The 72,089-nt window shown below is 39.1% G+C and overlaps 1 protein-coding gene across 2 annotated transcripts; it reads right to left on the bottom strand.

Moving 5' to 3' along the window:
* Window positions 1-21,359: 21,359 nt before the first annotated feature.
* RBM17 (RNA binding motif protein 17) lies at window positions 21,360-60,188 on the bottom strand. Of its 2 annotated transcripts, none has more exons than XM_003410596.4 (12): window positions 60,112-60,188; window positions 50,044-50,184; window positions 46,575-46,691; window positions 41,336-41,502; window positions 39,367-39,464; window positions 37,517-37,573; window positions 35,686-35,827; window positions 33,620-33,771; window positions 32,418-32,491; window positions 31,591-31,689; window positions 22,791-22,863; window positions 21,360-22,659 (listed from the first exon to the last, which is right to left on the bottom strand). In XM_003410596.4, the coding sequence occupies exons 2-12, from the start codon at window positions 50,164-50,166 to the stop codon at window positions 22,556-22,558; spliced, it is 1,206 nt and encodes a 401-aa protein (XP_003410644.1). In that variant the 5' UTR covers window positions 50,167-50,184; window positions 60,112-60,188; the 3' UTR covers window positions 21,360-22,555. The 2 variants fall into 2 exon arrangements, with proteins under 2 accessions (XP_003410644.1, XP_064140899.1); XM_064284829.1 differs by lacking the exon at window positions 60,112-60,188 and adding an exon at window positions 59,975-60,105.
* Window positions 60,189-72,089: the final 11,901 nt, after the last annotated feature.

Raw genomic sequence — 72,089 nt, 5'->3', positions numbered from 1 at the left:
TATATTTTACTATCATTTATTAGCATTATTATTTACATATTTTAGAGCCGTATTTGTGTCCTTCTCAACATAATTTTGGGACACCTCGTGCTTTTTTTTTTTTTTAATGTCCCATAGTGCCTAACAGTATGTAAGAACTTAATAAATACTTCTTCAATGGGTAATTGGTATAAAAATGTATAATTTCCCTGAATATTTCCTCAACCTGTCCCAGACAACAAACAAATTACGCAATTTGGCTTTAATGATTATGTAGATTAGCAGAGAAATGGAAAAACAACACTTATGTAACTATCCCTCCCCCAGCCCAACCTACCCAATATTTCCACAACCAGGGCTGGAAGCCAGTTTGTTTCAATTCGAACCCCTGCTGTGAACTTGCATTCTAACAAGTTCCCAGGAGATGCTAATGCTGCTGGTTAGGGACCAGTTCTGAGAACTACTAGTAGAGCCAAACCAAACCCACTGCCATTGAGTTGATTCCGACTCATAGGGACCCTACGGAACGGACTAGAACTACCCCACAGGGTTTCCAAGGCTATAATCCTTATGGAAGCAGACTGCCGTATCTTTCTCCCATGGAGCAGTGGCTGGTGGGTTCTAACAGTGGACCTTTTGGTTAGCAGCCAAGTGCTTTAATCACTGTGCCACCAGGGCTTCTACTAGTAGAGCAAAGAGCAGTGGTTCCCAAAATGTATTATACATAAGAATCACCTGAAGATCTTGTTAAAATGTAGATTCTGAGTCAGTATATCTGGGGGCGGAAAAGCAAATTCTCAGCAAGGGTTCAAACCGAAATGAGCCAGTTTGAAGCTCTGTTTCAAACTCAACTGTTTCAAAAAAGAAGTTTACCAGCTTTCTCCAGCCTGTTCTTTCCCTTTAAGCCCTGGGGAAATGACACATTTCAACACAAATAAGCTTGTTATGGGCTGCCAAATAGCACAGAAAGTCTGATGGCACCACCCAGTTGGAAATGTTATTTCAGTCTGAGGAAAGAACATCTGGGTCTGCCCAAAAAGGTTGTCATCTAGTAGGAGAGGACAAGCTATTCAGAAGGAGAGGCTGTGTGGGTGACTGGTGGGAAACCTAAAAGGACATGTGAGGAGGAAGATTTATTTTTGTCAGAAAATATGCATTTGTCTGATCACTGAGAGGAAAAAGCCTTGCCTTTATGTCTGCATAGTCATTGTTATAAAAATAATGCAATTGGTGAAATGTAGCAAAATGTGGATATTATATATTGCCCTTATTGGTGAGGTAAATGTGCTCATGAGTTTTATAAGTAACTGTTCATTCGGAACTCTATAGGGAATCTGAGATTCTTTATTAAAGAGAAAATTATTAATTTTTATGCTCTCAGTTATTTTCTCAAGCAAAAAAAAAATGGAATCTTTGGTTAGAAGGAAGCTCAAGCAAAAGGCCGTTTTGCACCATGCTCTGCCACTCAGAGCATATTGTACTCCAAGAGGAGGCATATATGGGATGAGGTAGAGAAGTATGAGAAAAAACTCAGGCTAAGGTATATAACAATCATAGGTGCCCTAACTGTCTCTTGTACTATTTTCATCTACTTGTTCCAGTTCCAATCCTTCCCCTCCACTGTCTCCAAGTTCCTGAGCTGAGAAATTCCTGAGTCCTTTCTACCTGGAAGTCTTGACAAAAACAAACCCGTTGCCATTGAATGGATTCAGACTCATAGCAACCCTACAGGACAGAGTAGAACTGCCCCCACAGGGTTTCCAAGACTGTAAATCTTTACGGAAGCAGACTGCTACATCTTTCTCCCTCAGAGTGGCTGGTGGGTTTGAACTGCTGACCTTTTGGTTAGCAGCCCAGTGCTTAACCACTGTGCTCCCAGGGCACCTTTCTGCTTGATAAAAAAAAAAAAAATTTGACATGTTGAAATACGTTAACTGGCTGGCCACTAACAATAGTTCATACTATTAAAGCTGAAGAGAAGACAGAAATGTGATGAAGAACTTAAGAGATGAGTGTGATCTTTGTAGATAGGAACTCACCTCAACAGTCACGTTAGGAATAGTTTAACATAGAATTAAGCTAAGTGAGTCAGAGAGCATGAGTCAAAGTGAAAGATGACTCATTGGACCAGGGGAGATGTGAGGTGATGGGAGAGTGTGAAAATATTCCTCCTCCATCTTAAGACTTCCTACAGGGCTACAGAGTTTTTTTAGTGAATATGATGTTTTCACCAAAGAAAGCGTTTCTGTCTTGTCTGATAACGTCCAGACGCATTAGATTGTTGTAAAATCCTAGCTCTTCTCCTAACTTTGGATGCTTAATAAACATCTTATTGGGAGGGGACCTTGAAACAATTCATTTGGAAGAAGAACAGCATAGAGAAGAGTCTGAAATCTGTATAGAGGAAGGTGCTGGTACATTGATTTATATGAACTGAGAGAATCCTAAGGCAGGATATGGGAGACTGGATTTAGCTATAGAGTTATGCTTGAAAAGCAGAACTATGGACCACATCTACCACGGCCTCCACTAGACTGAGTCCAGTACAACTAGATGGTGCCCGGCTACCGCCACCGACTGCTCTGACAGGGATTGCAATAAAGGGTTCTGGACAGAGCTGGAGAAAAATGCAGAACAAAATTCTAACTCAAAAAGAAAGACCAGACTTGCTGGCCTGACAGAGGCTGGAGAAACCCTGAGAGTATGGCCCCTGAACACATTTTCAGCTCACTAATGAGGTCACTCCTGAGGTTTACCCTTTAGCGAAAGATTGCACAGGCCCATGGAACAAAACAATACTAAAGGGGCACGCCAGCCCTGGGGCAGGGACTGGAAGGCAGGAGGGAACAGGAAGGCTGGTAATAGGGAACCCAGGGTTGAGAAGGGAGAGTGCTGACATGCCGTGGGGTTGTTAATCAATGTCAGAACAATGTGTGTACTAACTGTTTGATGAGAAACTAGTTTGTTCTGTAAACTTTCATTAAAAAAAAAAAAAAAGAAAGAAAGAAAGCAAAGTGAAATTTAAGCACCTTAGCTTCCAAAGTAACATATTGGTTCTGGATTTCATTTAAAAACAAAAAATGTCAGTTCAGGAGTTCTTTAGCCATCTCTTATTCCCTGTTAACATAGACCCTTTTATAGAGAAAATAGTATCAAGACATTTAGAAAAGTACTTAACAAGCTCAATGACTTCTGGAGATTTATGCAGAGATTAAGAAATTAATTTCAATACACATTGTAGGAAGATAAGACAGGCCTCTCTGTGGAAGATTATTGGGTTCCTATCCTCATATCATTCATCTCATTTTCCTTAAAAATAGAACTTTCAAGTTTTAGCTGGACACGAGGCTGTCAAAACAGAAAAAAAACTACATTCCACAGCTTCCTTTGCAGCTAGCTATGCCTATGTCCAAGTTCTGTCCAAAGCGATATAAGCCGAAACACTGTGCTGTAGTATTAAAGAACAACTGGCATGTGCCCTGTAAATTCTTCTTCTACCTTCCTACAGATGGAAGGCAGGTAAGATGGAGGAAAAATAATTAACCAATAAAATTACTCAGAGCTTACTTTCAAATACATAGGTTGTCTTGTGGTATTCTTGTTCTGTCTTCTCTCTTCACCCTCCTCTCCTCACTATCTACCATTTGACCCGTCTATTCTAGACAAGTAATCTTTGGGCCATCCAAGCAACAAACGGCAATTAGCTAATTGGGGGAGTATATTTCAGGCCTGTCTAAAGTAGCTATGGTAACTAACCCATTGCCGTCGATTCCGACTCATAACAACCCTATAAGACAGAGTAGAACTGGCCTCATAGGGTTTCCAAGGATCGGCTGGTGGATTCCAACTGCAGACGTTTTGGTTAACAGCCAAGCTCTTAACTGCTGTGCCCCTAGGGCCCCACTATGGTAACTAGGCCTTCTATACTCCCAAATTTCAGATACATAAAGGCATTCACTCCAAAAAGAAAATAGCAACAATAAAAAATAAAGTTTTAGATAAATAATTGCCACATCAAATTAACTAGGTAAGAGGTGCTTTTAATGCAACTAGCAAGATCCTTGCTGTTTGCTTCTTCTCATGATGTAAAGGCCAAGTGCTGACTTGAAGAGCAAACACAACCTTTGGTTGACAGCCTAATCCATTAATGCTGCCTGTCTGCAGCAGCAATGAACCAGTAAGAGCTTGTACCTCAAGCTTCCCTTTTTCCAACACTGTGTAAGTCCACTCATCTGTCAATTTTCAATAACATTAGTGTCTCAGATGAATCATTGCCACACTTCAAATATCCAATTAGGTTAAGAAAACTTTTCTACTGATGGTAGAGATTAGAAAGAGACTGCAAAATTAAAAAAAAAAAAAAAAGAACACATCAAAAGTTTCCTTTAAGTTCACTGATGCAGATTCTTAATTCCCTTAAAACATCACAAGCCTTAACTTAGTGATTCAAAAAAAAGTCAAAATGCATAAATTATTTGTCCAAAAGCCACCAGAAATGTTCAGGGTTCAAAGATGGTGTTACTCATTCACTAAACAATATTAGAGAGCCTTTACTATGTGCCAGCCAGTACTGAGCATAGTGACAGTGCACAGTACAGACATTTTCTGTACTCATGGATGTATTTTACAGTCTAGTGGATTACAGACTTGCAGCCAGACAATTTCAATAGTGTGACAAGTGGTGTGATACAGGTTGGTAGAAGGGGTGATGGGAGCAGATAAAAGTCACCTAGATTGGTATGTACTCACATACATGTATACATATGTACATACAGGTTTGCAGGGAGGGATGTCTGGAGGAATTAATAACCTAAGCACTAAATTCCAAAGATAAGTAGAAATTACCTGGATTGAGGTGGAAGAAACAGCTTACACAAATGCCTTGAAGCCTTTTTGTTGAGGAAGTAAAAGAAGTTCCATGTGGCCGTACTAGGGTAGGAAAGAGAGGAGGGGCAGTGTTGAGGGGTGAGGATGGAGAGGTTAACAGGGAATTAGAACCCAGAGGGCTTTGTAGGAATACAAAGGAAAATCAAAACAGGTCTGGGCATGGGAACACCAGACTCAACAGAGAGTAAAGTCTAGACCTCAAGAGAGAGAATTAAAAAAAAGAAAGTTTATTGAATTAAATGGGGGAACAAAAGCCCACCTCCCAGAATACCAGCATCTAGCAAATGCTTCCTAAGAAGGAGATTGAAGAACTTTTCTCTTGAGAACTAAACAGCCCCAAAGAAAAGATGTCTAGATGCTGTCATCTGAGGACCCCCTCCACCTGATAGAAAGACCAGGCCGTTACCTGATCATCCTAGAGTGAGATTTCATCATTTGACAAGCCACATCCTTGCAAAGAGAGCTTCCAGTAAGCTGTTTTAGTGCCTCACTCTTAACATATAATAAGAGAACAGAAGAAAACTTAAAAAATAAACAAGTTTTTACTTAAAAGTACTGTTTTCAAAGAGGCCTGCCCTTACCACCCTACAACTCATCCCCACTCCACACACACATGGTCCCTCTAGCGCTTACTGTTTATTGCCAATCTTCCCTTGTAGTGTAAATTTCATGAAGGCAGAGATTGCTGTTTGTTTATCTTGCCCACTGGTATATATCAAGTGCTTAGACCAGTATCTGGTACATAGTATGTACTCAATAAATATCTGTTGAAACAATAAAACAAAAATTTCATTAGTACCCTAAAAGAGGTAGAAGAAAGTACAGCAAAAAACAAAAACCAGTGTGCCATGTTAAAAAAAAAAGAGGAAGGAAGGGTGGACAAATTATTAGAAAAAAAGTATTAGAAATAATATTTCAATAATAGTTTAAGATAAAGAAACTAAAGTATAAAACAGGAAAGAAAAAAAAGAATATTAAAAGATCAGTTCATAGAATCCAATATGTGACTTATTGGAGTTCCAGAAAAATAGAACAGAAAACTAAGATAATGAAGTAATTTAACACATATCATACATTAATAATTTTCTAGACCTTAAAAACCCAAGTCTCTAGACTGAATGAGCCAACCATATCATGACATTTGTGAACACTGGGAATAAAGAGAAGATATTAAAAGTTTCTGGAGAGAAAAAGACATGCCACATTTGAAGAGAAATCAGAATAGCTCTGGACTTACCAACAGTAGAAGTGAAAACAAAATGGAGTATTATCTTCAAAAGTTTGATAGAATACAATTTAAAACCCAGCCAAATGTATACGTATAGAAAAAAAAAATCAAGGGTGGGTTAAACAATGACAAGAAAATAAAGTAGCTGCTGAGGCTGCTTATGCACAACCAAACACCTCATGGGACTTGGTTCCTTGGTTTGGAGGTTTAGGGTCATGGTTTCATGGGATACATCAGTTAACTGGCCTCATAACATGTTTAGTGCTCCTGTTCTACCTCCTAGTTCATTGCTTAGTGCCTGGGGTCTTAAAAGCTTGCAAGCAGCCATCCAAAGCAAACACCTGGTCTCTATTCACCTGGAGGAACAGAGGAAGAAGGAGAGTCAGGAATAGAAGGAGGACATGGAGTGTGTGGCTAACTGCCTCCTTTGCCATGAGACCAGAAGAGCTGGATGATGCCCAGCTACTATTACTGTACATTTCAATCAAAGATTCTATAGAAAAATCCTGCTCAGAAGGAGGAAAACACAGACTAGAATTTCAAATTCTCATCGAATCCAGTCTTTCAGGAGCCATGGAGGCAGGATGAATCCCTGAAAATATTGCTGTAAAATAATCTTTAAACCTTAAGCCAAAAATATACCCTGAAGTCTTCTTAAAACCAAACAATAGTTGAGCTTAACTAGTAAGGACTGTCTTCCTTGAGCATTATGCTCTTTTAAGACCAACTGTGTGACTGTCCATTTTGTCATCTGATGTGATTTCCCTATGTGTTGTAAATCCTATCTCTATGACGTTGATGAGATGGGATTATCGGCAGTTATGTTAATGAGGCAGAACTCAATCTACAAGATTGGATTGTGTCTTGAGCCAATCTCTTTTGAGATATAAAAGAGAGAAGGGAGCACAGAGACTTGGGGACATCATACCACCAAGAAAGCAGCACTGGGAGCACAGCGTGTCCTCTGCACCAGGGTCCCTGCACCTGAGAAGCTCCTAGACTAGGGAAGATTGATGACAAGGACTTTCCTCCAGAGCTGACAGAGAGAAAACCTTGCCCTGGAGCTGATGCCCTGAATTTGGACTTCTAGCCTACCAGACTGTGAGAAAATAAACTTCTGTTTGTTGAAGCCATCCACTTGTGTTATTTCTATTATAGCAGCACTAGATGACTAAGGCATACTCTGACACACACGGGGTCACCATAAGTCAGAAGTAAGTTAGCAGTAACTATAGCTTTGTCGAAAATTCTTGATGTAACTGTATTGAAAGAATGAGGAAAGGGGAAATGAGCTATGTAAAGTTGGTTAAAAGAGCTAAATCTTCATCTCCAATACCATAAAATCATTAGACAAAAATGAAGAAATAACACTATATGCAAATAATTTAGAAACTGGAAAATAAATGTTAGAAAAAGACAGAAGTTGAATGTTCTCCTTTGGGAAACAGAACTGGCAGGGCAGGAGACTGCTCTAATTTGTCGTTTTTAGTGCTTATTTGATTTTATAATTATGTGAATATATTAACAAAAATTAATATTAAAAACTGAAGATAGGAATAACAACAATCCTGAACTTACTTTTCACCCCAAACTTTGATAATAATTATGCAGAATTCATTGTGGAACCATTTAATACAGTTGGACCACCATAGGATACCCATGCAAGTATTCATGTAGGATGGTTTGCTGACTTGCCATTGGTTTACTTCTGAAGTGACTCATTGTCAGTTTAATTTTCTTAGTTCTTAATTACAACCTAAGTACAGTTTTGTAACTGCAAAGCGTGCCTTTGCTAGCTTACTCTTTTTTTTTTTGCCAAATCATCAGATTTTATCATATTTGCTTGCATTTTTCCAAGATAAATCAGTAATAAATACACTAATTTTTCCCTTATGGGAAAAACTTGAAATTGCCATTATCCACCCGTTTCCTCCCCTCAGGTAAGCTGCATTTTCGGCAAGTCAAGGACCCATCTCACAGGCTTTGTCGCAAATGCATCTGGGGCAAAGAGGCGGTTGGGTGGAAAGTAGCTTAGCTTATCAGAAATTTTGAAAACTTCAATGTGTTCGAGGCTTAGACAGTAGGTTTTTTTTTTTTTAATTGTGCTTTAAGTGAAAGTTTATAGTTCAAGTTAGTATCTCATACAAAAATTTCTACACACATTGTTATGTGACCCTGGTTGTTTTCCCTATAATGTGACAGCACACTCCTCCTTTCCACCCTATATTTCCTGCATCCATTCAACCAGCTCCTGTCCCTTTCTGCCTTCTCATCTCGACTCTGGACAGATGTATTTTTATCTCATGTTATCTACCTAAGCTAAGAAGTACACTCTTCACAAGTATCATTTTATGTTCCCACTGCCGTCGAGTCGATTCTGACTCATAGCGACCCTATAGGACAGAGTAGAACTACCCCCATTTTATGTTAGACAGTAGATTTTTAAGCTGTAGGGGACAAAATGCCATTGAAAGAGAAGAGGATAATAGAAAAGATTTAATAAGAGATATTTTTAATATGTGTAAGAGTGCAGTTTTGTTTTTTTTTTAAGAGTGCAGAGGAGGGAAAAAAGGCGGTTGTTAAAGACAAGGATCTAGGTGTTCCCAAACCTGGAAGTTGCTGGTACCCAAAAATGTGTTTAAAAACATCAGCAGACAATATAACTTTTAAAAGGACAATAATATAACAACACTGCCTTTCTCTGTTGTCATAGTTGTATGAAATCAGAGCATTCTATATATAAAGTGTTCCTCCAATATTGCCCTTTGTCTCATTTTTAAAAAATAGTTTTAGGTTACTTTTTAAAAAATTAAAATCTATTTTCTGAATTTCTAGCTGACAACCAAAACAAAGGAAATTTAGCAAATAGTATTTCAGAGAGTGGGGTCTATGTGTGTTGCCCTTCATTTAGGAAATAAAATCTGTATCTCAGTGAATACTCTTTAAGAGGAATTTTAGGAGAGAATTGCTAATTTCCCCATATTGTCTATATTAAAAAAAAAAAAAGCCCAAAACCAAACTCGTTGCTTTTGAGTTGATTCTGACTCATAGCTACCCTGTAGGACAGAGGAGAACCGCCCCACAGGGTTTCCAAGGAGTGGCTGGTGGATTGGAACTGCTGACGTTTTGGTTAGCAGCTGTAGCTCTTAACTACTGCGCCACTAGGGTTACGTTGTCTATATAGGTGCTTTTATATAAAATGTCAATATTATTAAATTCGTTGTTCGTCAAAAGATAATTTTAATATAGACAAAAAAACAAACAACCCACTGCCGTCAAGTCGATACCGACTCATAACGACCCTACAGAACAGAGTAAAACTGCCCCATAGAGTTTCCAAGGAGTGCCTGGCGGATTCGAACTGCTGACCTCTTGGTTAGCAGCTGTAGTACTTAACCGCCATGCCACCAGGTTTTCCACTTTAATATAGGCTGCTTAAAAAAATAAAACAACACATGCAGTTCCATAATTTAGATACGTCCATACTCTCAGTGTTCTGGTCCAAGACTCAACTACTTCTCTATTGCCTTAGATCAGGGGTCAGCAAACTATGACCCACAGGCCAAATCCAGCCTATGCCTTTTTTTTTTTTTTCCAGAATACAGCCATACTCACTCTTTTGTGTATTGTCTATGGCTGCTTTCACCCTACAATAGCAGAGCTTAATAGTGGCAACAGAGACTGTATGGCCCACAAAAGCTAACATATTTACTATCAAGGCCTCAGCAGAGAAAGTTTGCTGACACCTGCCTTAGATTTTTAACTGCTTTCTTTTTCTAGTCTCTTATCCTTCGCATCTACTCTCCACATTGCAACTAGTTAAATTTCTAAAACACTAATCTGGGTGTATTTCTTAAAAATCTTTGATGGATCCTAAATGCCTACAAAATATAGTTTTATCTCCTTAGTAAGCCACATAAGACTTCCTAATGTGATCTGATCTCTGCTTACCTTCCCAGTCCACTTTGAATAACAACTCTTCTTGTCCCCTTGATTTTGAGCTCTAGCTTCATTGCAAGTGAACTTGAAGTTTCCTGAATGTATGCACTTTGATACATTCATTCAACATTGAGGGCCTAACATGCACAAGATGCTGAGTTTAGGCGTTGGATATACAAAGACTCTTTCAGTTAAAATTGGGATGTTGAACACACATAAATTTATTTCTAGCTCTGTCTCAAATTTCACTATATGATGGCAAAAGGGGGAAAAAGTATTTGTCCTCACTAAGAATGAAAATCATGTTGGACATGTTGTCAGGAGGGATCAGTTCCTGGAGAAGGACATCATGCTTGGTAAAGTACAGAGTCAGAGGAAAAGAGGAAGACCCTCAAGGAGATGAACTGACACAGTGGCTGCAACAACGGGCTCAATCATAACAATGATTGTGTGGATAGCCCAGGACTGGGCAGTGCCTCGTTCTGCTGTATGTAAGGTCGCAACAAGTTGGAACTGACTTGATGGCACCTAACCACAACACCACCAAGAGTGGAAATAGGAGAATGATATGCAAGAGATGTCCACAAAATTTTAGAATAAGGAAAGTAGGTAGATGAGTGATAACTAATTTAGCAGAGCAGAGAAAGCAGAAATTCTACTCCCTGCCAGGGATGGAGAACATTACAAGCAAAAATCTCTATCCTCACCGCAGAACTCAAAAGCTCAGAAATTGGAGACATCAACTTCTCCTGAAAGCAGGGGCGTATGTGGGGCTGAAAATAAGAGGACTGGTTTCAAGTCTGTGAAAAATGTGTTAGATGTACTCCCTCATCATAGCAGAACAAAGGAGGTTGAAACCGAAGCTCTGAACTAGGGGATACCAGGCACAGCTAAGGCCAGGGGTAAAGCATCTATATGAAAGTCTGCACCACCCCCAGCCCCAACCTTCTTCCTCTACTTGGTTTCCGAAACTTTGCCAATCAAACTTCCGACCCCTCAGTAGGAGATTGGAGGATCTCTCTCTGAAGAAACTGAAAACCCTAAGAGAAAAGACACTCATATAATGGAAGGTCACTTAAGAAAATGACTGGATCCCCATGTGATCACCGTACTGTTGACTAGATCCATACTACATCAAAACTTCCAGTTAGCTTTTAGAGTCTCACTCTGAAATGTGAAAGGGTGTCAAAAAAAATTTCCAGAGATTTGAGGAAAGCCTCTAATATGAAAGACAGGGACCAAATCAAATTGTAAAAAGGAACCTGTAGAAAACAGAGAAAATTCAAGGAACAAAGAAATTATTTTTTTAAATATCATCAAATTATTATCCTCAAGAGGGTAAAATAAAATGATACATCTATGAGATAAGAAAAGAGTGCCATCAAAAATAAAGAGATCAAAAGAGAGATCTTATATATGAAAAATAGCAGAATAAATAATAGAAGAGTTAGAGGATTGTTGTTGTTAGGTGCTGTTTATATGAATGACTGTAATTGTTGTTGTTGTTAGGTGCCATTGAGTTGGTTCCAACTCGTAGTAATCCTATGCACAACAGAATGAAACATTGCCCAGTCCTGTGTGATCCTCAGAATCATTGCTATGTTTGAGCCCATTGTTGCAGCCACTGTGTCATTCCATCTAGTTGAGGGTCTTCTTCTTTTTCACTGACTCTCTACCAAGCACGATGTCTTCTTCCAGGGAATGGTCCCTCCTGATAACATGTCCAAAGTATGTAAGACGAAGCCTCACCATCCTTGCTTTCAAGGAGCACTCTGGCTGTACTTCCTCCAAGACAGACTTGTTTGTTCTTCTGTCAGTTCATGGTATATTCAGTATTCTTCACTAATACCATAATTCAAAGGTATCAATTCTTCTTCAGTCTTCTTTATTCTTTGTCCAGCTTTCAAATGCATATGAGGTGATGGAAACCACCATGGCTTGGGTCAGGCATACCTTAGTTCTCAAGGTGACATCTTTGCTTTTTAACACTTTAAAGAGGTCTTTTGTAGCACATTCACCCAAAGCAATACATCATTTGATTTCCTGACCACTGCTTCCATGGGCACTGAATATAGATCCAAGTAAAATGAAATTCTTTACAACTTCAATCTTTTCTCCATTTATCATGATGTTGCTTATTGGTCCAGTTGTCAAGATTTTTATTTTCTTTATGTGAGGTGTAATCTATACTGAAGGCCATAGCCCCTGATCTTTATCAGGAAGTGCTTCAAGTTCTCTGGTTTCAGCAAGCAAAGTTGTGTCATCTGCTTACAACAGGTTGTTAACATGTCTTCCTCCAATCCTGATGCCGCATTCTCCTTCATAGAGTCCAGCCTCTTGGATTATTTTCACAGCATAGAGATTGAATAAGTATGCTGAAAAGATACAACCCTGATGCACACCTTTTTGATTTTAAACCTCTCAGTATCCCTTTGTTCAGAGCCCTGGTAGTGTAGTGGTTAAGGGCTTGTCTGCTAACCAAAAGGTCAGCAGTTCAAATCCACCATCCACTTCTTGGAAACCCTATGGGGCAGTTCTACTCTGTCCTATAGGGTCACTATGAGTTGGAATCGACTTGATGGCAACAGGTTTGGGGTTTTGTTTATTCTCTTGCTCTGTTCCAACGACTGCTTCTTGGTCTGTGTACAGATTCTGCATGAGCAAAATTAAACGTCCTGGAATTCTCATTCTTTGCAATGTCATCCGATAGTACTTGTTGACTATCAAGTTCACTAACAAGTACTGTAAGGGAAAGGTGAGAAGAACTTTGAAGAGTTAGAGGATAAAGCAGCGGCAATCTCTAAGTAGCTGGAACAAAAAAAAACACAAAAAAACAAAAAACTATGAGATTAAAAAGTAAGAGAGAAAAGATAAAAAGAAATATAGGACATCCATGCAGAAATAAAATGACTATTAAAGTTCCAGAAAAAGAGATACAGTAAAGGAAGGAGAGGAAATTATCAAAGAAACAGTATAAGAAAAATCTCCACAAAGGGTATAAATTTCCAGGTTGAAAAAGCTCATCCTAAATGCCCAGCAATAATGAATGAAGACAGATCCACACCAAGACACATAATCATGAACTTCAGAATGGTGATTCCAAAATATTCAGAGATGAAAAAACAGGTCATAAAGAATGATACTGATTTTTTCAATAGCAGTATTGGAAGCAAGAAGACAATGTACTAATATCTTTAAAATCTGAAGGGAGAATAGATTGTAACCAAGAATTTCATATTTAGTCAAATTATCAATTATCAGTCAATGTCAGTTTGTTGTACTATGGTGGCTTAGGTGTTGCTGTGACGCTGGAAGCTATGCCACCGGTAATTCAAAGCAGGGTCTCCCATAGTGGACAGATTTCAATGGGACTTCAAGATTAAGACAGGAAGAAAAGCCTGGAGATCTCCTTCTGAAAATTAGCCAATGAAAACCTTATGGATCACAACAGAACATTGTCTGACTTGCTTGTTTTGGACATGTCATCAGGAGGGCTCAGTCGCTGTAGGAGGACACCATATTTCATGAAGCAGAGGACCAAAAAGGGCAAGGGAGACCCTTGGTGAGATGGAATGGAATGATAGCTGCAGCAATGGACTTGAACATGGTGGCTATCATGATGATGTAGAACTGAGGAAAGTTTCATTCACCGTACATAAAATTGCCTTGAGTCAGAGTCTACTCGACAGCAGTTATCTATGTCTCTATCAATTAAATACAACAGAATTAAGATATTTTCTGACATGCAAAGTCTCAAAAAAATGTAGCTTTCTGAGAAAAGGAAGCTACTGGAGGGTAAGCTCAACCAAAAATAGAGAGGAAACCAAGAGTATAGGCATAGGATACAGCACAAAGGGTCCAACACAGGAGAGACAAAAAGAATTTTAACAATTCACTAACTTTGTAGAAAATGGAAGGCAAGAGGTTAGCCTTCTAGCACTCCTTCCTACCCTTCTCTCCACATTTACTCAAGTTAGTCATAAAGAAACATAAAAAAAGAAAACTCAATAATGTGAATTTAAATTATTATGATCTTTTGCATATTATTAACTGAGCCAGTAATATATTATGATTAATTTTCTTTATTATATAACATTTTCATGGTATTCATTCACTCGCTGCCAAGGTTATTCCAACTCATGGAGACCTCATGTGTCAAAGTAGAACTGTGCTCCATAAGGTTTTCAATGGCTGATTTTTTGGAAGTCGATCACCAGGCCTTTCTTCCAAGGCACCTCTGGGTGGACTAAAGCCTCCAACTTTTTGGTTAGTAGCTAAACACATTAACTGTTTGCACCACCCAGGGACTCCACGTATGTAATAAATCAATTCCATTTTCTCCTTTGGAGATATCCTTCTGGGAATTCTCCATCTTCTTGCTCCAATATAGATTGATTGCTCTCTTTGCCTTTTGCACAGCCATCAGTCCAAGACTTTATTTCACCATTGTCTTGGGAATTAGTTTTCCCTCTCTCCCATATTGGAGAGCAAACCTTGAGTTACCATAATGAAAGATTCTACAGGGAAAATATTAAACAACACGGGAAGCATCAAAGGAAGATAGAAGAAATACACAGTTACTGGACCAAATTGATGTTCAACCATTTCAGGTGGTAGCATATGATCAAGAACCAACAGTACTGAAGGAAGAGGTCCAAGCTGCGCTGAAGGCATTGGTGAAAAAATGGCTCCAGGAATTGACAGAATGCCAATTGAGATGTTTCAACAAACAGATGCAGCACTGGAGGTGCTCACTCGTCTATGCCAAGAAATTTCGAAGACATCTACCTGGCCAACCGATTGGAAGAGATTCATATTTGTACCCATTCCAAAGAAAGGTGATCCAACAGAATGCAGAAATTATGGAGCAATATCATTAATATCATACAGAAGTAAAATTTCCGAAGATCATTCAAAAGTGGTTGCAGCAGTACCTCAACAGGGAACTGCCAGAAATTCAAGCTGGATTCAGAAGAGGATGCAGAACGATGGATACCATTGCTGATGTCAGATGGATCCTGGCTGAAAGCAGAGAACACCAGAAAGATGTTTACCTGTGTTTTATTGACTATGCAAACACATTCAACTGTGTGGATCATAATTATGGATAACATTGTGAAGAACGGGAATGCCAGAACACTTAATTGTGCTCACGAGGAACCAGTACATAGGCCGAGAGGCAGTCATTTGAAAAGAACAAGCAGATGCTGCATGTTTTAAAGTCAAGAAAGGTGTGTGTCAGGGATGTATCCTTTCACCGTACTTATTCAATCTGTATGCTGACCAAATAATCTCAGAAGCTGGATTATGTGAAGATTACATGGCATCAGGATTGGAGGAAGACTCATTAACAACCTGCAATATGCAGATGACACAACCTTGCTTCCTGAAGTAAAGAGAACTTGAACCACTTAACTGATGAAGATCAAAGACCACAGCCTTCGGTATGGCTTACACCTCAACATAAAGGTAAACAAAATCCTCACTACTGGATCAATAAGCAATGTCATGATAAATGGAGAAAACATCGAAGTCATCAAGGATTTCATTTTACTTGGATCCACAATCAATGCCCATGGAAGCAACAGTCAAGAAATCAAACAACATATTGCATTGGGCAAATCTGCTGCAAAAGTCCTCTTTAAAATGTTCAAAAGCAAAGATGTCACTTTAAAGAGTAAGGTGTGCCTGACCCAAGCCATGGTGTTTTCAATTGCCTCGTATCCTTGTGAGAGCTGGACAATGAATTCATGCCTTTGAATTATAGTATTGGCAAAGAATATTGACGATACCATGGCCTGCCAGAAGAATGAACAAATCTGTCCTGGAAGAAATACAGCCAAAATGCTCATTAGAAGGATGGCCAGAATGGTCTCATGGATCTTGGACTGTTATCAGGGAGGACCAGTTCCTGGAGAAGAAAAACATGCTTGGTAGAGGGTCAGAGAAAAAGAGGAAGACCCTCAACAAGATGGATTGACACAGTGGCTGCAACAGTGGGCTCAAGCATAACTATCGTGAGGATGGCGCAGGACTGGGCAATGTTTCATTCTGTTGTACACAGGGTTGATATGAGCTGGAAATGACTCAACAACGCCTAACAACAACAGCCCATATTGGAACCCGTTTTCTTGAATGTTACCTTTTTCTTGATTTATTCTCGAATTGTAGTGGGTCGAAGACTGAATGGAAGTCAAGGCTGTGAATGCTGAGTATATTCTCCTGTGACACCTGTTTAGGAAAGGAAGAAGAGTGGGGAAGTAGCCTTACATGGATATATATTCTAAATAATATTTATAAATATGGAGGCATACCAGAAGCAACATAGCTACAAAAAGTTGAAAGTAGTTCTTTCAGGGGAGGTGTAGAGCACAGGGCTGTCATTTTTCATTGTAAGGCTCGTGGTGCTTTGTAGTTCATTAACGCTCTTAGGCATTTACACAATTCATTTGAAAACTTATGTCCACGCAAAAACCTGCATGTGAATATAGCAGCTTTATTTATAATCAAAAACCGGAAGCATGATGTCTTTCAATAGATGAATGGATAAAGAAATTGTAGTACATGTACACATGGGATATTGTTTGTTGATAAAACAGAAATGAGCTATGAAGCCACAAAGACGGGGTGAATCTTAAATGCATACTGCTAAGTGAAAGAAGACCATCTAAAAAAGCTACATACTAAATGATTCCAATTATATGACATTGTGGAAATGGTAAAGCTATAGACAGTAAACAAATCAATGGTTACCAAGGGTGGGGGGTGGGATGGGAGTTTTAGGGCAGTGAAACTATTCTGTATGATATCGTATTGGTGAATACAAGACATTAAGCATTTGTCAACCCATAATACTCTGCCACACAAAGAGTAAATATTAACATATGCAAATTAAAAAAAACATTTGGGAGGTAGAAGATCCCAGGATGGAATACATAATATGACAAAAGAATCTAAATGAATTAAAAAAAATTACAAACATATAAAACAACCTCATTGAAGATTGGGGTAGGGGCATAAGGTGTTGACCTAAGTAACTTTGTAAATGAGTCGGTAACACTAAAGGAAAGAGGAGCTATATATACATAAGTATTGTACTCTAGTCAATCAACTTGTTTCCCACAGGGGTATGGGTTAACAACTCTGATACTGCTGAACATGTATACTGGAAATAAACAATTAAATGGATGGCAAATGGAAGCCAGGTTTCTCACTTGAAGTGGGAGATTACACATAAGCATGGGGAGGTGACTAGAATGATCCATGTAGCAATGGATTAGAGATGGAGACAGACAGACAAAAGGACATGGGAGCCAAGAGAAAAGAGCTCCCAGTGGCCAAAGCTGAAACAATTTGAGCAACAAAATAAAGCAGTACTGGCTTATAATTCAGAGTATAAAATACATATTCATGAGTCCATACTGATTACATAAATAAATGAGGGTACGTAAACAAATCTTTTGTGCAGAAGAATTCCAAATAATTTATGCAGACATTCTGTCCTTAAGGACAAGAGGGTAGTGCTAACACTCCTGTCTTTGCCTTGCAGGTCTGGAAAGTCCTCCTTCTGCCCTTCCAGCTGGCAAACCCCTACTCGTCCTCCAAGACCTACCATAAAACACCTCTTCTTAATTGCTGTCTCAGGCTCCTCACACCAAAAAGATCTGCTCAGTCATCTATGATGTTTCAGTAGATTTACTGAGAATTTATTGTGTACCAGACATACTCTAGATTCTGGGACTAGAGATGAAAGCAATGTCTCTAACCCCGGAGAGCTCAGCCTAATGATTTATCTATTTTAGCACCTTTCATCTAGCATTGTTTTTGCTTTTGTCTCTCTCTGAATAGACAATGAACTCTTTGAGAGCAAGGTCTATTAGTCACATTTACATTCCCAGTACTGAAGACATTACCTATACGTAGTAATTGACAAAGAAATGCTTGTTAAAATCAAGCACTGAATTCTCTCTGTTGAAATAGGGACGACTTACAGGCAAACCAAACCAGGAGAAAACAGTCTCTAAGATTTTACACTAACAGGTAATTTTTAATTATCTGCAGAATTTTTTCCCCAGCGCTTGAATGTATTACATTTTGGGCAGCAGACAGACTGCATCAGCGACCAATGAATTCAGCTGAAGCCAACGTGGAACCACCTTCCAGTGGTTCAGCCCTGGTCAGTTGTAGCAGCCTACTGAACTGACAAAAGCCTTTCCTCTGCCATCCTGGGCCTGTTGGTTAGTCGCCTGAAGTTATTTCACTAAATGGCTGCCATGGCTCTGTTATCACAACCACATTGTGTCAGGGAAAAGGGAAAGGGCAGTGCATCTGCTCCCTTTAATCAGGAAAGCAAAAAGCATTTCTAGACACTACCCACACATTGCTATTTAGTTTATTGGCCAGGAATGCCCCGTGGCCACCCCTAGCTCCAGGTAAGAATTTAGTTTTTCCAGGCTTTCAAATACAGGTATAAAATAGAAGTGAGAATTTTGGGAATAGGTGTTGGGATGTGCAGCGTCTGCCAGTCTACCTCTTTGGCTCCCCCCACCCCCAATATAAATCATCCTTCCTATATGTTCACTAAAAAGCACTCATCCCCTCTCTAAAGAAGGCAACTCCACAAGTCTCTTCCAGGTATTGATTCCAGTCTGAAAGCTCTGGGTGTAATGCAGTTTTCCCCATCAGGTTCAAATGGGGCCCTATGTGGTCCAGTAACCTGCAGCTAAAAAGACAAGTTATCTACCCTCAACACATGACCTAACACACAACGGCAGACGAATCAGGATAACTGCACATTCCATCCTTCAGTAAACAAAATCCTACCTACATTGCCTTTAAACTGAGAAATGTCCTTGTTAACCCCTGGTCCCTGGTGCTATGCTGTTCCTTCTCCCTTACCTTAATGGCGATTGTCTTAAGACAGTTAAAAACCATCATTGGAAGTGGAAAAGTAACACCTTTAATTCCATTTTTGCAAGGCCCCAATCTCCACTCCTGCTAAGACTGCTTATTGGGCCCTTTGGTTTAGTTTTAGTTATGGTTTGTTTTACCACACCAAGACTGACTCTTGGGACTCACAATCAACCTACATGACAAGTTGCAAGCTTCTTTTTGTTGTTGGTTAGTTGCCACCAAGTCTGCTCCAGCTCACGGTGACCCCATGCACAACAGAATGAAGAACGCTGCCTGGTCCCACATCATCTGCTAACTGCAGTGTGAGTCCACTGTTGCAATTGTCAACTCTGAGCACCTTCCACCCTAGGGGGCTCATCTTCCAGCACTCTATCGGGTAATATTGTTTTGATCCATAGGGTTTTCACTGGCTAATTTTTGGAAGTAGACCGCAAGGCCTTAGTCTGAACCAGTTGCCATTGAGTAGATTTTGACTCATGATAACCTCATGTGTGTCGGAGTAGAACTATGCTCAATAGGATTTTCAACTGATTTTTCAGAAGTAGATTGCTAGGTCATTCTTCCGAGGGACCTCTGAGTGGACTTGAGCCTCCAACCTTCTGGTCAGGAGCTAAGCACTTAACAGTTTGCACCACCCAGGGACTCCATCTTGTTGAAACCTGTTCACCATTTGGAATACTGAGCATCACAGCAACACGCAAGCCACCACAGCACAACAAACTGACAGGCAGTGGAAGAGTATCTTAGCGGGGCTATATTTTCTTCATCACTCTGCTTTCAAATCAGTGTCCTCTTCATCTGATTTTATTCCTTTTTGCAGGGCTTTGCAGCTTGCACTTAACACTTAGCATGTGTCACTGTTTTCCATGTACATTTACTGAGTTCCCCTAACAACCCTAAGAAGCAGGTATGATTATCATTTCCATTTTGAGATGAGGTGCCTGAGGTACATGGTCACACAGTGAATAGGTGGTAGAACCATGATTTGAAACCAGGCAGGCTGGCACCAAAATCTGTGCCACTACAACTGCCTAAGAAGTGACCAACACATGCCAGCATTCTCTAGATTCTCTGTTATTACCCTTAACACCACTCTGGTCTGATTTCCAAAGTGTAACAGGCAAATGTCTCACCAGCAAATAGCTGAGTTCACCAATTTTTCAGCATAGGATATGTGGGTCCTTGCTAATCCTAACTCCTTCATCTTTTAGTATTTGTCGTTTGCAATTACAGACATCAAATTGTTCATCAGGGTTCTTAGCTGCAAATGAGAGAACTCATTTTAGCCTGTTTAAGCAGAAAAGGAATTTATAAAACATTAGATAGCAAACAATCTCCAGACAGGCCAGGGTCAAGTTTGGAGGTTTTAAATACAAGAAAATGCCCAAAACACATCTACAAACTGCTCCACAAAGACTGTCCTGCCAGACACACCAAATATAAATCCCACTTCTGGATGGCAAAGTCTCTGCCACTGCTGCCCAAATGCTAAACACCGGGCCTACTCTTGCTATAAATTGCGAGAGTGACTCTTTACTAAGTTCTGTTCCAACCTGAAGTACGTGCTACTGCTTGAGCTGCAAGAATCTCTACCTTAGGGAGGCGGAGCTCATGTGAGAGATTCCCCAAAGGATTTTCAAAAGATCATGGGTGGACAGGGACACCAAGAATGATGTTTACTACACCAAACCTTTCTATTTTAGGTTAATATTGAAAATTAATCTCAAATTTCCCAAGGACAAAGATTTTTAGCAATTATTCCAGTATTAGGAATTCATTGCAAGTAATGTATTAAATGATAAATGCACTTATGTATAATTTGACAAATAACAAAGAAATTAAGACAGTTACTAAGTTGTGCCCATGCCCGTTAAAACCATAGTAGTGTAGGTCACTCGCATCTCTCGTTGATCATGAGAATGCCAGAAAAAGCCATCAATATTTACAAAGCGTAACAATAATGCAAACACTAAGGGCCATGTGGAAATTATACCTTAAGAACATTAAAGTTTATACAAATTGAAATGACACATAATATTCAGCATAGCACATTTAGACATTTATAAGCCCAGATGTGGTATCCACTTTAACATTCATACACCTAATTCCACAGGTTACACGGCCCAAGTTTCAGGGCTGCTTTCGATTCTTATGTCCTGCAAAAAGTTCAACTCTGTAACTCTCCAACTCTCCTACCGTATATTCTTTAACCCAAACTAATAGAATATTTACATCTTTTATCATGAAACTTGAGTATTAATTCAATTAAGTAAATAATACCACAAAAGATAAAATGTTATTCTTTTATTTATGTTAAATAAAAACATGAGAAAATCCTTTTTTAAAAAGGGTCAGAATATTCCTTATGTCTCCAAACCAAGTTCAGGGATGCAAAGAAATGTTGAGTTCTTTCTCCCCCCCCCCCCCACTTAAGGATCACAATATGCGTTCATGTTGTTATAACCTAAAGAGACAACATAGATACATGTCCTTTAGCTGGCACCTCAGGGAACTCACACGTGCAGCTGGTATCTGGGCAAGCAAGGAACAGAATACAGGCACAAGTATATTCTGGAAATACCTCCTGTTCTGACAATGAACCTCAGTACCAAATATTATGTTTTCTTTTTCATGGTCTTGCTAAATTTTTAAAACATACATACCACCGCATTTCAGTGGTACAATTTTTGCACAATTGCAGAATTATATTAACTGGCAGTAGATGAATTTTATAAAATTTAAAATTACACATAACTAACAGTATTGCAAAATGTTGCCAGTAGAAATATGACCCCAAGGAACTGCCATTTCCAAAACATAATTGGGCACACATTTACAATGCACCTGCTAGGTTTTGAATTAACTTGTCTTGTCTGATCTACACTAAAGACTATGCTTGAATCGCTGAAAGCAAAATGCTAAATTCATGATTTCTAAACCCATGAACCCCTAAACTCATCGCAAACCCTAGCGTGACTGAGTTTAATGGCAAAAGATTCATCCAAACAGGTTGTGGTAGGCTCACGATTCTTCAATCTTAGTTCAGGTGGTAAAGAGTTTTTCTACAACTGGAGTCAGTAAGAAGAATTTCTCTGTTAGAGAAAGCAGACATTTTCACCTTCGGCAGACTGCCAAGATGCTTTATTATGGAATTTATGAAGCTACAGTTTGGTAACTGGTGGATTTTATAAAAAAAGAAAGAAAAATCAAAGAAAAAAAAGCAAAGGATAACTTAATGCAATCCCATGTCCCAAAACTTTCTAGATTTTTTTAGTGCAAGAGATGCTATTATCAATGGAACACTTGAGAATCAGCTGTGAAATCCTAGGAAAAAATGTAATCAACTCACAAGTGGTGATAAAAAAAAAAAAACGAGAAACAACCAGAGAGGCACACAGATTGTTTTGTTCTGTTTTTTTTTTTTTAAAGGATTTTTATACTATATTAAAAAACCACAAAATAAAAAAGGAATCAATCAACGTATCTTAGAAGTCCTTCCAAGAGTCTCAGAACCCAACAGTCACAGAGGCTGCCACCTTTGTCTTCTTTGCTCAGCCTGTAGCTCATTTAAGGATCATCAGAGATGACTCGTGTTCTAGGTTTTTAAAATCAAACTTGTTCTGCCAAATCCAAGACCCTGAATTTATCCAAATTGTAGAAACATGCTTTCACCACCCGTCCACCAAAATACCTCCCATTCAGATCAACAACAGCTAAAAGGCAAACAGAAAAACAGTTGGTTAATACAGGTATCCTATAAGACATTACAAGAACATATTTTCTTTATAAAGGTTAAGATAAAAATTTAACTTCTTTATTCTTAATATTTAGATGTACAATTTACCTTTAATTGCTGATTCAACCCTTTCAAATTCCAAAAATATTCGTACTGCTTCATCATCCGGGGCACCAGGAATCTGGAAAAGAAACACCAAGTATAATGGGTAGTTATCAATTGAGGTATCACTGAATGTGTGAGTTATCTATCTTAAATGATATCTGTAAGTATTCAAATTATCATCATATACAGCCAAGCAGTAGTCAAATATCAACAAATTGAGTATAATTTGTCATCAAAATTTTGTTGAGTATCTGTTTTTATAACAGGCACTGTGTTAAGTGCTGGGAACATGCAGCTAAGCAAGATGGCCTTTGATCTCCTGGAAGTTCTATGCCTGCTAACACGTACACGAATAACTATGCAGTCAACAGACAGTAACACAACATAGAAGAAAAGCAGAAATTTTAAATAAAATACATTAGTACTCTCAATGTCTTTTTTTTTTCTTAACATTTTATTGTTTAGGTCAAAGTTTACACAGCAAATTAGCTTCCCGTTCAACAATTTATACACAATTTTGGTGACACTGGATGCAAACCCTTGAATGTGTCAGCATTCTCTCACCTTTCTCCATGGGTTCTGTGTCCATTTACCCAGCTTTCCTGCCCCTACAGTTCCTCTGAACTCTTTGCTTTTGGGCAAACACTGCCCTTTAGGTCTCATATAGTTGATTGTTCTGAGGTATACATTCCTCTGTTATTCATTTTATAGGCCTGTCTATTGTATGGCTATAATGTGATCTCTGGGAGTGATTTTAGTTCCAAGATTGAAGGGTGTCTAAGGGTTACAGCCTCAGGGATTCCACCAGTCTCAATCAGGCCAGTAAGTCTGGTTCTTATTTATGAGTTTGAATTTTGTTCTACTTTTCTCTCCCACTCCATCCATAACCTACTACTGTGATCCCAGTCAGGGCAGCTGGTAGTGGTAGTAGCTGGGCACCATCTAGTTCTTCTGGTCTCAGGCTACTGGACACCATCGTTCATGTGGTTCACTAGTCCTTTGGTCTTTGAGTCTTCGGTGTTCTTCACCCTTCTTTGTTCCATATGGGAAGAGACGAATCGAAGTATCCTAGATGACCACTTGAAACCTTTGAAGACTACTCACCAGTTGCTACTCACCAAGGCAGGATATAGAACACTGTCTATATGAATTATGATATGCCAACTGACTTAGATGTCCCGAGACTATGGTCCCTAGCCTGCAGGCCCCGTATCTCAGTCCTTGGAGGTGGACAGTTGTGGCTAACAAGTTTTCATGACTGTTTTCCCTGTGCACACTATTGTATACATGGGTATATTTGTAGCATGTACACAAATATATGTACATGAGTGTGCTTCCACAGGCCCTCCCACCCCTCTTCAGCTTACATACCTACCGATGTATCCACTTGTACATTACTGTTTCTTATTACTGTTGCTGCACGACAGGATTGTATTAGTATTTACTGTTGTTGCCTTTTACTCCTGTGTACCTTTCAGTGTCTTCCTTTACCTTAAGTTGTGCTGATCTCCCATATTGTGTATTATCTTTCCCTTCACCAAAGTAAATACATGTCTAATATTTTGTTAGTGGTCCCCCAACCCCCATCCCTGGTAACCATCAAAGAATGCTTCTGTGTGAAAACTTTTTCCTGACTTTTTATATAGTGGTCTGTGATTGACTTATTTCACTCAGCATAATGTCCTCCAGGTTCATCTATGTTGTGAGGTGTTTTGAAGATTCACTGTTCCTCTTTAACATTGCGTAATATTCCACTGTGTGTATGTACTACAGTTTGTTTATCCATTCACTCACTGACAGGCACTTAGGTTGTTTCCATCTTTTTGCTATTGTAAATAATGCTGCAATGAACACTGGTGTGCATGTCTATTCATGTCACGGCTCTTGTTTCTCTAGGATATATACCCAGGAGTGGGGTTGCTGGATCACATGGTATTTCTAGCTTTCTGAGGATGTGCCATATTGTTTTCCATAGTGATTGTACCATTTCACATTCCCACCAGCAGTGTAGGAGAGTTCCAATCTCCCCACAGCTTCTCCAGCGTTTGTTATTTTGATCAGTGTCATTATTAGAGGTATGAGATGTTATCTCATTGTGATCTGCATCTCTCAAATGGCTAATGATTGTGAGCATCTCTTTATGTATTTGTTGGCTGCTTGGATGTCTCCTTTGGTGAAGTGTCTGTTCATGTCCTTTACCCATTTTTTAATTGGGCTGTTTGTCTTTTTGTTGAGTTATTGGAGTTTTCTATAAATTTTAGAAATTAGACCCTTGTCAAGCATGTCATGGGCAACAAATTTTTTCCCAGTCTGTGGGTCCTCTTTTTACTCTTCTGGAAAGTCTTGACGAGCATAAGCATTAGATTTTCAGGAGGTCCCAATCGTCTAGTTTATCTTCTGCTGCTTGTGCTTTTTCAGTTATGACTGATAGTCTGTTTATGTCATTAATTAAGGCTCCTAGGTTTGTCCCTATTTTTTCTTCTACGATCTTTATGGTTTTAGGTTTTACATTTAGGTCTTTGATCCATCTCTAGTTTTTGTGTATGGTATGAGGTATGGATCCTGTTTCATTTTTCTGCAAATAGATATCCAGTTTTGCTTGCACCGTTTGATGAAGAGACTATCTCTTTCCCATTTACTGGATTTGACCCTTTGTCAAAGACAAGCTGTACGTAGGTGGCTGTTTTTTTTTCCGGGTACTCAATTCTGTTCCATTGGTCTACGTGTCTATCGTGGTACCAGTACCAGCCTGTTTTGACTACTGTGGCTATATATTAGGTTCTGCGATCAGGGAGCGTGAGGCTTCCTACTTTGTTGTTCTTCAGTAATGCTTTACTTATCTAGGGCCTTTCTCCTTTCCATACAAAGCTGGTGATCAGTTTTTTCATCTTGTTAAAGAATGTTTTAGAATTTGGATTGGGGTTGCATTATATCTGTATATTGCTTTGGGTAGTATTGTCATTTTCACAATGGTAAGTCTTTCTAGCCATGAGCATAGTACGTTTTTCATTTATACATCTCTCTGGGTTTCTTGCAGTAGTTTTTTTTGTATAAATCTCTTATGTCCCTAAACCCAAACTCATTGCTGTCAAGTCAATTCTGAGTCAGTGACCCTATAGGACAGAGTAGAACTGCCCCATAGAGTTTCCGAAGAATGACTGGTAGATTTGAACTGCTATCTTTTGGTTGGCAGCCTTAACGCTTAATCACTGCACTACCAGGGCTCCCTAGTTAGGTTTATTCCCAAGTATTTTATCTTTTGGGGGGCTACTATAAATGGTACTGTTTTCCTGATTTCCTTTTCAGAGTTCTCTTGGTTAGTGTACAGGAATTTGACTTATTTTTATATGTTGTATTCCACCACTTTGCTAAATCATTCAATCAGTCCCAGTAGCTTTCTTGTAGAGTATCTGGAACTTTCTATGTACAGGATCATGTCACCTGCAAACAGGAATAGCTTTACTTCCTCCTTACCAATTTGGATTTCTTTTGTTTCTCTTTCTTGCCTTATTGCTCTAGCCAGGACTTCTAGTACAACATCAAATAATAGTGGTGATAAAAGGCATGCTTGTTTCGTTCCCATTCTCAAGGGGAATCTTTTCAGTATCTCTCCATTGAGAATAATATTGTTTGTTGGTTTTGTATATATGCCTATTATTTAGGAATTTTCTTTCTACTCCTATTTTGCTCAGTTTTTATGAAGAATGGGTTTTGGATTTTATCAAATGCCTTTTCTACATCAATTGAAATGATCATGTGATTAATTTCCTTTGTCTTATTTATGTAGTAAATTACATTGATTGATTTTCTAATGTGAAACCATCCTTGCATGCCTGGAATGAATCCCACTTGGTCATGCTGTATTATTTTTTTTTGTATGTTGTTGAATTCTGTTGGCTAAGAGTTTGTTGAGAATTTTTGTGTCTATATTCACGAGGGATACTGGTCTATACATTTTAGTGATGTCTTTGCCTGGCTTTGATATGAGAGGTATGCTGGCTTTATAGTATGAATTTGGGAGTATTTCTTTTTTTCTATGTCCTGGAATAGTTTGAGTAGGATTGATGTCAACTCTTCTCTGAATGTTTGGTAGAATTCTCCAGTAAAGCCATCTGGGCCGTGGCTTTTTTTTTTTGCTGGAAGGTTTTTTTTAAATCTCTTCAATTTCTTCTTCTGTTATGGGTCTGTTTAAATTTTCTACTGCAGTTTGTATTAGTTTAGGTAGGTAGTGTGTTTTTAGAAATTTGCTCATTTCTTCCAGGTTTTCAAATTTGTTGGAGTAGTTTTTCAGGGTATACTGTTATAATCCTTTTTTTATCTCAGCTGGTTCTGTTGTAATGTTGCCCATCTCATTTGTTATTTTGGTTATTTGCATCTTCTCATTTTTTATGTTTGTCAATTTGGCCAGTGGTTTGTTTATTGATCCTCTCAAAGAACAAATTTCTAGTCTTGCTGATTCTTTACATTTTCTGTTTTCCATTTCCTTTATTTCTTCTCTAATCTTTGTTATTTCTTTTTTTCTGGTGACTGTGGGCTTCTTTTGCTGCTCTTTTTCTATTTTTTCAAGTTGTGGGGTTAAGCTATTGATTTGGCCCTTTCTTCTTTTTTGATGTGTGCATTTATTGCTTTGAATTCTCTGCTAAGCACTGCTTTTGCTGTGTCCCACAGGTTTTGGTATGTTGTATTTTCATTCTCATTTGATTCTAGTAATTTTTTAATTTTATTTTTAATTTCTTCTGTTACTCAGTGTGGTTCATCATCAAGGCGTTATTCAGTTTCCATGCATTTGATTTTTTTCCCCTGTTCTTCCTGTTACTGATTTCTATAGTATTGTGATCAGAAAAGGTGCTTTGTATTATTTCAATGTTGAATTTATTGAGGCTTGCTCTGTGGCCTAAATTATGGTCTATTCTGGAGAATGATTCATGTACGTTGAAGAAGAATGTATATACTGTGCCATTGTTGGATGGAATGTTCTGTACACGTCTATGAAGTTAAGTTGATGGTGTTATTTAGGTCTTCTGTGTCTCTGCTTAGTTTCTATTTGCTCTGTCCTTCATCTAACGTGGTGTGTTAAAGTCTCCAGCTATTATTATGGAACTGCCGATTTCTCTTTTCAGTGCTGTTAAGAGTTTGTTTTATGCATTCTGGAACTCTGTCACTGGGTCCATAGATATTTATTACAGCTATGTCTTCTTGGTGGATTGTCCCTTTAATCGTTATATGATGCCCCCCCGCCCCCCGTCTCTTATAGATGGATTTTGATTTAAAGTCTATTTTATCAGAGATTAATACTGCCACTCCTGCTCTTTTTTGGTTAGTTTTCATGATATATATTTTTTCATCATTTGACTTTTAACCTATTCATGTCTTTCTAAGGTGTGTCTCTTGTAGGCAACATATTGATGGGTCATGTGTTCTTACCCATTCTGCCACTCTCTATCTCTTGGCTGGTACATTTAAAACATTTACAGTGTGATTATTGACAGGTACATATTTACTGCTCTCATTTTGTTATGCTATGTGTTGTGGTGTTGCCATTTTCTTTGTTCCATCTAATTTTCCGTGCTGAGTTCTTTTTGTTTATGTATTTTCATTTCCTTCATTCTTGCTGATTTTGTGTTTACTGAGTCTGTATGGTTTTGTTCTTTATTTTGGTGACCAGGTTTATTAACTCTCTTCCTGGTTACTCTGATGCTTACCTTCATCTTCTTAAGTTTAAAACAGTCTGTTATTTCCTGATTATCGCCATGACTTCCTTTCATATGGAAATTCTATGTCTACACCATTTAGTCCCTCTTTTGTTTTGAAGTCATTGCTTACAGATTGACATCTGGTTCCTCGTTTTCAGTTCTGTAATTTTATCTTTTGAGATTTCTCTATCTGGGTTGGCATCTTGGTGATGCCATCATGTGGCTTACTCTCAGGTTGTTGTCTGATGTCGTTGGTTCTCTATGTGAAGGACTCCCTTTAATATTTCTTATAACGATGATCTGGTTTTTACCAATTCCCTTAATTTCAGTTTATCTGAGAAAGTCTCAATTTCACTATCATATTTGAGAGACAGTATTGCTGGGTATGTAATTCTTGGTTGGCAGTACTTTTCTTTCAGAGTTTTACATATGTCATCCCATTGCCTTCTTTCCTGCATGCTTTCTGCCAAGAAACCAGAGCTTAGTCTTACTGGAGTCCTGTTGTAGGTGATATTTCTTTTTTCTTGAGCTGCTCTCAGAATTCTGGCTTTAACTTTGCATTTGGAAAGTTTGATTATGATGTATCTTGGTGATTTTCTTTGAAGTCTATCCTGTATGGGGTTCACTGAACTTCATGGATGGAAATCTTCTCATCTTTCATGATATTGGGGAAGTTTCCTTCCAGGACATCTTTAAAAATTCTCTCTGTGCCTTTTTTTTTCTTTTTTGGTCTCCTCCTGTTCTGGAATTCCAATCATGCATAAATATTTCCCTTCATAGCATCCCATGTAATGCTTAGGCTTTCTTCATTTGTTTTCATTTTTTTGTCTAATTGTTCCTCAAATTAGTATCAAGGGATTTGTCATCTATTTTGCTAATTCTTCCACTGTTCCAATTCTATTTCTATGTTCTTCAACTGAGTTATCTATTCCTAATGCTTAATTGTAATTCTTTTGGATTTCCAGTTGCTGTTTCTGTATGATCTCTAATTGTCTATTTGTCATTTTGTTCTTGTATTGTTTTCCTGAATTCTTCTAGGGTTTTGTCTATGTTTTCCTTGATCTCTTTGAGGACGCTATATATATACGCCTTTTAAATTCCTTATCAGATAATTCCATTACCATCTCTTCCTCAGAAAGGTTTTTTGCCCCTTTATTTTGGTCCTTTGGCTGAGCCATCTTGTCTTGTTTCTTCATATGATTTGATATTGTCTGCTCTCTCCAAAGCATTCAAGTGTTATGATTTTGTTTTGTTTTGATAAATGAAAGCAAGCACTCTCTGGTGAGGGAGGGGTAGGACATGCATCTGGGAGTGGCGCAGGTGCTCTCTCTGGTATGGGATGGGCAGGGCAGGCGGCTGGGGCTAGCACAGGTGCTCTCTGAAATGGGGGAGGGGCAGGGTGGGCAGCTGTGAGGTGGGTGAAAGAGAAAAAACAAAAAAGAAGGAAAAAACAGAGGGTGGGGACTCATCTATTGCTCTGTTTGCCCTACCCATCAGGTACCGCCGTACTGCCACTGGAGAGTCACCCTGTGTCTGGGTCCTGATTTCCTCCCTGCTCTGTAAACACTGGGATCCCTGAAACTCTCGTCCTTTTTCCTGTACTTTCTCCCTTTAGCTCCAGTTCATGTCCTGCTCATCTTGCTTCACTCTGGGTATGTCTTCACAGTTTCTCTGCCTCCTATTGGGAGTTCTGTGATGTTGTCTTCTCATGCTCCTCACTCAGGGTCGCTGTTGGTTTTGTCTCAAAATGGCCCCGCTGTGCCAGACTGGTTGACAGGGCACCTCCACCCGATCTCTCCCCATCTGCTGTTGTCATTCAGTTTCTTTTTCTAGTCAGCATTTGATCTAATTCTATCCTTTCATTTGATGCTCAGAGTTCCAGGGTTGTCATCTGTATCTGTTACACTTTGTTTCTTGGGTCTTTCCAATAGAGGGAACAGTGTGGTGCATCTAGCTAGGCTGCCATCTCGAATCCTTCTCTCATTACCTTTTATATTAAGTCTAAATTCTTTTGTCTAAGACCTCTATAATATGGCTCCACTTCATCTATGTAAGCATGTCTCCTTTTAATTCCTAAAATGTCCATCCATTCCATTTAGATGTCTTCCTCATTCTCTCCCAGACACTGTTAATCTGAGTATCCCTTATCCCCCATCCAAATCCTACTCATCCCTTTTAAAGCTCAGCTCACATCTGATAGTATTTACAAAGTCTCCTCTATTTTTTGTTTATCTAATTCTTTTCTCAACTTCTATACTTATAATCAGAACTACCAAGTATAATAACCAAGTATAAAAAAAAAAAAGTATAGCAACTGAATATTCTCTATTATTTTACATGTATTTGTTTTGTTGTTTCTTCAACTGAACTATGCCATCAGTGAAAGCGCAGAAAATGTTTCCTGTATTGCAAATAATCTTAATACAGTATTGGGTATGTAGAAGGTCCTGAATAAATATTTGCCAAATGGCTGAAACCAAAAGCATGTCTAGGTAACTAAACCATTGAGTATACTATGATCAAGGTCTTCAAACATCATACTAATCTGCAATTGCAAAATGAAACATTTCTATTTCTTTACCAGATAAAATTTGAAGTTATTCTTGTCTTTATACTTGAAATTGTTATAAATGAGAAGAATAATTTATCAACATCTACCACTTTTGGTAATAAGACAGTAAGTCATTTAAGCATTCCATATTTTTGGAAACCCTGGGGCAGTTCTACTCTGTCCTTTAGGGTTGTTATGGGTCAGAATCCACTCAATGGCAATTGGTTTGGTTTTTGGTTTGGACAGTATACCACAACCAACAATTGCTATCTAGTTAATTCCAACTCATGGTGACCTCATGTGTGTCAGAGTAGAACTGTGCTCCTAACGTTTTTGATGGCTGATTTTTTGGCAAGTAGATTGCCAGGACTTTCTTCTCAGATGCCTCTGGATAGACTTGATTCTCCACCTTTCCACCAGCAGCTGAGAGCATTAACTGTTTGTACTACCCAGGGATTCACTGACATTATGTATACTCTGCCTCTATACATAGAAAATGTTTTGTCATCTGCCAATTATCACTTAGGTTAATATAAGTGTCATAAGAAAACATTCTTACTTCAAATATTACACATTTTCCAACTTTTCCATATTTTTCACATTCTTCCTTGGTTTCAACTTCCAAGTCTTCATCTACCTCTCCTGCACCAACCATGTTCTATAAACAAAGAAAAATAAATTCAACCATAATTTACAGATATATAACCAAACAACGATGACAAAAAAAAAAAAAAAATCCAAGCCTGTTGCTGCCAACTCGCTTCTGACTCACAGCAATCCTACAAGACAGAGTAGAACTGCCCCATAAGGCTTCCAAAGAGTGGCTGGTGGATTCGAACTGCCAACCTTTTGGTTAGCAGCTGAGCTCTTAACCACTGTGCCACCAGGGCTCCAGATACGTAACAGCTACATATAAATAAGATTCTCTTTCATTAGGGTAAATGATATTAATCCCAAATGACATAATAAAAATTTTTATCCCATTAATATCAAAAAGTTGGTATTTTTTAAAACAAAAATATATTAAGTTTCATAAAATGTTATGAAAACATACATGTAAGCACTAAAATGTATAAACTAAACTGAACGTGTAGCAATTACAAATATTTTTAAATACTCACTGCATGCTTAAATACCATATTTACCCCCCCAAAGAATATATATATATATATACACACATATATATATACACACACACTAGCGAAAAAAGAATTTAAAATCAGTCTTACATGGGACCCATCCAAAGGTATTATTTGCAGAAGAAATATCATTTTCAGTTTTCTTTAACTTTTGTGACATGAGTGGGGGGTGAAAGCATAGGGGGATAGGGTAGGTGACGCACAAAAAGAAAGGTAGGCAGACAGGTTTCATTCTTTTGCTTCTTACCCTTAGTAGGACCACTTTAGTCGGACACTTAAGTATTTCAGTTAATGGATTTGAATCAGATTTCTTGGATGCATCTGTATCAAAACATATCATCAGATGTGTTACAGCACTGAAAAGGGGCACTGAGTCCTAATACAATGACTAATTTAATTTCAATAGCAATCTCTGTTATTTATGTCTTAGAATCATCTACAAGCATCAACACAATCAGTCTCAGCAGAAATGTAGCCTTATCTATAATTAAAACATCAGCTTTACTTAGGTATATAGTTTACAATAATTTCTGGAAGTTTTTTAGTTTCAGCAACGACCTGGCAACAATTTTTGCTTATTTCAATTCCTACAATGATTTTTGCTTATTTCAATTCCTACAACAAAGCCTTGGCTCTGGATAGAAGCATAAGGTCACTAGCTCAGTGTAATAAGCAGCTAATTAATCAGCCACTGGCTAACTTATTTTTAGTCTCACCAATCTGGACAACTGTTAGTTTTCAGTACCAACAGGTAAGGCTGACTGCTGGCTTTCTAAAGCTGTGCGTGACAGGGTTGCCAGCAAAGTTTTCTTCTTTCTTTAGGAAAGGGAGTTAAACTAAACTGACTCAAAATGAACTCAATTTTCCTGCTTCAAATGCTAAACTGTATTTGTTTCATCCCAATATGCTCTTAGTACAGAACAGGCTGTAATAACTGATGAACATAAAACACCAACTAACCGGATATCATCTACGAAAAGATTACTAAGCAACATTAGACCTCACAGAGCAATAAATCTGTAAGAAAATTAGGAATCACACCTATTATGAAAGGGAAGAAAAAAAAGAAAAAAATAGGGAAGACACAAGATGGAGATATATCCAATATAATCACTGAAACACTGTATATGGCTCTGTCCTTCATGGTATAAAAACAACTTTTAACGATCTGACAAGATTCTTTGCCCCATAGGTATGAAATTATTTTCCCGAGGACCGTTTATTTTCTGCCAGTCTCGTCTTTTTTTCTCCCATGGGCCTTCATCTCTCTCTAGTTCTGTTCTGAAAAAATAAAGACGAGCCTCAGGATTCTTGATTTCCACAAAACTGGAAGCGCATCAAAATCAGAATTATCTATTCCATCAGATATAGGGCCAGTACCCTCAGGATGGACCATATTTAACCCTGTTCTCACTATGGAAACAACGCCTCTCTTGTGAGGAGACTTACCTTTCTCTGTAGCGTCACCAACAATGATCTTGCCTCCTCGTTTGCTTGTTTTTTCTACTGACAATGCAGTGCTCAGTCCTTGTTCATGCTTCCCAAGACCCTGGCCTTCTCGGAAGCCATACTTCTGCATGATTTTATGTGCTACTGTACCACTAGCAGGAGGAAAAAGAAAAATATTCCTCGCACTTGTAATCAACTATAGCATAAATTGGATTTTATAGCACAAAATCTCCTTCTGCAAAGACAGTATAATTTCAATGACAGCTTAGATGAATTTATAGATAATTAACTATGGGCCACTAGATGGAAGGTGTGGCAATATTCAGGATGAAAGAAACATAAAAAGTTACTGACTGAAATCCTAAATACTCTGAGGCTATCTGTGAGGGGAAATACTACTTTCCCTAATGAAACTTCCCTGGTTACTACCGTTAGAAACATTAGACTTTCTATGTGTGCCAGTATCTGCATTGGTATATATAGTTTATAATCACAGTTTACTATTAAAAAGTGTGCTTGCCAAAAAATAACCATGAAGTTTCATTTAACAAAATGCATTTTCTATATAGTAGAGTTTCCAATAACAGGCTTTATAAATGAAAGAACCCTCAGAGACCATATATTTAACAGATGAGAAAATAAAAAGGTCCAGATTAGCTAACTAGCTTAAGGCTGACTGGAAACAAAGCAAGATACCTGCAACTCTTTCTATAAATACCATAATAGCTTTCAAACTGCACTCATGGGTCTCAAGGGTGTCCCCCAGCAACCACTGCTGCTTTATACTTGAGGCTCCAAATCCTGCTTCAGTTAGAGCAACTATAACCTACAGTATCTCATGCATTTAGTTCCCCTAAAATTCCATTTGAACGAGCTGTTTTAGGCTGAAAAGACTGAAAACTGCTGAATGGTACCACACTGCATTTTTCTTAAACAGAAGTTAGACTGAGCTCCTATTGAAAAGAAGATTCAGCACAAAAGTCAATCTTTGCCATTAGTAGAAAAATCATATAGTTTCTTACCTAACACCCTCTAGCACACATTTAGGGCAGCACTTTCCAACAGAACTTTGTGTGAAGATGGCAATGTTCTGTATCTCCACTGTTCAATACAGCAGGCACAAGCATACTGACTACTAAGCACTTAAAATAAGACTAGTGTGCCTGAGAAATTAAGTTTTGGATTTTATTTATTTTAATTAATTTAAATAACTACCTGTGTCTAGTGGCTACCATATGAAACAGCACAATTCTAGGGGATGGATACCAAGAAAGCCAGAAACTCCAAATCCTCCTGAAGTGTGGGAACCACAAACATCAACTCCAACTCCTAGCAGTCATCTCTCTAAGGGCTCTAAGAACCAAAGCATATAAGATAGCTTAAGGTGGATCTACTGCACTCAATGGTCTCACAGCGTTTCTATTACAGGTAGCACTCTTCTCAACACCACAAAACATTAGCATAATACTGCTTCTTTTGACAGTTCCCTTGTGGATCAGAGGAATAGGAAAAGCAACGTAAAACATTCTTTTAGCCAAAATGCATGCCAAAATCAATGGGGGTTAAAAAAAAAAAAAAAAAGAAATCCACAAGCCCCAGATGAATGTCAGCCTTAAAATGATTTTTTATATGCAAATTTCTAAACATATTTAAAGTGACTGAGAGTTTTTAATTAATTAAAAACATTTATATCATTCATATCTAATTCATATCAGCTATCTTACTTGCTAAAGTTATAAAAATGTAAATAATTATCAGAAACTGTTCCTACCTAGTGGATACAGTGCTCGATACCTAAATCATCCGCAACACGTATGAGAAGGGCTTATATTTTGCATAAAAACACAAATCATTATACTAGGATATGCACCACAGGACTCGAGCACTGATCTTGATAACGGCAGTGTGTAGTTGAAAACATCAAGTACCTCCCTATAAACCTAAGAATGTCCTCATTTTCAAACAAAGATTATAGCTGCTGAAAGGGCTTTAGAAAGAGCTATTGACAACAAATTTTCTCAAGTCCTTTTTACATTTTCTTAGACACGAACACTTAAAATCATTACCCCATGTTAGCAAGGAAGGAGTTACTAGGCCCAGTTGGAGATCTTGGCCTATCTTGTTCATCATACACCGGGGGAGGAATAGCAGCTTTGGAAGACTGTGATCGAGGTCGCGAATCCTCTTCATAGGGAAAATCTCGGGGTACTGTTAGATAAAAATAAAATAGGCTTACCAAAATAATACAAGAAATATTCTGATCTGCATTCGTATACATCGCTTATTTTGAACTAATTTCACCTACATTTTTGCTTTACCACAAGAAATGAGAAAAAATCAAATTAATTTTATAGCTTCTATATGACTTTTTTTTAGAACATGGAGGTAGAACACTACTTTTGTCATTCTAACTTGGCTCCTAATCTTCCTATCTAAATGTTCTTTCTTCATCTTACCGAAATCTTATTCACTGTTTTCCTGTATGTTCCAAGTGAATACTAGCTCTCTTTTGACTCCCATAGACAGCATAATTGTGTACACCTCTCTTAAGGCTTTTGCCTTACTATCACATCAACCTAACAGACTGTAAAAGTCTTCAAGGTGAGGGGCCATATACTGCAACAGTGGCTCTGAACCCTAGCTATATATTAGAATCACAAAGGAAGCCTGAGTTCCACTCCAGCAACTGGTTTCAGTTGGCACGGACTGGGACCAGGCCAGGCAACAATAATTATTTACAGGCATTTTTTTGTAATACAATACTGTGTTTAACAAATATTTTTTTTAATTGTTAGCCTTTTTTAAAAAAGGATAACACAAGTAGTTTCTTGGGACAGTTTAGGCATGGTCAAACCCAAAGCATAGGAAAATGATCTCGGGGCATAGCAAAGTTCAATTTCAACCAAGATATTCCAGAACAGATCAACGGGAGATGCAGCAGTACAGGGCACGTTTTGTCAATGTGCTTAAATGGATACCCAAGTGCACTGAAATAGAAATAACAGAAAAAATTTAATTAGGAAAGGCACTGCCACCTTGTGGAAGGTCATGAATGTAACAGCCTCTAAACCACTGAGAGTAACCCTGGTGGTGCAGTGGTTAAGAGCTCCACTGCTAATCAAAAGATCGGCAGTTTGAATCCACCTGCCACTCCTTGGAAACCCTACAGGGCAGTTCTACTCTGTCCTATAGGGTCACTATGAGCTGGAATCGACTCAACGACAACCGGTTTGGTGATTATTTTGGTTCCAAACCACTGAGTAAGAAAACTGTAAAACCCACCGCCACTGAGTCACTTCTGACTCACGGTGACCCCATGTGTTAAAGGGAAGAACTGCTCCGTGGGGTCTTCTTGGATGGTGCAGGGCCGAGCAGTGTTTTGTTCTGCTCTACACAGGGTCACTGTGTGTCAGAGCTGACTCAACAGCACCGAGCAACAACAATCTTTATGGAAGCAGATCACCAGGTCTTTCTTTAGCAGCACCACTGGGTACGTTCGAACTGCCAACCTTTAAGGTTAGTAGTCTAACACAAACTGTTTGCACCACCCAGGGACCTTAAACTGGTCTACTGTTTGTTTTAACTTGACTCTGAATGAAACTAATAACCTCAAAAGTGAAATGTTGGAGAAAACATGTGAGTTGCTCAAAAAAAAAAAAACAAACAAAAAAGCAGATCTCACTGTATAAAAACCCCTGCCTCAGAGCCTGGCATGAAAATCTGAATCTAAAATGGTGAAAGGAATAGCAAACTTCCTGACCCACAGCCTTAGGGGCCAGAGCCAAAGAACTGGCTTTCAGGCCATTTCCCTTCAACTCAGGAAACCTGGTTGACTCAAGGTAAAATTTTTCATCAATTGTATCAGAATAAAGGAGGAGAAAAAACAGGTCTACGTACACTCTTTGTCTTTTTCTACAAGAGAAGTTGGTGGTGCAATAGCAGCTCCGCCCATACCTGTGAAACACATAAATTCCATTGATTAAAGGATGGAAACTGTTTCAGATATCAGACTCTCAAGAACTGTGACATACACCATTCACTGTATCACCACTGCCCCCTCAGGAAAAAAAGGCAAAAGGCTTGCTACTGTATCCTTCCTGTTTACATTTAAAAATTAATTACCTGAATCTAGACTAAAGATGTAAAAAACTGGCAACGCCCACATGGACAAAACTTTTTTCTTAAAAGGCATGTTAAGTGCACAGAATACAGTTAATAAACAAACTTGAGGGCAAACAACACGACCCAGAGAACTAGCAGTTACTTAAACACAGTAACAAGACTATTTTCTGAGAGCAGGTTAACCACCAGGCACTTTCATACACATTATTTCATTTAGGCTTAATAACCCTTTGAAGTAGGCATTATTGGTTCCATTTTACAGGTGACAAAATGATCAGAGGAAAGGAGCACTGATTAGCAGAGATGAGCATAAATCCAGATTCCTGTGATGCCAAGCTTTTCCCCACTATATAGCATGCTCCTCTTCCAGGGTGTAAACCACTAGAGCTCAACATCTATTTGGAAATGTGCGTATTTCTGGGTCCTGAAGAATCTGCTACCTGTTGTCACTTCTGCTCATGTTTCCTTGATGGAGAATAGCAAATACAAATGAACCGAAAAAGGTTTAAGAAAGGTCTCTTTCACTTGGTATCCAACAACCAAAGGGAAGGTTTAACAGCGGAGATCATAAAGACCACAGGAATTTTTCATTAGGTAACACCTAACATATGCATTATGGCCAAACAACCAAATAAATAATATAAAAAATAATAAAATATAAGTTTTAAAAAACTGATTACAAAACCATACTCTATGGGGCAGGATAAAATGTTTCACAAGCTACTCTAAAGCTACTGTACATGCATCATGATTAATGGGACTGAACTACAGAAAAGACTTAAGGGGAAACATTTTTGAAATACTTCCTAAGATTTTTTTTAACCTTGTCATTAAGACCCAGGGTGATTTCTGACTGATTCTGAAAAGGAGATTTGCTTTAATAAATTCACTATAAAAAATTCAAGGTGACTATTGGAAATCTGCTACTAATCAAGTTAAAATATGATTATCAATCCAACAAGCACAGTATACACAATGGGTATAATGCCACTACTTCCCTAGTATTAACTACAAGTTCAGTCAAATAGCAACAGTATTTTGATTAGAGGCTTTATAGTTCCTGTTAATGTTTAAGGAAAAAAAAAAAAAAAGCCCTTAATATAGAGTCCCCACCTCCTTACAAAAAACGGCAGCAGATTAGCAAACTGGACAGATGAGGCTACAAATACTCAACCTATATACTGGATTCTAAAATAAGTGAATAAAAACCAGTTATTTTTTATTAACTAAAATAATAAAATGTTTACCATGGACCTGTATTATACAAAGTACTTATCCCCTCTGTGCCTCAGATTCTTTACCCTTAAAAAAATCTCAGTTCAGTGCTTACAAAAATGCAGCTGGACACAGAGAAGAGGCTAATACGACTCTGCTTCAGGTAAAGAAAAGTGTGTGTGTATATTTTAAGCTATCGTCAAGGTATCCCATAAGTAAATGTTAGAAAGTGGTTGTGACGCTCAAAGGAGACTATATGTGAAGACACAATGTAAACTAATTAAACTGTTATGCAAGTGTGGATTGCTGTGATACCCAAATCAACGTCAATTGAACTATTCACCAAACTGAATATGAAAAACAGTGACATTATCCCATGTCTAAATCCTAAGATTTGTGTGGTGTCTTACTTCTTTTCCTCCTCTCTCGCTCATAATCTTCATCTTCATCAGAATCTGGATCCGGTCGCCTTGAAAATCCACTAGCTTCATGTCTGTCTTTACGCCTCCTGTGATAAGGAAATTAATGTTCATCAGAGATGAACCAACATAGAGATGTGCACCCAAGGACTTCACCTTATTTTCTCTTGGCTAGAAAACATTTAAATTCTCTCTTTCAGACAAAGAGCCCTGGTGCCATAACGGTTAAGTACTCGACTGCTAACTGAATGGCTGGTGGTTTGAACCCACCCAGTGGCTCCTTGAGAGAAAAACCGGGCTATCTGCTCCTATAAACATTGCAGCTTAAAAACTCTATGAGGCAGTTCTTGTTTGTCACATGGAGTCACTCTACGGCACCTCTTCCAAACGAAACTATTATTTTGGAGTTGAGGGGAGAAACAACTAGTTAAAGACTAAAGTAGCAAAGTAGGAAAAGTTAAGAAAGATTTGGAAGATAAATTGAATAAATCTAATAGGTACATGAGAAAAATGCTTCCTTGACATTTACCTTTCAATTTTAAAGCAAATCAACACAGGATAATAGGTTAACAGTCTCAATTCTCTAAAACATGCTTTAGTCATGAAATAAGTCAAGAAATAATAGGAAGCATTACATTAATATTTGATAATACTAGTAATTAATGTCAAATGTTTTTAAAAGAATACAAATAAACTCCTATTATCCATACTTTCCATAAACATAAATAAAAAGATGCCTCAAGTTTTAAATAATTCTACCTGCCTCAAAAATAGTGAAGTTAAGAACAATATTTTAAGTATTTTAAATAATTGTGATCCTAGTAGAGTCACAGCATGGGAAAAAAAGAAACAACTATTATTTAACATCAGGTTTCTAAGTTATTTTTCTAAAACTCACCCAGAATTTACAGTTTAGGTTTTCTGAGTCTATACATGAAATTTGTTCTGGAGTTTGTTTTCATGCGGGGATGTAACAACTAAAAATTCTTAAAAAAATAATTTGATCCCTTCTGTTGATTGCTCAGATCGACCATAAAAACTAACTTCGAATAAAAATCCATGTTTGGGTTAAGACTGTTAGAATGAAGTATGATCCAAATGTCAAGCCAGTAGCTCTCTGCCCTTCTTCTATCCCAGCACCTGCTGGCTCATTCTAGAAGTGAGTCTTAAGACTGGGGCTGGAGGTGCTCCATATCTATTTTGTTGAACACACAAGTACTGAGAACCCCAGATATATATGTCAGTATCACGGCTAAGAAGTTTACGCAGAATCAGCTCAACGCAGATAAGCAGAAAACAAGTACAACACGCACCACAAATACGCATATTTACAATTTTTGATGACGAATTACATGGACTCAAACTAAAAACTTAACTGTCATCAAGTAGATTCCAAATCATAGCGATCCTATAGGGCAAAGCAGAACTGCCCCACAGGGTTTCCAAGGTTATAAATCCTTACAGAAGCAGACTGACATATCTTTCTCCCAAGGAGTGGCTGGTGGGTTTAAACCGCTGGCCTTTCGGTTAGTGCTAAGGCTCCAAGGATTAATAAAGGGTATATTATTTATTTCAAGTTACCACAAATAACGAGGTTTTTAGGTTAAGTGATGACTTTATTTTTAAAAATGAAATGACGACTCTGTCCATAAACCCCTGATTTTTTGCCATATGCTATGATTTTTTTTTTTATGATAAAGCCTCAAGTGTGGGAAAGATGGATGAAACATCTGAAGCCAAGCGAACAAGTAACTCGAGTACACAACACTGTGATAACTACATAAAAACATTTCAAAGATAGTTCGCTGTCTTAGCTGACATATTTTTTACACCTTCTTGGTATTTGTAGTATTTTAGTATTTGCTAAACTTTGCCTAACAGACAGCACTGAAGTTCATTCATTAATTCTGTAATGATTATTTCAAAGGCAAACTATCTACAAGTCCAAACAATATCTTACTTTTCTCTTTCTTCTATTTCTTTTTGTCTTTCCAGCTCCCGCTGTCTTTGTCGTTCCTCTCTTTGGCGCTTTACTACTTTCTCATAATCATTAGGAAACATAGGATCATATTCATCAGCCAAGGGGATCAAAACTTCTCCCGCAGAAAATCCACTGGGAACAGGATCCTGAGGAAGAAAAAAAGTCAAAGTAAATACCACTGTCATGTCTTAGAATTCTGTTCACAGAATTAAGATCAAAGAATATGAGGGTTAGATGGGGCCTTGAAGATCATCTATCCGCCTCCTTTGGGTTATCGATAAACAAACGCCACGGGAGGGTCAGTGACTTGATATAGTCACATACCTAGCAGGTAACAGTAGAACCATGACAAAGATCCCACCTCTTAGTTTAACACTATTTCCAAAATATCCTATGGCATTTTCCTGGAATTCCCAATAGTCACAACCACCTAAATTTAAGACACTAATACTTTTAAGCAATATATTTGATTATTTATAGTAAAGCACTAAATATTTTTATATATCTCCATGAAAATTTAAAAACCAAAACCCATGAATAACACAATCATTCTTGTAGTCAGTCACCATTTAATGGGTTAACCGTAGATTTCGATTATATGGAGATAATACAGTAAAATATTTTTAAAAACCATTCTCTTGCTCTTTTTAAAATTCTCTGGAGCACACATCCCGTCTGGGGAAGGCTGCCTGTCCAGCACTGAGTCTGGCACAGGCAGAGAAAACTCCCGCCACATCATCGATTTTTAAAGGTCTCCTAATACCAGATTCAGATGACAACATTTTGTATTTTTCTCTTCTATACATTTAGATACTGGGGCTACTCTTTAAAAGAAGTAGCCTTAACAAAGAATCGAGAAAAACAAAAGGGAGAGACAGAGTACAGCTGACTAGAAAACACGTGGCTAGAAATGGGGCTTTACCCTAGGTTGGCAGCCTTGATCTAAATATAGTTCTGGCAAGCCCTGATCCACTTCTTGATCTAACATTTCCTAAACCACCGTGTTTTTTTCTGTTTGTTCTCTTAGTATAACTTTTCCTCATTATCTATAAAAACAAGATGACTTAATTGATCTACATAGATACCTGAACAAGTACAGGCTAGGATTTAGTGTCCTCGAGTACCCAGTCTACACCACTCTCAGGAGGTACACTGCCAAACAGTACCAAAGGCAAGAAGGTTGTTTGTAAAACGTATTTTGTATGTGAACATATAACTGATATGATAAAGACACCTTATGTTCAATAACAACAGGTATAAATCTAACAATTCCTGTATTACACTGCTCAGTTTGCCATTTTGCATTATAAAACAAACTATTTCCTTATAACTAAAAATCAGGACACCTTATGATCCGATGAATAAAGGCAATTAGAAAAGTAACTATAATCACCTCCTAGGCTCTGTCACTGGAAAAGTTATACAAATCTATTTAACCAAGGACTCCCAAAGGGTAGTTATAAATTTGTATTCACATAAAAAACACTTTTAAAACTGAAAGGCACATAATAAGACTTCTTTTCACTTATTAAAACTAGTAAGAAACAATCATCCAATTACATACTACTACTGTCACAAAGTGTACAACAGAAAGAACAAACTGTCAATATGAAGATTAAGTCATCATTTCAAATCTGAAATGAAACAACTTTTACTGTACAGACCTGCTAATCTTAGTAATAAACCATGCTTTTCTAAAAGCTAAGAATAACTCAGTTTGACTAAAAAAAATTTAAAATGCTGAGGAAGGTGAGATAAAACTCAAATGGTCATATATTGTAGGTCGTACAGTATACTGACACTACTCCGCTGGAAATGAGGTGGTACTAGAACACGTCGGCCATAAAAACAATCTCTTAACACCACCTCAGAAAATCCATCCTAAGGAAATAATGCATAGAATGCTCTCTGTAGAGATGTTCATCAGACTGTTAACCCCCCCCCCCCCAAAAAAAACATTGTTAGAAGGTTACAAATAAGGACAATGTAAAAGCAGATCTGGATGGTTCTACAGTCAGGGGATGCCTGAGTAAGTTATGCCACATTCACTTACAATTAAAAACTTAGATACGCAAAGTATGTAACTGCAGTGCAATGGACTGTTTCTTTGTGGCCTTTCTTGCCATGGTCTTGTAACTTCCACCCACGTGACTGGGCAGGGTTGTACAGATAGGGTAATTGCAGCCCACCAAAGGGACTGCTCAGTTTTTGCTATCCCTCTGGGCTTGAGGTGAGCCATCCTAGAGGCAGGAAGGAGAGGATCCCACCACTACCAAGGAAGAACAGCCAGGAACAGAGTGTGTGTCCTTTGGATCCTTGGACCCCTGTGCTGAAAAGCTCCTGGAACCAGGAGAGAGAGAGAGAAAGGGCTGTAGCCCTAAAGAAGGTGAGAAGCAGTGGCAAGAGAGACTGGAAGGAGACCGTGCGGTGGGCTTCCCAGCACATGGAGCAGAAAGCTGTGTCTGGGGTGCCTCTGGGGACTTACCGGCAGGGGTTAAAACAGCTTTGTAACACTTGCCTCAGCAGGGCAGAGGCCTGGAGCCACAGAGAGACGTGCCTGTGAGCACAGCTAAAAAGAGGCTGTTGTGATGAAGAACTGTGTACTGAACGCTCCGGAGCCTGAACTGCAACCGGTTATTTCCCTAATAAATCCCATAATCGTGAGTATTATCTGTGAGTTCTGTGTGGCCACTACAATGAATTACTGAACCCAGCAGAGAGGTAGAGAGTGCTGTGGGAGGGATAGTTGGTGTCAGAACTGGTAAAGATGGTGGAAAGAGAAGGCATATCTGACCTCCGTCTCACGAGAATTAGCCTCGGGCTGTTCATCTTGATTCTCCTTCCCCCTTGTGAAGTTAGAGGAGGTCAGACATTTTCCCCATGCCTTTTTAGGTACTAAAGTCAATTCATAATTACAGATGATTAACCAGCTTTTGATTAATGTAGTGAGAAAAAATTAGGCTGAAAATTTGAGAGGAAAAAAAAAATTTTTTTTAAATTGTACTTCAGATGAAAGTTTACAGAACAAACTAGTTTCTCATTAAATAGTTAGTACACATATTGTTTTATAACATTGGTTAACAACCCCATGACATGTCAACACTCCCCCTTCTCAACCTTGGGTTCCCTATTACCAGCTTTCCTGTCCCCTCCTGCCTTCTAGTCTCTGCCCCTGGGCTGGTGTGCCCCTTTAGTTTTGTTTTATGGGCCTGTCCAATCTTTGGCTGAAGGCTGAACCTCAGGGGTGACTTAATTACTGAGCTGAAAGGGTGTCCGGTGGCCATACTCTCAGGGTTTCTCCAGTCTCTGTCAGGCCAGTAAGTCTGGTCTTTCTTTTTTTGGAATTTTGTTCTACATTTTTCTCCAGCTCTGTCTGGGACCCTCTATTGTGATCCCTGTCACAGCAGTCAGTGGCGGTAGCTGGGTACCTTCTAGTTGTACTGGACTCAGTCTGGTGGAGGTCGTGGTAGATGTGGTCCCTTAGTCTTCTGGACTAATCTTTCCCTCGTATCTTTAGTTTTCTTCATTAACCCTTCTTCCTGAAGGGGTGAGACCAGTGGAGTAGCCTAAATGGCTGCTCACAGGCTTTTAAGACCCCAGATGCTACTCACCAAAGCAGAATGTAGAACATTTTCTTCATAAACCATGTTATGCCAATTGTGCTAGATATTCCCCGAGACCATGGTCCCCATAGCCCTGAGAGGAAAAGTTTTAAATGACTAGAAATCAGCAAAAGACACCTGACTATGGGATATCTTTTCCTCTTGACAGACTATTAGCCTGCAGGAGCATCACCGAGAACTGAGGAGCTAAGCTGTGGCCTACCTCATAATGAAGGCAAGGTGGGGAGCAAGCTGATTGCAACTCAGAAGAGACAAAGCTGTAAGGACAGAGAAACTACAAGAAGGGAGGGACATGCAATTGGGACTGTGTCTCGGCCTGATTTTGGTCCTCTCTAACAGATGGGGGAAGGGAGGAGTACCTCGCTAATACGGTAAAACCTGCAAAAGCCAGAGCCCATGTAAGGCGGACACCTGCCATCAAGGGAAAATGCAAGTATTTTTCACTAATATAGAATGACAGAAAAGGGGTAAGACTGCACCCTGTCAAAAGCAGAAAATTTGTGAGGCCCAGAAGAACAAGGCAGTCCCATCAAGTTCCAGCTCTCACAGGTTTCACTGTACCTCATTTAGCCTACTTTTAACTATGATTTTGATTTATTGTTTTCCAGAATCTCCTCATCCTTACTAATCCAAGTTTATATAGAGAGTTGGCCATGTCCATTTGTTTTTTAAGCATATCTAAAATCTTTATAATAAAGGTTTATTGTTGTTAGTTACCATCAAGTTGCCTCTGACTCATGGTAACCCCTATGTACAACAGAACAAAATGTTACCCGGTCCTGCACCATTGTCATGATCGTTGGTAATCGAACATCGTTCTGTTGTAATCCACAGGGTTTTCACAGGCTAATTTTCAAAAAGTAGACTGCAGACCTGTCTTCCTTGTCTGTCTTAGTCTGGAGGCTCTGCTGAAACCCATCCACCATGCATGACCTGCTGGTATGTGAAATACCAGTGGCCTAGCTTCCAGCATCACGGCACAATCCACCACGGCATGACAAACTGGCAAGACAAGTGGTGGTAATAAAGGCTAGGGTGGTGGAATTTTTTTTTAACCCCTTTATTTTAATCAATAATAAAACAGTAAGTACTAACATCGCTTATGATAGCAAAAATTGGAACTCGCCCATATACCCAATAAATTATAGTACATCCATACAATGGAATTCAATGAAGTCATTAAAAATGATTATATAGCACCATATTTTTTTTTACATAGACAATCACGATATATTAAGTGAGAAAAACTAGTTGGAGAATAGAAGGTGGAAGAGGCATTGAATGGAAAGATATTCCAAAATACAATGTTTTTAATTTCTGGAGGGTAAGATTGAAGGTCATTTGCTTTTCTTTTTGTGTATTACTAGTTCCTGGTTTTTCTTTAATGGGCTTATTTTATTTTAAATAGGTGTTTTAAAATTGATAAAAATATAAATTAAGTTGAAAACGATACTGACCAGATTTCAAAGGACTATCTGTTAAGAGTGACTAAGTGGCCAAGGCTATATACACATAAAATAAAATTTACACAAAGTGGAAGAAAGCATCAAGGTAAAGTTAGGTGTACACTGTTGTTTCACGTTATACAGGCTTACCTTTAGCCCAGCTGCTACATGAGGTGGTGTGTCCACAATTTGCCGGTCATCTGAAGAGCCGCCTCGTTTTAGGTCAATTACTGGGGCAAGGACTGTACTCTGTTTTGTCCTTTGGCTCTAAAATTAAAAAAGAAAAATGTACTGAAGCTTCAAATTAGAATTCAAGCTACTTGTTAACCAAGATTACTTTGGTCTCTGTAACGAACCTTTAAGGCATGAGAAAATCATAATCTCAAAACAGCTTTCAAATACAATTATTGGTGTAACTATATAGCATTTTCTTTAAACTTTTAAAACATAGATTTCCTCCACTTTTGTAAAAGGTTTACAGTAAACTTGGTCACTTTTAAAATAAATTTATATATGATGGATTTTGACCAGTCATGAAAATCTATAGCACATTATACTTTGTGTGGCTTGTTCACAATGAATAGGTATATTTTTATATCCTGCACAAAAGATACTTGTGGATTAGAGGTTTTTTCCCTCCTACTAGGATATAAAATCCCGCCACCTTCTCCCATTTTATTATGAACGTACAGAAAAAAACTTGAGAGAAAAATGATGATTTATATACTATTTGGCTATTAACATTTTACTGTATTTGCTTTATCCTACAAATACATTTTGTGGTGAACCATTTGCAAAAATGTTGGCAATATCATGACACTTCACCCTGAAATACTGCAGCATGTATCTCCTAAAAACTATACACTCTCCTACATAACCATAATATTATCATCACACCTAATAAAACCAACAACTCCCCGTGTCATCTCCTATCCAGTTCCATGCTGTCCTCTAAAATGTTTTTAAGATAGTAATTTTTTTTTTGAACCAGGATCCTACCAGTTTCTGTAACGCCCTCTGGTTTTAAATCTCTTTAGTCTCTTAATTCAGAACAGCCCCTCTTCCCTGCGGAGCCATCACCATCATCATCTTCATCTCCTCCTTTCTTTTCCTCTGACATTGTTTTATAAAATGTTGTATATTCTAGATCTGTCTGATTATCCCTGGCGCTGTAGTTTAACTTGTTTCTCTACCCCTTGTAATTCCTGAAAACTGGAAGTCACGTGTAAAGGCTTCATTAGATTTCGTGGAAAGCTTTTTGGCAAGAACACTTCACAGGTGAGAGGGTATACGTCATCCTGTATCATAACAGGAGGCATGTTAGGTTGTTTAGAAGCAATGCTAAGTTTGACCACGTGGTTATGGTGGTGCCCACTAGATCTTCTGATTATAAAGGTATCATTTTTGGGGGACTTTAAATGGTTATAAATTTTCATTGTTATTACAAAAGGCTCAAGAATAAACAATGTTTATAAATTTAAGAAAACAAAATTTAATCCAAACATCAAATATATAATTCACAAAATAAACACCAAGTTTAAAGGACAAGGTTGGGGGTGGACTATCAGAATCACTTATTTTTCTATTATTATTTTTTTGAAATCAGTATTTTTAAAATGGACATACAGATAAAACCGTAGCTTTAGGTGAAATTTTCAACTGTGGGTAAAGTTTGTCTACCAAATATTTTACAGAAACTTGGTTAGACCAACCTATTATTCTAAGTAATTGATTAACTAGTTAATTTAATTAATGGCCTAAGAGAATCAATACATCTTCACTTTCCTTCACACAAAAAAAAAACAATATTAACCTTACATAGCATTCTTTAAAAAATGTTAAAAAGTCACCAGAAGTGACTTTACAGGCAAATAATTAAAAAAATCAATCTGAACCTCAAGAGATTTGCTAATAGCTGAAATTAATATACTGGATAAGTAAAAAGATAAAGCATAAAGCAGATACTGAAGAAGACATGAGAGAGACTGGGTAGGTTTCATATAAAAACATAATTCCTTGCCCATTAATGACTAACTCTTTGTCATGTGAGTAAAATAATAGTAGACAATCCATATGTGATCCATAAATTATTTATATTCAGCTTTTTAATACATTTATATTCTGGAGGGATTTATTTTCTCACTTGTATTTTACATAAGCTGGTTTTAAACCTATAGTTTCTAAATAAACACTGACTAGATCGGAATCGACTCGACAGCACTGGGCTTTTTTTAGATAGAAAAAGTGGTTGAGAGGTACACTAGGCAGGAAGGAATAAATTATCTAGGATTTTTAAAAAATTAGCTGCAAGTAATCCACAAATCTGGCAATTTTTTAAACTACTAATTAAGAATTATCCCATGTAGTTTTTAATACCGTATATTAACAACTACTAATCAACAGAACTGACAAAACAAATATAAATTTTAAGAGTGTTGTTTAACTTTTGCATATCCTAATCCTAAAAAAACCTCTACAATACTCAACTACCGGAGGAAAAAAAAATAATGATGCAGTAAAGGAAAAAAAAAAAAAAACATAAAAAATTATTCATTATAGAAAATTTCAAACAGAGAGAAAATTAAAGAGAGTAACTAGATCTCACCCAGCTTCACCAATTATTAATGCACTGTCAATTCTGTTTCATTTACATCTCCACCCTCCACCCTAGACTGGATTATTTTGAAGTATGTTCCAGAAATTAAATAATTAATAATAATAATCAATAAACATTTCAATGTGCATCTCTATAATAACTTCTCAGCCTTTTTTTTATTATACATCCCTCACAAAGAAGACCTTTAATAAGATGTTTCCTAGCTGCCCTACCCTTGAAATTTTCATACCACAGATACACTGTAGATCTGTACTTTATACATGGAAAGAGTTACGTTTTTTTTCACCCCCTATGGAGGAATTTTCACCCTCTTTGGAGGGACATCACTTCTGTTAAGGATGCATGCTCTAAAATAAAAGGGCCCTTAAAATAACAACCCAAACACCATTCTCATTTCTAAAAATATCTGACAATATTTTGATATTCTTAAATATCCAGTCAACAACTAAGTTTTTAATGTTCTACATGTTGAATTATTTCAAGTATATTGCCAATGCCCAACACGTATACGAGGGGGATGAAAACAATTACTATCCAGACTACATGTGCCTGACATATTCACAATGAATCTGACCCATCAACAGTGCATACACAGCCAGAAGCTTAGTTATTACTACGGAACTACACTTCTCAAAGTGCTGCTTACAAACCTCCTACGACAAACCAACAGGAACGCTAATGCAGACCCGTGGGGCTTTATCCCAGAACCAAACTTCACCAGAGTATCAGGAATACGGTTACACAATCTGCATTTGAAACAAGTTCTCAGGCAATTTTCAGCATACTGAAGTCCGAAATCTACTACCATTGCTAGAAATTCCCCGGAAGATTTTTATTCCCAGGAGCTGGAAGGAGCAAACTGGCCTTAAATGCTTCATTCTTCTCTACCCAAAGCCTCTCTCCCTATAAGCCCAATGAAAAGGCAGAAGGGCAAGTTAAACCAAATTCCTTTGAGCCCTGATAAGAAACTCGTCCTGTAGAAACCCCCACGCTCCAGGTTACCTTTGCTTGAGTGAGGGCTGCCTTCTTCACTTGAAGCTGAGACTGCAGAAGTTTGAAATTTTTGGACCAGCCTTCTGTTTTTGAATCACTGGTTTCCACCCCCAGGTCATCATACAGGGACATCTTCTTTTCAATTTAATGCTGAAAGACAAAGAGAACAGGGATTAAAAATACAAAATACAGCAGAGATTTCCAACCTTTCCATGCTAAAGTAACGTTGTATCAGGAAATTTTAGAGGTAAAAGGTATCATGAGAGGTTACAGTCCAGGTCCCTTACGGAACAGAAGCCAAAACTCCCGATATCATCAGTGCAGTGCTCTTTCTAATTACATGAAGCTATACCCATGTTTTTTTTATTTTTTATACCCATGTATCTTTTTTTTTAAATAAACCTCTAGAATTAATTTTTCTATCCTTACAGATCATGTTGTCAGGTGATTCATGAGTGAAATCCTTCTGTTCTACAGCATATGATTAGGTAAGAGGGAAGTTCTAGATTCAGAATATTATTAATCACATACACCCAAAATTTTAAAAATTCTATTTTGTCTCAATAGCAAAAAGTAAAGGCTTATAAAATACCAACTACCAAATTGATATATTGCAATTAGCTACAATTTTATTAAAAAAAAATTTAAACATACACCTATGCATAAGGAAAAAATGACAGAAATGATCTCACAAATGATGTATCTTTGAAAATTATGATTATGGGGGGAGGGGCAGCTATTAAATATCCTGAATTCCTCGTATCTCACCAAATAGAATTTATAATCTTTATTGACACTGATAATAAAAAGATAATTAACAATCTACACGTACATGTTCAATATATATTCCCAGAAAAGAGGAAAACATGATAATGAAAACAAAAACAGTAATACTTAACTGCTAACAAGTCCTTGTTATCCAGGCGTGTTAACTGCAAGGTCTGCAAGGTCTGCAGTAGGCATCATTAAATCTCAAACTTTACAAATGAGGAAAGTGGGGCTCAGAGAGAGTAATCTGCCCAAGGTTATAGTAGGAAGCCCCTTTTCAAACCCTCAGGCTAATTCCTGAGCCCTTGCTAGTAAGTCCCTGTTGTTGTTAGGTGCCCTCTAGCCACCTGACCCTGTGTACAACAGAACAAAATACCGCTGGGTACTGTACCATCCTCACCAGTGTTATGCTTGAGCCCATTGTTGCAGCCCCTGTGTCAGTTCATCTCTTTGAGGATCTTTCTCTTTTTTGCTGAGTCTCTGCTTTACCAAACATGATGTCCTTCTCCAGGGACTGGTCCCTCCTGATAACATGTGCAAAGTACATGAGATGAAGTCTTGCCATCCTCACTTCCAAAGAGCACTTTGGCTGTATTTATTCCAAGACGGACTTGTGTGTTCTTCTGGCAACTCGAGGCTTATTCAATATTCTTCGCCAACACCATAATTCAAAGGCATCAATTCTTCAGTCTTCCTTAATCGCTGTCCAGCTTTCAAATGAGTATGAGGCAATTCAAAATACCATGGTTTGGGTCAGGTGTGCCTTAGTCCTCAAAGTGACATCTTTGCTTTTTACACTTTCAAGAGGTCTTCTGCAGCGGATTTGCCCAAGCAATACATCATTTGACTTCCTGACTGCTCCTTCCATGGGCACTGATTGTGGATCCAAGTAAAATGAAATTCCTAACAATGTCAAACTTTTCTCTGTTTATCATGATATTGCTTACTGGTCCAGTTGTGAGAATTTTCTTTTCTTTATGTTGAAGTGTAAGCCATACTGAAGCCTTCGATCTTCAATCAGTGCTCCAAGCCCTCTTTGCTTTCAGTAAACAAGATTGTGTCATCTGCATATTGCGGGCTGTTAACAGATCTTCCTCCAATCCTGATGCCACATTCTTCTTCATATCGTCCAGCTTCTCAGATTATTTGCTCAGTATACAGATTGAAAATGTATGGTGAAAGGAATACAAGCCTGACACATGCCCTTCCTGATTTAAACCACACTTTATCCCCTTGTATGTACAGGTTCCTCATGGTAACATTCTTCGCAATGTTACCCATAATTAGTTATGATCCACACAGTCAAATGACCACCTTTTAAAAAGCTCAATATTCTGAAACCCATGAACGTGACCCATTTCTCAAAATAAACTCTAAATAAATGCTTAGAACAGGTAGTTCCCAATGATGAAAACTTCCAAAAGTCTATCAATTACAAGGTGCTCAGAAAGCATTTTCCCAGAGAAACTGTAATGTACAAAAACCTATCTCATCTGTGTTCTTTTAGGATAAGGACATACAGAAAAAAAAAGAGGAATATTTATTTTTGCCCCCCAAGTTAGGTCTGACTTCGGGCAAAAATTGGTATATTACTCCCTTTCGTCCCTTCTATTAGTGATATTCTAAGATTCTGCACCTCAACACCTTAGCTGACCTTAGTTCCACAGTATGTGTGGGTGGGGTGTGACAGGCAAAGGATAGCAACTTTTATTCCCTCAGAATAGCTGCTCTGATTTTAAGTATAATAACTCCCTTCCTGGAAGTTTAACCAGTTGCCAACGAGTCAACTCAGATTCATGGCAACTCCATGTGTGTCAAAGGGTTTTCAATGGCTGATTTTTCAGAAGTAGATCACCAGGCCTTTCCTCCAAGGTGCCTCTGGATGCAGCTGATTCTCCAAAACTTTTGGTTAGTAGCTGCATGTGTTAACCATTTGTACCACCCAGGAGCTCTGCTGGGAGTTTAGTGCCCACTAAACTGGTCCTGCTTTCCACAGTTCCCTCCATTCCTTTATTTCTGAACCCTCAGATTACCTAAAAGGACTGTTTTCATTTTTAAATGAAAGGCTCCAAGGTTACAAAGAAGCAGGGTAAATGAAGGCAGAGCACCAGGGTACTGGGGACTGACTGCTATAATGAATCACGTAAAATTTGAGGAATGCCCACAGTTCTCCTCCCTATTAAGGCTCTGCAACAACTCACCAGCTCAGCCAATAGCAGCTCTGACAAAGAACTCACCTAGCGAACATTCCAACAGGGAAATAAATGTCCACTGCCTTCAGTGCCTAATGAAATGAAAGTTTTATTCAGGAATTTGGCAATGCCTTGTGACATTACGCTTGATTCACTGAGGGTAAATCAAGGAAAGGTAATGGATTTAATTCCTTCACTATGGCTGAAATATGACTTTGTCTACAAAGTGTTATAAGGACTTCCCCAGGAGTCTACTTTAGAACCCATTTTAACCCACTCTGCTGTAAAACCCTGGTGGGGTTAAGAGCTTCAGCTGCTAACCAAAAGGTCAGCAGTTCGAATCTACCAGGTGCTCCTTGGAAACTCTATGGGGCAGTTCTACTCTGTCCTATAGGGTCATTATGAGTTGGAATCGACTTGACAGCAACAGGTTTTTTGGGTTGGGGTAAATTTCATGCAAATCTAGATCTAGTTTGTTACATGTGCTGCTCTATCTTCTAACTCAAAGCAATATCTGACCCAGTGCTGAATAGAAAATTTGGCCAAACGCATAGTTAATACTCTATTTCCAAATAGAAATCCATCTCTTCGGAAATTTTTGGCCAACAATTACTCTGGCCAGAAGGAAGACCAATGCGCCAAACAGCTTCAGAGGCTTTCACACACTGTTCTTCCAACCTAGTGTTCAAACTAATTGCTCATGTCCAGACACCCATCCTTAAACCTTAAATTCAATCTGAAAAATTAAAACGAAGGAAGGCTGCTATTTAATTAACACTAGTACATCTCTCAACCAAGAGGGTAAACTCGGATAGAAACAGTTTCCCAAATTTTGGGATAAAAAAGAAAATCAAGCAGTTTAAGGAACTTTGCCTCCAATAAATCAAGTTCTCCCATCTAAGAATTCTGTATTTAATGAATATTTCAATACTAAATTCATGAGGTTTTGTAAGAAACCATATTTCCTCTGATTCTACTTCATTTCTAAACTAGAGAAAGCTTGCTGACAATTCCATTTGATTTGCCTCACTGCAAGCTTTGGAATTCATTATACTGCAAAATTTTATATTCATTTAAAGTTCCTTGTTTCTCGCCTCAAATCCTTAAAAAAAAAAAATTTAAATATTAGAAACTGATGTCACCTTACCAGCATCTGCTAAATTTTTTTTTTTTTTGGTAACAGGGCTAATAAAATCAGATCTCTGTATCACAGTAAGTACAAAAGGGCTTTCTCTGTTTTTCTTTTTAACTTCAAGTTCAGAGGACTGGATTAAACATAATAAAGGTACACTCTCATCACCCATCCATGGGTACATGCCCAGCTTTTACTTAATTATTATACTCCTACAAGCACCTGTGAATTCACTACCAAAAACAAGAGCTAAGAGCTTGACAAGAAACCACAACTTAACCATATGGCTCCCTTCTTCTCCTCCACATGATATACACCCAAGGCAAGCATCAGTATGATTCCTATTCTCATCATGCCCTCGCTTTCCTCCTTTTATACAGTTTTATTGTATCCATTCCCTTAAAAGTGTGTATATTTTTATTTTAGCTGTTCTAAGCATTTATGAATATACCACCATTTATTCATCCATTCTCCCTACTGCAGCCAGCAAAATGGAACAAGTCTACTAACGAGACTCCATCGAGGTCTAAACTTATCCTAATTAATGCTGAGATATTACTTAAATGATGTAATACATTTATTTCATGAAGTCTGGACCCAGGTAATAAGAAACAGCACTTTCAAACATTTAGATATACCGTAAGAAGCCAGAATCAAAGGTAAATACGAACCAAACAGCTCTTTCTTACAGCTTCTTTAAAATACTTATTCACAATTTACTTCTTTTTTATGGTAACCAAAACCAAACCAAACTTACTGCCATAGAGTCAATTCCGACTCAGTTTACAGTAACACCATCCTTCATTTAACACATCTTTCATATGTGCTCCATTTTTAATAACAAACAAAATTCTGTCAGAAGCAAGAATGATGACTTTTCCAGATTCCACCTAAACTGGCAAAGTATTTTTTAAAACATGAGCAAGTGGCAGAAAAAGAACACAGGAGAGAGAAATCTCAGAAGCATCTCACCTACTCATCTTTCAAGTGCATCTTCGAAGCCTTTAGTGACTGACTGCCTGATTTGTACCCCTGAACATAGCTGAGTCCTAACAACTTTAACATAGTATACATACCTACTGGTTGACAAATGTCTCCTAATATACTACAAGCCCCTTCAAAGTGGGACCTGTTTCTGTGTTCATCTTTGCATCTCTAGCTTACCACCATGCTTGGAACATTTTAAGCACGTAATAAATATTTTCTAAACGTATCAGTGAATGGGTGGAAAATATTAATGCACTTATTTAAATAACATTACTATGAAACAGTCAGATCTATAGATTTACCTTTTATGGACATAACTTACAGTAAGTGGAATTCCGTAAGTACGGTAAATTTTCCACTACCCATTGGTCAGTTTGTTGTACTACAGTGGCTTGCTTGTTACTATGATGCTGGAAGCTATTCGCAAGCATTTCAAATACCAGCAGGGTCACATATTGCGGACAGGTTTCAGCAGAGCTTCTAGGCTAAGACAAACCAGGAAGAATGGCCTGCAATTTACTTCCAAAAATCAGCCAATAAAAACCTGACGAGTCACAAAAGAACACTGTCCAACTTGCTTGCTTTGGATACAGTCATCAGGAGGGATCAGTTGCTGGAGAAGAACATTATGTTTAGTGAAGCAGAGGGCCACCAAAGGTGAGGGACACCCTCGGTGAGATGGACTGGCACAGCAGCTGCAACAGTGAACTTGAACATGCTTATGATCGTGAGGGTGATGCAGGGCTGTGCAACATTTTGTTCTGTTGAATGTAAGGTTGCCATGAGTTGTAGGGTGGTCTTGATTGCAGCTATCTAAGTTTTAAATTGTACAACACAATTAACAGGAGAAAAACTACTACCATCATACACCCAATGAGTTAAGGTCTGAATTCTGAGCATCATGGGATCAGATCTCCGTAGCACAGTAAGTGCAAAAGAGCTTTCTTTTTCTCTTTTTCATTGAACTTTAAGTTCACAGAACTCAATCATAATAAAGGCACACTCTCATTATCCATCCATGGGTACACGGCCTGCTTTTATTTATTATAATCCTCTAAGAATCAGGATTGGTATGAAGAAACCTTTTATTACTAAATAGACATTCATTATCATAAAATGAAATTCTCCTCTTTGAGGCCTAAAGAATATGGCAAATATACATACAAACGAGGAAGGGAAATATGAGGGATGGTGCACTTTCATGTCTACTAAAAAACGTAACAATAAAAGGTATTTGCCTCAGGTAGAACATTTATAATGACTTTTTAAAGGATTTTAAAAGAAATTTCCTATATCTCTGTCTCGGTCATCTAGCGCTCCTATAACAGAAATACCACAAGTGGATGGCTTTAACAAAGAGAAATTTATTCTCTCACAGTCTTATAAGCTGGAAGTCCAAATTCAGGGCGTCAGCTCCAGAGGAATGCTTTCTCTTTTCTGTTGGCTCTGGTGGAAGGTCCTTGTCATCAATCTTCCCCTGGTCAGGGAGCTTTTCAGTGCAGGGACCCAGGGTCCAGAGGATGCATGCTCCTGCTCTTCTTTCTTGGTGGTATGAGGACCCTGTCTTCCTGCTCGATTCTTTTATATCTCAGAAGAGACTGGCTGAAGACACAATCTAATCTTGTAGATCTCATCAATATAACTGCGGCTAATCCACTTCATTAGCATCGTAGTGACCGATTTACAACACATAAGAAGAACACATCAGATGACAAAATGGTGGACAATCACAAAATACCGGGAATCGTGGTCCAGCCAAGCTGATGCACGTATTTTTGGGGGACGCAATTCATGACATTCTACCCTTTGGCCCCCCAAAATTCATGTCCTTTCCACATGTAAAACACATTCACCCCATCATATCTCAGCAAGTCTTAAATCAACTCCAAGTCTAAAATCCAAAAATTCCTCTTCATCTGTGAAATCTAGAATACAAGTCACCTGCTTCCAAAGTAAAATGGTGTAACAGGCACAAGCTAGACATTTCCATTAAAAATGGGAGAAACTGGAGGGAAAGAAGGCATAACAAGCACCAAACAAGTCAGCAAAACATATTGCATTAGCCCTAAAAAGGCTTGAAAATAATCCTCTGTTCTGTGCGACCATTTACACAATGGCCCTGCCCTCCAGACTCTAGGTATTGGCCACACTCAAAGGATTCTGAGTGGAAGCCCCTCAGCCCTGGGCTTCAGCTCTGCTTTCCAGGCTTACTGGAATGGCAACTCCACTCTGTCGGCTTTAGTTTTCCTAGTCCATTTGAGTGGCAACTCCACCCCCTCAAACTCCAAACTCAAACTCCAAAGGCCATGGCTCCACCGTTAGAGACCCCAGAGGTCATGGCCATGCCCTTTGAGACTGAGGCAGCTCTGCTTTTAGTGTTCCTTGTTTCTTCAGCTTCTGCTTCCTTGTCCTCTTGGCCCTTTGGGCCTCACCACCCGCATATGCCCTGCTGGAGCAGGTGTTCCAGAGCTCTGAAGCTCCACCGATAAGCACCTGGAGGCAACCCACCCCACCAGTAAACTTCCACTGGAAGGCACTCAGCTCTCTTGCTCAGTGGGTCAGCAAGCCTAGCTCCACCAGTAAGTGCTCAGAGGCACCTCACTCCACCAGGAAGCCTCCCGTGCAAACACACTCAGTTCTCTCGCTCTGTGGGTCAGCTCCAGCACCATGTGGTGCTGGTTTTCTGGTTCTGCTGCTGCCAGTCCTTTGCTGTCTGTGCCAACCCCAATGTAACAGCTTTCCTCATTTCCTTCTGAGTCCTCTATCCACTCAGTTTTAAAATTGCTTCCACATTTTAGGTATCTGTTAAAGCAGCACCCCACTCTTGGTATCAAATTCAGTCTTGGTCATCAAGAGCCGCTATAACAGAAATACCACAAGTAGATGGCTTTAGCAAAGAAAATTTTATTCTCAGTCTAGTAGGCTGGGAGTCCAAATTCAGGGTGTCAGCTCCAGGGAAAGGCTTTCTCTTCTCTATCAGCTCTGGTGGAAGGTCCTTGTTATAAATCTTCCCCTGGTCTAGGAGCTAGGGTGCAGTGCAGGGACACCCTTGTCACAGTTTAATATTTACATTCATTCTCAAAGACTCTACTTCCACAATGCCATACACTGGAGTGTGTTACAAACAAACTTCACTTGAATTTAGGTATAAAACAGAACATCCTTCACAATTAACTACTATGAAAGGCTTGAGGGATACTAGACCTGAATCATCTGTTCCCTGCCAGGGGAGGTCTGAAGAATTCACATTCGGCAAAAACTAAGAAAGTAATTTAAAACAACCAGCTAAAAAGAAACACACTTAATAAAATCACATCTAGGAGTGCATAACAATTCTCTCAAAATTCTTTATTTTTCCATAAAAGCTATCTTTAGTAACCACTGAACTCCACAGTCAGACGAGCTCTTCACTGCTAATACTTGTACCTTGTTACATTATCTATCACACAACCTACTCTTTCTAAACTCTAAAAATAAAACACACTCAATTTAAGTTATTAATTGTCCTCTATTCCCTAAAAACCCTTATTATTACCCAAAATGCCTGCGGCCTTTATCCAGTAAAAATGTAGAAACTGAGATGCATCCTTTAAAATCTCCACCTGTTGTAGGAAGTCACAGAAGTCCTCATCCACCCATCTACTTGAGCATGTGCAGAATCTTGCACTTACCTAGAATATCCACCCATATGCCTAGTTTTTCCAATTAGTGCCTTCAATGCTTTCCCTTACTTTCTCCTCAAAGAACCTCTATGATCTGACCTAATTACCCTTCCAATTACTCTCCTCAAATGTTTCTCTTGAGCCTTACCTGCAGTTCCCAGAATACATTATGGTGCTTCACCTCTGCTACTTTTTCACTTATTTTCTCTGCAGGAAACTCTTCCTATACTTTGTATATCTAACAAAATATTATTTATCCTCTAAAACTCAGCATAAGCATCGCCTCCTCTTTAAAGCCTTTCCAAACCACACCTTAGTCCCTCATATCAACCCAAGCACAACCATGCCGGTTTCCCTAGAGACCAAACGCTTGAGTAGTGGCAAAATCTTACTCATGCTGCATCCACAGTTCACAACACGTTGTCTGGACAGTTCACAACACGTTGTTCGGTGATTAAACATCACAACTAAAACACTCCTTTACAATGACAAGGAGTAAGGTAACACCGGAATCATGACTTCCTCCATCTGCCCAGGTAAGCTCCCATCTTTGAAAAATGCCAACACTTGGAATTCCCTGTTCTGAGACCAGGGATGGAAATGCCTTCTTTCCATTTAATTCCCTGGGCCCTGGAGCGATGCAAGTGAGCTGGGCCACAGGTGACATATTGTCCTGGCTGCTAGAAGCTAGTGGCTAAAAAAACTAGGGACCGATAAACTTTTTCTAAACATGGTCAACGAAAGAGAGGAACGTTCTTTAGTCCAAAAGAGATTGAAACAGACAGACAAGAAAGGGAAGGATGGGAAAAGAGGAGAAATGAGAGGCACTGGGTCACTAGAAAAAAATAAAGGAAAAGTGGCAGAGGTGCTGCGAGGAGTTGCAGAGTCAAGAGCGGGGCGGAGGAAGGCGATGAGAAATGCGGCGGACAGAGAAGGCCGGGGGCAGCACCTGGGCATGGGAGCCAGAGGCAAGGGGAGACCAACGCAAAAGATGCGAGAGAAAGTGCAGGGAGAGAGGAACCCGAAAGCGTTGGAGTATGAGACCGTCGGCAGCTCTAGACTGGCCCGGGTCAAAACCTTCCGCTCCCACCGCGGCGCGGCCTAAGCTGCGGCCTCACGTCCAGCTCTGTCTCGGGAAGGCGCTCCCGCCCCAGCTTCCGCGCCAGGCCGCCGGCGTGGCGGCGAAGGGGGTTACTTACCCGGCCCACCCGGCCGACTTTCCCCATGGGCCGGAGCGGCGGCAGCGCGGAGCCGCAGTCCGAGACGCGCAAGCTCCGTACCGAGCCCGGAAGCGCCGCGGAAAAGGGAGATTTGGACGCACTCTGCGTAAACCTACCGACGACCGGAGCCCACAGCTGGCGCCAACCCCTACGCCAAATCCGCAGGAGGTTCCGCGGCGCGGGGGTCAGAGAACGTGTACTGCCGGAAGAGAGGGGACGCCTACGCTGCTGGCTCCTCGCAGCAGTGCCCCCTGACGGTAGGAGGTCTGCACTGCAGACTCCCCTCCGTCGGCGTCTTTTTCTTCCACCAAAAGGTGTCGCCTTGGCGCAACCTTTGAAATTTCATCACTTTTTTTTTTTTTTTTTTGGAGAGGGTGACAGTGACCCCGGACGGTAAGAAGTAGAAATGGTCCAAGGTTGCAAAGATCTCAATGGGAACCAAATGTCTTCTAATAAGGGAGAGGGAGAGAGAATTCCTCCTGGCTCTTCATTTTAATTCATTGAAACCCATTCATTTATATACAAAAAGCTGAAAATAAATCCCTGGGCGAGATGAATGGGGAAACTGCTGCAGAGGAAATGGTAGTAAGCGTTGAAATGATTGAACTGTAAGGTTAAGAAAACAACAGATATGGAGAATAGGGTTACAGCAATGAATGTGAATGTTATAAACCTTCACAACTTAAAAATAATGTAACTAACAAAAGTTAGAAGGGGAAGTGAAAGTGGGACTTTGTGTAAATACGATCGTTTTTACAACTGAAATTGGAGGCCAAGAATATTTCAAACTGATAGAGATACCATTCTACTCCCATTAGGATGCCAAGATTGTTTTTGAAAAAGGAAAATAACAAGCATTGGAGGGGATGTGGAGAAATTGGAACCTCATCCAATGCTAGTGGGAATGCAAAATGGGACAACCCTCGTGGAAAACAATGTGGTGGTTCCTAAAAAAATCTAGAGGTAGAGCTTTCATATAATCCAGCAATTCCACTCCTAGGTATATACCCTAGGAATCTAATAGAAGTGGCACAAGCATATACATACCTATGTTCATCACAGTGCTATTCACAATAGCAAAAAGATGGAAACAATCTAAGTCCCTGTCAACAGCTGAAAGGATAAGTAAGATGTGCTACATATATACAGTTGAATACTACTCAGTGATAAAAAAAAAAAAAATTAGTTCCCACAACATCTTGGAACATGGATGAACATGGAATACATTATGTTGAGCAAAAAAAGTCAACCACAAAAAAACAGATAATTGTATGTTCTCACTTCTATGAAATGACATGAACAAGTAAATATACAGAGATTAGTGTTCATTAGCGGTTACCAGGGCTGGAGGGTTGGGGAAGTGGGGAATTCACTCTTTAGATAGTAGACACTTGTTATTTTGGGTGACGGGAAAGGTAACACCAAATGAAGGTGAATTGTACACAGTTTGACAAAGGAAAATGATGTCACTAAAAAGTACAAAAGAAAAAAGGACCTGTTGGTAACCCTATGTAGTTTTGGAAACCCTGGTGGCATAGTGGTTAAGTGCTATGGCTGCTAACCAAAAGGTTGGCAGTTCAAATCCACCCTGCGCTCCTTGGAAACTCTATGGGACAGTTCTACTCTGTCCTATAGGGTCGCTATGAGTCGGAATCGACTCCATGGCAAAGGGTAACAGTAACAGGTATGGAGTTTTGAAACAACAGCAAAAGCAACCAAAAAATACATGTAGGGGTGTACATGTATGTCGACATACATGTGTATAGGTACGCATACATGTGTGCATATGCAGGTGCCATGGCTTTGTGTCCCGCCCAAAATTCTGTCAACTTGGCTATGCCATGATTCCCAGTATTGTATGATTGTCCACCATTTTGTCATTTGATGTGATTTTCCTCTGTGTTGTAAATCCTATCCGTATGATGTTAATGAGATGGGATTATCAGCAGTTATCTTAATGAGGCAAGACTCAAACTACAAGTTTGTTTTGTGTCTTAAACCAATCTCTTTTGAGATATAAAAGAGAAAATGGAGCAGAGAGACATGGGGACCTCATACTACCAAGAAACAAGAGCCAGGAGAATAGCGCGTCCTTTGGACTTGCTGTCCCTGCACTGAGAAGCTCCTCTACCAGGGAAGATTGGTGACAAGGACCTTCCTCCAGAGTCAACAGAGAGAAAAAGCCTTCCCCTGGAGCTGTTGCCCTGAATTTGGACTTCTAGCCTGCTAGGCTATGAGAGAATAAATTTCTCTTTGTTAAAGCTATCTACTTGTGATATTTCTATTATAGCAGCACTAGATAACTGAGATAATAGGTGTATGCATATGTATATTTATATCCGGCTATGTGACGATACGTACATATATTCATATATATAATAAAACACATAGGTAGCACAGTTACACATACTTCTTATAAAAAAATCCAATACCGCTGCCGTCGAGTCAATTCCGACTCAAAGCAACCCTATAAGACAGAGTAGAACCGCTTCATAGAGTTTCCAAGGAGCCTCTGGTAGATTTGAACTGCTGACCTTTTAGTTAGCAGCCGTAACTCTTTACCAGTACGCCACCAGGGCTTCCTATGCCACCAGGGTTTCCAGATACTTCTTGTTGTTATTGTTGTTAGGTTCTGTCGAGTCAGTTCCGACTCATAGCGACCCTATGCACAACAGAACAAAACACTGCCTGGTGCTGCGCCATGCTCACAATCATTGTTATGCTTGAGCCCATCGTTGCAGCCACTGTGTCAATCCACCTCGTTGAGGGTCTTCCTCTTTTCTGATGACCCTGTACTCTGCCAAGCATGATGTCCTTCTCCAGGGACTGATCCCTCCTGACAACATGTCCAAAGTATGTAAGATGCAGTCTCGCCATCCTTGCTTTTAAGGAGCATTCTGGTTGTACTTCTTCTAAGACAGAATTGTTTGTTCTTTTGGCAGTCCAGTATATTCAACATTCCTTGCCAACACCACAATTCAAAGGCGTCAACTCTTCTTCGGTCTTCCTTACTCATTGTCCAGCTTTCACATGCATATGATGCCATTGAAAATACCATGGCTTCAGTCAGGCGCACCTTAGTCTTCAGGGTGACATCTTTGCTCTTCAACACTTTCAAGAGGTCCTTTGCAGCAGATTTGCCCAATGCAATGCGTCTTTTGATTTCTTGACTGCTGCTTCCATGGCTGTTGATTGTGGATCCAAGTAAAATGAAGTCCTTGACAATTTCAATCTTTTCTCCATTTATCATGATGTTGCTTATTGGTCCAGTTGTGAGGATTTTTGTTTTCTTTATGTTGAGGTGTAATCCATACTGAAGGCTGGGGTCTTTGATCTTCATTAGTAAGTGCTTCAAGTCCTCTTCACTTTCAGCAAGCAAGATAGTGTCATCTGCATAACGCAGGTTGTTAATGAGTCTTCCTCCAATCCTGATGCCCCATTCTTCTTCATATAGTCCAGCTTCTCAGATTATTTGTTCAGCATACAGATTAAATAGGTATGGTGAAAGAATACAACCCTGACGCACACCTTTCCTGACTTCGAACCAATCAGTATCCCCTTGTCAAAGGAGACTCTGAAACTTGCTCTTGCGCGTCAAGCAGCTAAAGCAAAAGGAAGAATTGATGAAGTAAAAGAACTGAACAGAAGATTTCAAAGGTCCTCTCAAGAAGACAAAATAAAGTATTATAATGACATGTGCAAAGAGCTGGAGATGGAAAACCAAAAGGGAAGAACACGCTCAGCGTTTCTCAAGCTGAAAGAAATGAAGAAAAAAATCAAGCCTCGAGTTGCAACAGTGGAGGATTCCATGAGGAAAATATTAAACAATGCAGGAAGCATCAAAAGAAGATGGAAGGAATACACAGAGTCAATATACCAAAAAGAGTTAGTTGATATTCAGTTATTTCAAGAGGTGGCATATGATCAGGAACCGATGGTACTGAAGGAAGAAGTCCAAGCTGCTCTGAAGGCACTGGCAAAAAACAAGGCTCCAGGAATTGATGGAATATCAATTGAGATGTTTCAACAAACAGATGCAGTGCTGGAGGTGCTCACTGGTCTATGCCAAGAAATACGGAAGACAGCTTCCTGGCCAACTGATTGGAAGAGATCCATATTTATGCCTCTTCCCAAGAAAGGTGATCCAACTGAATGTGGAAATTATAGAACAATATCATTAATATCACACACAATCAAAATTCTGCAGAAGATCATTCAAAAACGGCTGCCACAGTATATCCACAGGGAACTGCCAGAAATTCAGGCTGGTTTCAGAAGAGGACGTGGAACCAGGGATATCATCGCTGATGTCAGATGGATCCTGGCTGAAAGCAGAAAATACCAGAAGGATGTTTACCTGTGTTTTATTGATTATGCAAAGGCAATTGACTGTGTGGATCATAACAAACTATGGATAACACTGCGAAGAATGGGAATTCCAGAAGACTTAATTGTGCTCACGAGGAACCTTTACATCGACCAAGAGGCAGTTGTTTGGACAGAACAAGGGGATACTGATTGGTTTAAAGTCAGGAGATACTCCTTAGATATAACCAAACACTTTGTAAGATTGGATATCTGGGTTTGAATGATTAGGACTGTAGTCTTGTGGGACATCTTGGTCAATTGGCATAATATAGTTCATAAAGTTATGTTCTACCTCCTGTTTTGGTGAGTAGTGCCTGGGGTCTTAAAAGCTTGTGAGCAGCCATCTAAGATACAAATATTGGTCTGTACCTGTCCGGAGCGAAAAAGAAAGAAGGAAACACAGGACTCAAAGAAAATACTAGTCTACAAGACAAATAATCTACATGAACCATGGCCTCATCTACCCTGAGGCCAGAGGAACTAGATGGTGCCTGGCCTAGATGGTACCACTGCCTACCATTCTAATCAAGGCCACAATAGATTAACCCTGATAATATGGGAGAAAAATATGGAACGGAATCTCAAATTCCTAAAAAAAAAAAAAAGCTAGACCTGCTGAACTGGTTGAGACTGAAGGACTCCCCGAGACAATTGTCCTAAAATACTCTTCATATCTTGAACCAAAACCAGCCCCTGAGGTCACCTTTTAGCTAAATAACAAATTGGCTCAAAAAAATAATGATTATCACCTCGAAGTACTGTGCTATTTTAAAAGATCACCTGTATGAGACCAAATGGTCAACAGTCACTTTAAAACAAGGATAAGATTGTAAGGGAACAGGGAAACTAGATAAATGGAAATGAAACAACCAGAATGGAAATAATGAGAACGTTCACTCATTGTGAAGAACGTAGCCAAAGTCACTGAACAAGTTGTGTGGAAGTAGTTGAATGGGAGCCTAAACTGCTATGTAAACCTTCCATGAAAGCACAATAAAATATTATTAAAAATATTTCAAGCTGATAAATCAAATAATAGAGATTTAAGTATATATCTTAGTATAAAGGAACAACTAAAATCTGATGATTAAGAAAAGGGGCAGGAATATAGCAGGAAGTCAGTAGTCAACCTAAGGAAACAGACAGTGTGGTAAGTTGGAGATGAAAAATTAAAGTTCCTCCAGGGCCGTAGCTCTAAGTAGATAATTGGCATTTACCCAGTGGCATTTCCATAGCTTTATTACTTATATATAGTAATTGGAACTGAAAGAAAAGGGTAAGGTTCCATCTCGGACTGATTCCACCCAGAAAAGGTCGTTTGTGCCTAGCTGGGTTGACAGAGAGATCTCCTCCAGGCCCGTATAGCCCCCTTGATATGTGGCAGGCAAAGAGAAAAAAGGGGCAAAGGGCCCTGAGACTTATATAGTTGGGATGGAGAAGAAACTGGAAGGGTCTGTGTGCTAAGGAAAAGGGAAAGGGTAGGAAGAAGAGGCTCCTTTATGCAGTCTGGGCTCAAGATGCATGGTTGCCTTGTGGTCAAGCTTTGATGATGTCAAAGTAAACAAATATAACCTCTCCTTCTGGAATGTAGGATGAGATCTTGCGAGCATGCAATTATACAGTTAACCATATACTTCTAGGAGAACTTACAGCTAAAGCACTAGGGAAAGGGGTCTGCTTCTCCTAGGGTTCATTCTTTCAGTACAATTTCAGTGAAACGGCCATGCAGGCAGTGGGGGACAAACTGCTTTCTGCTGCCCCTGCAGAGGCTTGAGGACATCGCTTAATGTAATTATAGTGGTAACCCAGGACAAAAATACAAAGCTTTCAAAGCATCTAGAAGCACAAGCACTCAACAAAACAAACAAAAGCACATAGTGAAATATTTGAAAAGGTTACAAAACAGAAAGCATAAAAAAAAATGACCAAAGTAAGACAAACATCTCACATCAATAAATGTAAATAAGCTAAGTTTACTATTAAAAAAGTACAACTTCAAATTGGAGTACAAACCATAACGCTATTCTATATTGTGTATGCAAGACACAGTGCTAAAATAAAGTGATTCTGAAAGTTTAAAAATGCAAGAATGGAATCGACATACCAGGATATGCAAACATAAAGAAATCAGGGATCACAGCTTTCCATTACACAAGGTTGATTTCACGATAAAAAGCATTAAATGAGATTACGAAAGGGTACAATTCACAATGAAGACAAAATAGGAAAATTTATGCACAAAATAACATGATCTCATTATTCATAGCAAACTTATAAAGAGAATGAATAGGCAAAAACCTTGTCAGATTAAGAGCACAAAAAGTAAATGAGGAGAGGGAAAACTTAAAAATATAATGAAATAGTAGATCTAATATATCAAACTCTGTACCCTGAAACAGAGATTACATCTTCTTTCAAATGTCCATGGAGTATTCATAACAATTGGCCATATTTTAGGCCACAGAGAAAATCTTAATATATTTTAATAAGTGGAATCATATAGATAATACTTTTGTTGTTGCTGTTGTTATGCTGGTGGTGTGCTGTTGAGTTGATTACAACTCATAGGAACCCTGTAGGACACAGTAAAACTGCCCCGTAGGATTTCCCAGGCTGTAAATCTTTATAGGCACAGATTGCAAGGTCTTTCTCCAATAGAACCACTAGTGGGTTTGAACCGCTGACCTTTCAGCTAGCGGTCAAATTGCTTCATCATTGTGTCACTAGGGTTTTCTATAGACAATATTTCTATAGATACTATTATCTGATCACAATTCAATAAAACTGGAAATGAATGACAAAACAGAAAATAAAACACCCAATGATGGTTAAGATTTTGTGTCAACTTGGCTGGACCATGATTCTCAGTGTTTTGGCAGTTGTATAATGTTGTGATCACTTACCTGTTGAGATCTGATATGTGATCACCCCCCGTGATGGAATCTGCTGTGAGCAGCCAATCAGCTGAAGGGGAATTTCCTTGGGCTTGTGGCCTGTCTTGAGTGTGAGCGGACATTCAGACAGGGCTCTGGGGCTTTTGCTCATCTGGATCCTGCAGCTGGCTCCTGTTAGTCTGACCTCTGGCTCTTGAGACTTGAGCTAGCAGCCTACCTGCAGTCTTGCCTGCTGATGTTGGGATTTGTCAATCTTCACAGCCTGTGAGCAACAGCCTTGCTCTCTGGCCTACTGATCTGGGGTTCACCAGCCCCTGTGGCTACATGAATCAGGAGAAGCCTCTTTTCTGACCCACACACTTGGGACATTATACCCTCTAAAGCTGTGTGAGCCCTTTCCTTGATAAACATCTCTCCCTATATATATATTTATACACTTTACTGATTTTGCTTCTCCAGAGAACCCAGTGTAAGACACACCCTTTCTTCGTGGAAAACTTTAAATGCTTAAGCAGTATTTGGATCAAAAAAGAAAACAAAAACAGAAGAGCGTAATGCCTAGAAAAGCATGAAAATGAAAATGGCATATCATAACCCAAAGAATTTAGCTGAAACAGTTGCTGTTAATTGCTGTCAAGTCAGCTCCAACTCATGGTAACCTAATGTACAACGGAACACGATGTTGCCTGTTTGTCGCTATGTTTGAGGCCATTGCTTCAGCTGTTGTGTCAGTCCATCTCACTAAGGGCCTTCCTAGCCTTCACTGACTCTCCAATTCACCAACTGTGATGTCTTTTCTAGTGATTGGTCTTTCCCGATGACGTCTCCAAAGTAAGCCATGAAGTCTCTACATCCTCACTTCTAAGGAGCATTCTGGTTGTACTTATCCAACCTTGATTTTCTTATTCTCCCAGCAGTCCATGGCATGTTCGATATTCTTCGCCGACACCACAGTTCAAATGCATCAATTCTTCTGTCTCCCTTTTTCATTATCCAAGTTTTGCATGCATATGAGGAAATTGAAAAGACCATGGCTTAGGTCAGATGCACCTTAGTCATCAAAGCAGCGTCTTTGCTTTTTAAAACTTTAAAGAGGTCTTTTGCAGCAGATTTTCTCAATGTAATGCATTGATTTCTTACCTGCTGCTTCCATGGACATTGATTGCTGATCCAAGTGTAATGAAGTGGTTGACAGTTTTAATTTCTTCTCTGTTTATCATGATATCAGTCCAGTTGTGAGAGTTTTTGCTTTCTTCACATTGAGGTGTAATCCATAGTGAAGGTTGACTTCATCAATAAGTGCTTCAAATTATCCTCATTTTCAGCAGGCAAAGTGTCATCTTCAGCTGTCGTTAGGTGCCATCTAGTAGATTTTCAACTCATAGTGACCCCACGTGACAAAGTAAAACTGTCCCATCGGGTTTTCTAGGTTGTAATCTTTATGAGAGCAGATTCCCAGGTATTTCTTCCACAGAACTGAGGGTGGGTTTGAACTGTCAACGTTTCAGCTAGCAACCGAGTACTTAACCTCGGCTCCTTCTCTACAACTACCAAACCCATTGCTGTTGAGTCAATTCTGACTCATAATGACCCTATAGGACAAAGCAGAACTGCCCCATAGGTTTTCCAAGGCTGTAATCTTTGCAGAAGCAGACTGCCACATCTTTCTCCTGTGGAGCGGCTGTTGGGTTCAAATTGCTGATCTTTCGGTTAGCGGCCAGGAGCTATAACTACTGTGCCACCAGGGCTCCTATCTGCAGCTAGAAGCCTGGAAAAAAGGAAGCAAATCTTCTCATTACACACTGCATCCTAAAATCCACATAAATGGAGACAGGTAGAGCAAAGACCCTCATGAACTGAAGGAGGCAGATTTCTACAAGGAAACAGATTATTCTCATAGCTTTTCTGGTTAAACAACTCTACCAATTCCTTTGTTACAAGTGTGATTCAGAATCCCGCTTGTATGGACCTAATATTTACTTATGTTTACCGGCATTTTACTCACATCGTTGTTATTGTATGCCATGGAGTTAATTCCAACTCATAGCAACCCTATAGGACAGGGTAGAGCTGCCCCACAGGGTTTCCTAGGCCGTAACCTTTATGGGAGCAGATCACCAGGTCTCTTCTCCTGCAGAGCCTCTGGTGGGTTTGAACTGCTATCCTTTTGGTTAGCAGCTGATCACTTAACCATTGCTCCACCAGGGTTCCTTTTACTCACATAACCTCATCTTAGTCCTTGTGTAACATGGTGGAGAATTACATTTATTTGAAACTCCCCACAAAAATTGCCAAAAAAAGCAATGAGTGAGAAAGAACCACATTTCTCAGGGGCTCTAGATTTTTCTGCTTGAGAGGAGTAAGGGAGATACAGGAAGCATGGGCTATTGAGGCTTCTCTCTGCCCTCAACAGCCTGGCGTGGCCAGTGTGTGGGTGCCGAAGTCCCGGAGACAACTTCCAGTAGGGAGGGGCTAAGAGCAGTGCTGTGGTGAGAGAAGGAAAGATTTTAGTGGTTTCTCTCTGCAGGAAACACTGCAGAAAGGAAGAGATATCTATACTGGAGTCGCAGGAAACTTTTCATGTAATACAATGTAAAACTTTGCACCATCCCCTTAGAAGGGTGATAACACTAGCAATCTACTTTTTTGCGATTGTTTCTGAAAAGGTCTGCTGACCCTTTGTTACCTCACACATAAACTGGGCCTGGTGAGGCTCTGGCATTTATTCAGAAATGTACTTAACAATTCTGTGAGGTTGTACGATTATCCTCATTTTATACATGATGCTTATTGTTGTTGTTAGGAGCCATCGAGTTGGTTCTGACTCATAGCGACCCTGTGCACAACAGAGCAAAACACCGCCAGGTTGTAAGCCATCCTCACAATCATTGTTATGCTTAAGCTCATTGTTGCAGCCACTGTGTCAATCCACCTCGTTGAGGGTCTTCCTCTTTTCCGCTGACCCTGTACTCTGCCAAGCATGATGTCCTTCTCCAGGGACTGATCCCTCCTGACAACATGTCCAAAGTATATAAGATGCAGTCTAGCCATCCTTGCTTCTAAGGAGCATTCTGGCTGTACTTCTTGTAAGACAGATTTGTTCATTCTTTTGGCAGTCCATGGTATATTCAGTATTCTTGGCTAACACCACAATTCAAAGGCATCAATTCTTCTTCGGTCTTATTCATTGTCCAGCTTTCACATGCATATGATGCGATTGAAAATACCACGGCTTGGGTCAGGCGCACCTTAGTCTTCAAGGTGACATCTTTGCTCTTCAACACTTTCAAGAGGTCCTTTGCAGCAGATTTGCCCAATGCAACGCGTCTTTTGATTTCGTGACTGCTGCTTCCATAGGTGTTGATTGTGGATCCAAGTAAAATGAAATCCTTGACAACTTCAATCTTTTCTCCGTTTATCATGATGTTGCTCATTGGTCCAGTTGTGAGGATTTCTATTTTCTTTATGTTGAGGTGCAATCCATACTGAAGGCTGTGGTCTTTGATCTTCATTAGTAAGTGCTTCAAGTCCTCTTCACTTTCAGCAAGCAAGGTTGTGTCATCTGCATAACGCAGGTTGTGAATGAGTCTTCCTACAATCCTGATGCCCCATTCTTCTTCATATAGTCCAGCTTCTCGTATTATTTGCTCAGCATACAGCTTGAATAGGTAAGGTGAAAGAATACAACTCTGACGCACACCTTTCCTAACTTTAAACCAATCAGTATCCCCTTGTTCTGTCCCAATGACTGCCTCTTGATCTATGTAAAGGTTCCTCATGAGTACAATTAAGTCTTCTGGAATTCCCATTCTTCGTAATGTGATCCATAATTTGTTATGATCCACACAGTTGAATGCCTTTGCATAGTCAATAAAACACAGGTAAACATCCTTCTGGTATTTTCTGCTTTCAGCCAGGATCCATCTGACATCAGCGATGATATCCCTGGTTCCACGTCCTCTTCTGAAACCAGCCTGAATTTCTGGCAGTTCCCCGTCGATATACTGTGGCAGCCGTCTTTGCATGATCTTCAGCAAAATTTCGCTTGCATATGATATTAATGATATTGTTCTATAATTTCCACATTCAGTTGGATCACCTTTCTTGGGAAGAGGCATAAATATGGGTCACTTCCAGTCAGTTGGCCAGGAAGCTGTCTTCCGTATTTCTTGGCATAGACCAGTGAGCACCTCCAGCACTGCATCTGTTTGTTGAAACATCTCAATTGATATTCCATCAATTCCTGGAGCCTTGTTTTTCGCCAATGCCTTCAGAGCAGCTTGGACTTCTTCCTTCAGTACCATCGGTTCCTGATCATATGCCACCTCTTGAAATGGTTGAATATCAACTAATTCTTTTTGGTACAATGACTCTGTGTATTCCTTCCATCTTCTTTTGGTGCTTCCTGCATTGTTTAATATTTTCCCCATGGAATCCTTCACTATTGCAACTCGAGGCTTGAATTTTTTCTTCAGTTCTTTCAGCTTGAGAAAGGCCGAGTGTGTTCTTCCCTTTTGGTTTTCCATCTCCAGCTCTTTGCACATGTCATTATAATACTTTGTCTTCTCAAGACGCCCTTTGAAATCTTCTGTTCAGTTCTTTTACTTCATCAATTCTTCTTTTTGCTTTAACTGCTTGATGTTCGAGAGCAAGTTTCAGAGTCTTCTCTGACATCCGTCTTGGTCTTTTCTTTCTTTCCTGTCTTTTTAATCATCTCTTACTTTCTTCATGTATAATGTCCTCGATGTCATTCCACAACTCGTCTGGTCTTCAGTCACTAGTGTTCAATGAGTCAAATCTATTCTTCAGATGGTCTCTAAATTCAGGTGGGA

The sequence above is a fragment of the Loxodonta africana genome, chromosome 4, assembly GCF_030014295.1.
Source record: "Loxodonta africana isolate mLoxAfr1 chromosome 4, mLoxAfr1.hap2, whole genome shotgun sequence".
NCBI lineage: Eukaryota > Metazoa > Chordata > Mammalia > Proboscidea > Elephantidae > Loxodonta > Loxodonta africana.
This window is presented reverse-complemented; position numbering and strand designations above follow the sequence as displayed.

Excerpts from the sequence above, each read along its gene's own strand:
- RBM17 (XM_003410596.4), bottom strand. The coding sequence starts at position 50,166 with ATGTCCCTGTATGATGACCTGGGGGTGGAAACCAGTGATTCAAAAACA. Across the intron at positions 35,828-37,516 it reads TGTAGAAAAAGACAAAGAGT|TACCCCGAGATTTTCCCTAT; the intron begins GTACGTAGACCT and ends TTTATCTAACAG. Across the intron at positions 32,492-33,619 it reads TGGTGACGCTACAGAGAAAG|ATGCATCCAAGAAATCTGAT; the intron begins GTAAGTCTCCTC and ends GTTTTGATACAG.